Genomic DNA, 71,265 nt, shown 5'->3' on the forward strand with positions numbered 1-71,265 from the left:
ATTGTAATAAACTATACCCAAAATGTTAATATAAGTTATACCATTAAGTAGTTTATCAACTCCCCCACACTTAACCTTTGCTTGTCCTCAAGCAAATATCCTAGCTCAAAAGATAACATTTCAATTACAAAATAGTGACAGCCTTTATAAGAGACCCAAAATAAAAAATAATACTACAAAATACACATGAGGGGTAAAAGGGTTGCTCAAATTTAGAATGAATGCAAAAAGGGATTCTCACAAGGTTTTTAGCAAATCAAACAATTGGATTGAAAAGCTTGATCATGCATGACTCAATTTAGATTGCAATTGTGCAAGACTCATATTTACAACTATCCTAGGATCAAAACATGAATGTGAAACCAATCCTAAATGCAAATATCATTTCATTCATTCCAAGTCAATAGCAAAGTTAAGTTTGAATCACACCTAACACACACACAATTCTCACAATCCAGAAGTAAAAAGTGAAATTTACGCTCATATGTGAAGTGGGACTCACATCCAACAATGTGCTAACATCCTGATCAAGTTAGGTATACATCCAAACATATTCATTTGAAAGCATCAAGCATAGATCACTAAGGTCTTTAAGAGTTGTAATGAGGCCGGGTTACAAGAAATTGTCATTTATCTGGGAAATATTTCAAAAAGGCCTTAGAATAGGAGAGCATTCCTTACTATATGAACTACTATTTACAATTCCCCTTTATAACACTATGGTGATATGAAAATATTGAGGAACTATTCTTGACAACTTATTATATTATATTTTCTTTTTTTTTTCTTTTTCATTTTTTTTTTCATTTTCATCATTTTTTTTTCTTTTTCACTTTCTCTTTTGTTGTCAAGATAGGTTCGAATCACCAACTTACTTGACTTGTCAATAAATTATAAGTCTTACCCAATCTCCCCAACTTGAAAAAATACCAAATTTCTCAAATAAATGCTCACCTATCCTAAGACAAGGGACAATATTTGAATAAACAATGAAGGTTCGGGGTTTTATAATTCAAAAGAAAATATAGAATTTGCATTAATTCAAGACTGGGCTGGATTTGAAAAAGTATGGCAGATTCATTAGGCTAAATAGGCTTGCCTAGTGAATTTAACAGTTCAAAATTGTTGCAAATTCTATCCTTTAGGCTCAGAGGGGTTATCAAATACTCACTTTCTCACAGGGTAGGCTATATATGGTCAAGTATTTGTGCTCAAAATTGAAAAAACATTGCCTTGATCATGTCTATGCTTTCAAACATTCAAACAAACTGCAGGATTCAACATAAAGCGAACGAGTTAAAACACAATTTGTCGATCTCCATGCATATAGCAAAAATAAAAATGGAAAGCTACCTCACATTTTGGTTGGTTCTAAGTGATTCAAAGTTAAACAAGCTTTTGAAGAGCAATGAATGAAATGGTTTTTGCACAAAGTACAAGTTTCAAATTCATGTAAACATTCTAGAAAAGCTATAAACATGTACCTTGACTCGTGCAATCATCAAAAATTCTATCATCACCATGCATTTCTTGCTGATTCAGCCAAAAACCTCGGACATTTGATGATTTTCATCATTCATTCATCCAATCAAAACCCTTTTTTTTTATTTAAAAAACAGCCAACTACCATTAATAAACATAACAAACAGTTCACAAAAAGATAGTCAATATGGCACATTATGTTAAGGGTCCTTTAAAGGCTTCAAACAAAACAAGCTAGAAATATGACAAGACAAACAGAGGTTAAGTAACAAAATGTAGTCCCTCCCCCACACGAGTGCATCTTTGCTCCATTTCACTTTGCTCAATTTACCCCATTTGAAGACATGGATGTGTGACATGTGTAAATAATAGAATCAATGGCTGTGATTAAATGGCTTGGAAAAATCAATTCTTAAATGAGTAAAATGACCAACGCGCTCTGCTATGAGAAAAATACCACGCGTGTACAAACTCTCCTTCTTCCTTCTCATCTCAGATAGCACCTCTCTCCCTCCCATCGCTGCCGCCGCCCGCCTCTCCCTCCCTTGTCCGGCGCACTCTCCCCCTTATACTCCACATCACCTCACCTAAATCATCGTCAGTCAAACTTTTCTCTTCACCGCCACCACCGCTTCAAACCGCCATTTATGAAACCTTAAAAATGTTTAAGAGTTGCTTCATTTTCTGGAAGGAATTCATACCATACAAAATGTTTAAGTAGAATCAAGTTGCTTCATTTCATGGATTACGGCTTTGTTCTCTGCAAAGTGTACCTTCATTTTCTTTTCTTTGTATAGAAACATCAAATAGAAATAGGAGAATGAAGGAATAGGAGAAAACCACTTTTACAGGTGCTCTCGTCAGTAAAAATAGGAGAAAATGCCTAACAGAAAATATTCTTCTTGATTGTACATATAGGAGAATGAAGGAATGAAGAGGCGAGCACAATTTGATTCAAGTCCTTTTCATGATTTCTAGTGGCATTCCTTGTGAATGTATTTCTTTTCCTTCATAGCAAAATATTCTTAAGAGCATAATTTATGGAATGTGGATGTATAAGCTATTAGCAAGTTTATTAGGACTTGAGTTCTAATAAGTAAATAAAACACCGCAATTTCTGATAACTGTGTAGGACTTGAGTTCTAAACATGTCTACATATTTGCGCATCATTTCATTGTGGTGAAGATATTGTTAGAAACATTAAGTCAATAAGGATTTACTTCTTATAACATTAGTAATGTCGCCGGAATTGAATACTTCAATTTATGATAATAGTGTTAGTAACGTCGCCGTAACTGTCAAAACAGCAAAATCGAAAATAGCAGCACCACATACAGACACCAGCTAAAATAGCGTTGGTTATAAAATATTTGTAAAAGAACTGCAGTTCCGATAACACTGTTAACTCATAAGTAATAAAAACACCGCAATTTATAATATCATACTAAACAACATCTCTTTGTCATATAATGATTCTGGTTTTGAATTAAGTCTTGGCCGAAAACTGTAAAAGCTGTTAGCAACATGTTGCAAGGCCATGACTCTTAAAATCAGCACCTATAAACTTACAAAAACAACTGTAAGTGTCCACAAAGGGACTGACATAGCAGAAGGAACAAAAACAACCCAGCAAATAAAAACCAAGAACAAAAACAGTCCAACAGCCCATCGAATGTGAATGTATGTGTCAACTTGACTTGGTTATGACTCTTGGATTGTAGCTTGATGTCGAGTTCCATTGCCAACTTGACTTGATTGTGTCGCTTGAACGGTAGTTTCTTGCTGCATAATGTAAGAAAAGGTAAATAAATAATATAGTTTCTTACCGGTAACAACTGTAATAAAATTTAATACATTGATAAAAACTACTTACCGGTAACGACTGCACTAAATTTTCACCAGACCTCTTTCTCTTTGAGCACATCTTTGTCTTTTTATCTTTTTTCTCAATCCAAGATTTATATCGCTTTTTCTGCTTGCGTGAACATTCTCGATTAGCTATGCCTTTTGCCATGCCAACGGTGTCCACATTGTCAATTTCGTCATTTGCAATTGATATGGATACATGAACCATGCCACTTGATTCTCCATCCACATACTTTTTGGCCAACATATCATCAATTATTTTGCTGGACTCTTCATAAACTTTGGACAAAAATGTGTATGTTTCATGAGTTTCTGAAGCTTTGTTGGTCAACTTAACCATTCGAGGACATAACTCATTGTACCGCTTTATGAAATGGGCTTTTATGTCTAATTCAACATGCCTCCCTTTCCAATCTTGATCACTTCCCAACCTTGCATTTCTTGTCCATTGCTTAAGTATATAGGTTTTCAAGAATTAACTTAATGTTCATGACATCTAAAACTTTCAAAGCATGACTGCATAAGACGCCATGTGTCTCAAATTTACGACAATCACAAGAAACTTTTTGTTCCATAGCATTTCCCATAACCATCCTCTCCGTTGGATTATCATAGTTTGTGACAACATACAAACCATATTTCAAATCTTTTATGCAAGTGTCTTGATATTCTTCATATTCCTCTTGGAACTCCTCAAATATTCTTGGAGTGTAAACGTTTGCAGCTTGTATGAGCATACGAGCCTTCTTCATTTTCAATCTAGGAAGCTTATTTTTTTGACTCATATTCAGCTTCTGACTCTTTGTTTCGTTTACCATTAACAGCTCTTTTAAAGTGTGTAAAAAATTGTACCAAATTTAAATCAGACTTCAAATTGTTCTTCAAATCAACATTAAAGCTCTCACTTAATTGAGTAGATCTCATACCTGCAGTGAATGTTTTCCGGACATATGTCCATGCCCATTTCTCCTTCAATTGAAAAATTGTATGCAACCACGACCCTTCCAATATATTATGCTCAACAAGTAAAGAATTCCAAGCATTCAAAAATTCACCCTCATCTTCATGTAGATCTATGCATGCTTCAAAATCCAAACCGAATCGTGAACTCTTTTGATACAAGTGGTTCACATGCCGTAAAGCGTTCTGTCTTATATGCCAAGTGCACAATCCATGAAATGTTTTTGGCATAACTAAAGAAATAGCCTTAGCCATCGCGGCATCTTGATCCGTCATCATGGTTTTTGGCTTTTTACCACCCATTGCCTTGAGAAATGTTTCAAATAACCACTTGAAAGAAGGGATTGTTTCATCATATAACAATGCTGCCCCAAATATGACCGTTTGCCTGTGATTATTTAGTCCAACAAATACTCCCAGCGGTCGATAACCCTTATTTGTCTTGTATGTGGTATCAAAAGTGATAACATCACCAAAATACCCATAATCATTTATCATTTGTGCATCCGCCCAAAATATATTTGTTATTTGCTCTTCAACATCCATTTACAAGTCATAATAGAACGAGGGATTTTCACTTTCTTTTTTGAAATACATCATCAATGCACCCACCTCACCATACTTTAGTGACTGCTTCCTTTTGGTTTCAAGGTAATTCGTAAAGTCTTTTTTTGTAAAACCAACTGTCTTTATTCCACCAGCTTGCTTGGATATATATTCATGCAAATCTTTTGGTCTTAATCCAGATTCATCTCCCAAGACAATTTGTGATGCTTGTGTATCAGATATGCGTCGATGAGAGCGAATCATATGAACATGTTCAGGTTGAAGTTCGTGGTTATGTTCAGCTATAAAGTCAACAACTTTATATTTCTCTATCTTCCGATCGAGTGAAATAACCATACGCGCCAAACATCCCGTTCTAATTTCTGCTCTAGGCTCCCCTTTTGGTTGACGTCTTTTGTCAACACCTCGTACACCCTCTTTGAAGCATGTGAATCTTCTTGAAGTCAAAACTCCATCTACTCTGCTTTTATTTCCATATTCTCGACGAATACCAAATCCAATTATTTTACTATACTCATTATAAAAATCATAAGCCGCCGCCTCATAATCAAAATTCATTTCCAAGTGAGGTACATTGTTGGCAATACTTCCTTGTCCACGTTGCACATTTTGTTCATGAATGTTGTTCACCAATTTATTGACACAATCTGAAAAAACCAAAATTTACAATTAAGGCCATCATAAGTTATGATTTCATACATAAACTTACATGAATATATGATAACAATGTTAGAAAACAATATTCTGAAGTCGCAACAACTGAACAGAAACAACATAAACAGAAACAACTCATGATTTTTTGACAAACAACTGAACAGAAACAACATAACAGCAAAAAGCCACTGCAAAATAGCTGACAGGATCAATATACTTGAAAAACTTAAACTGCATAAGAATTTGTTGACCATAAAACTATCTATTACTATTAAAGTTACACACATAGTGACCATAAAGCTATATATATGTATATCATGTAAGCTGTTGTACGATCCTTTCATCCTTGGTAGTTAGCTCTAGATTGTCTCATATTTTGGATGATTTGTATTAGCCTTCTATATCAATCATTTTCCACTGCATAATCCTGCCAACAAATGTTTTGAAATCCCGATTTTATTGTTATTTCTATATTTCTCGGACATATAATTTTCCTCTGATTCCCCAAAGGGAGCAATATGTCATTTAATTTGATGACTCTTTTGGACTGCTCTTTGATTTTTCTTTTAACTGGTTCTCTTATGTAATGGTTTAAATTGAACTTTGTTGAGTTAAATAATAGTAACTTTCTACAATTTCTTATCCTCATTTTCTTTAGTCATCAACGTAAGTGAACCTGGAAACTAATTTTTCATCAACACAGTAAAACAACATCATGTAATAAAGAGACGAAAAATAATAAAATAGAGAAGGCAAACTATATTACCTTGATCAACAACAATGGCAGCGGCGCTGGGATGGTCGGAGACGGCGGCGGCGGGTTCGTTAGTGTTGGTAGCAGGATGTTGACATTTTTCTCACTAAATCTTCATTTTTAAGCTCCCTATTCAATCTTTTTAATCTAAAAATTATCCCAGTCCTCTCTAAAATCATCCAGGCACTCAAAACTAACCAAATTATACCTTATAACAACAATCTAAAAATCATGATATCTCACTCACTGACTCGCCATGGCAAGTGGTTCTGCTCGCGAGGCGAGCCATGAAGTTGCTCACTCGAGATGCGAGACAGGCTACTCGCCGGGGCGAGCCATGAATATCAGCACGGGCAAAATGCAGGTTTTTCCCAAAAATCTCAATTTCACTCATCAAATCAGTTTACAGATATGAGATGGAATGTTGTATGCACTCAGAACCTATTTCTAACATCAAACCAGTGATTCCTACACTCAATTCACCCAAAAACCCAAGAATTCAACATAAACCCAAAATCCCCAATTTCTACCATAAACCTGTTAAACCAAAATCAGAATTAAACCTCTATACTACTGAAGCAAACCTCACCCTTACCTTAATTCAGATGAACAAATGCACACAAATCTGGTTCCCTTAGCTCTACTTGGCTCTTCTCCCCTTTTCTCCCAAAACTTGTCTGTTTGCACGTAAAACTGATTTCTGACTATTTCTTTTCCTAACTCCCAATACATAACTCCCCTTTATTTCATTTAACTCCCCCTTAATTCTATTAATTTCTAATTAAATCCCCAACCTCCAAAATAAGAATAATTACCACTTATTCTAATTAATATTAAAATAAACCATATAATAAAATAAAACACACCACATATCAACAATAATTATTTAAAATCATATAAAAGACTCTAAATAAATCATAAATAAATAAATAACGACTAGGGCGTTACACACTTGAACATATATCAGAGTATCTAATTGTTCTTCAATATTTTGTTATCATCAAAACTCTAGAGAATTGTACAAAACCAGTTTTATTCCAACAATCTTCCCCTTTTTAATGATGACAACCTCAAATATTTGGAACAATTGTTGTTAATCTAATTATCAAGTTGACTTCAGGGTACGAGGTTTGCAAGCTACCAAGCTCCCCTGAGTCTTGATAGTCCATAAGATGAGATTATAAGCTCCTCCTAAGTCCTATCGAGGTCAATTAAATTAATTTTTAATCAATTCAAGTGCATAAGAGCAACATAAATCAAAACTTAATAGAGCTAAAGCTAAGTGAAATATGAATAATTTCTTATAATTCTGGTTTAATTAAAACTCTTAGATATTGAAGCTCGTTAAATTCAACCTTAGGGTCTGTTTGGATTGGATTGATGGGATGTGGTGGAATGGAGTGGAATTGAATGGTATATAAGTAAATTTCATTGTTTGGATTTATAAAAAAAAATAATGGAATGAAATGGAACACAATGGAATCAATGCCATTATATACCACTCAATCCTTCAATTTTTCAATCCCCCTAATTTGGGGTGTATCAATGGAATGAAATATGAATCTTGAAATATTACCATTTTACCCTTATTTCAACTGTCTCTTCCTTTACTCATCAAATACTTTTTCCTACGTTCCTCCTCACTGAGTTCACATTTTCACTTCCTTCTTCTGTGAAGTCTGCTAGCTTATTCTTCTGCTCATCCTTCACTTTCTTCCAGGCACAAGCAAAGTACTCCATTTTATGAAAATATTCCAATTTTGAGTTTTTTTGTTTTTCTGGGTTTTCGTTTTTAGGTGAAATATATCTGATTTGTGACGAAAGGTTGATTTTAGTGGTGCTGGACTGCTCCTTCAAAAAAAAAAGCGGTGCTGGACTACTGGTTCTTGTTGCCATAGGAGATCGATTAGTGTGATTCCTTTGATATTGGTGGTTTCTTACTTCATGGCCATTTTGTGAGATGTTTTTTTTTTTTTTTGGTAGATAGACGAAATGGCAAAGCCATTATAAACTCACACACACAAGTGGAGGTACCGGGGTTCGAACCCCGGTCATGGCATCCGGCCTAACAATTTCGGCATTTTGCCAGTTGAGCTAGGACTTCTGGATATTTTGTGAGATGTTTTATTATCGTTGTTTTAGTAGTTTCCAGTGAAGGTATAAATAACAAAATACAAGGAAAGGGAGCTATATAAGCTATATATATTTTATTTTACGTAAAAGTGTGCTTTAAAATAAGGGTATGAATGGAACATAAAAATTATAATTGTTTAATTCCATTCACTTTCCAAACAATGGAATAGAGTAGTTATTCTATTCCGCTCCGTTCCATTATATTCCATTCCACTCTGTTCTGTTCAGTATCATCAATCCAAAAATGTTCCAGGATTCAAACTTTTAATTCATTAATGCTCGAGTTGGAATTTTCTAAGCTCTCTTATACGTTCATACTAAGACTTAATTACTTTATATCATACTCCCCCTTTTTGTCATCAACAAAAATAAGATAACACAGCACACAAAGAAACGAATAGAAAATAAATTGTATACTAATTCAGAATATCAAAGTTAATGAATATACAAGTTCAAAAGTATTTTTTGCAGAAAATAAGACAAATATAAGGGTGTCCTAAGGTTGGTTGGAAAGCAGTTCCATCAGAGTCTTGAGATCAGTACACATTTCATCTTGATTGGCCTTCAATTATGTTTGGTTCTGCATAAACACTACTTAGAGAACAAGCTGGAAGGGGAGTACAAACCAGGTTACAATCAAATTGCAATGGATACAAGAGATCAAGATAAGATAGTTGCAATGCCCTTGCTACGTACTTTTCAAAGGTGCATGCTTTCTATCTTTGCCGATATGATAGAAAATTCTATAAAAGTTTGTATGGATGATTTTTCAGTTTTTGGCACCTCCTATGACAAATGTCTTGAGAGCCTTGATGGTGTCTTAAAAAGGTGCATATAAAAACCAATTTAGTATTAAATTGGGAGAATGTCACTTTATGGTCAATTAAAGAATTGTCTTGGGGAACAAAATCTCTTCTAAAGGGATAGAGATAGATAAAGCCATACTTGAGGTAATAGAAAAATTACCTCCTTGTGTTATCCAAAAAATAAATAAAAATTTACCTCCTTGCATAAATGTTAAGGATGTTATAAGTTTTTTAGGACATGATGGGTTTTATCGTAGGTTCATTAAGGATTTATCTAAAATTTCAAAGCCCCATTCGGTCTTCTCGAAAGGTAGTTGAGTTCCTTCGGGTGAGAAATAATAGGAATTGATCTAGCTATAGATATAGATAAAGTGTCAGATGACAGGTTTCGCCCCTAACTCCTTTATTTATCGATGTCGCTGATCCGCCGTTATCGTATCACGAAATGTGGGGCCGCTGCAATTTATTGATCAAAGAGAATGAATTTCACTTTGATGATACGTGTCTACAAGCATTTAATACCCAAGAAAAACTAGTCAATGCACCAATAATCACGTCTCTAGATTCGAACCTTCCCTTTGAATTGTGTGTTGCTAGTGACTATGTGGTAGGAGCTGTTTTAGGGCAGCGTGAAAACAATATTTTCATGGAATCTACTACGCTAGCAAGCTTGGAACTGAGTCAAGAGAATGATGCAACACTATGCCACTTTTTAGAGATTGCATTGTCCGAGTTTTCAAATAAATAAATAAATAAAGGGAAATGCTAACTTGTGCCTTAAGAAACCAAAGATATAAACATTTTGTTGGAAATTGTGCATTCAATATTTTAGAACTTTAAAGTCTTATCTTTTCAAGACAAAATCTGTTTTAATTCCATTTATAGATTCTTAACTTGTGACATTAGGGCACAAGTTAACACTATCCATAAATAAATTGTAAAATATGTGTGCGCGCCCAGTCTTTTATATATTTTGAACTATTAAGTAATATGCTTTTTTGAAGTTTGGTAATAAGGAACATGAAAAGAATGCTTTGCCTAAAATGAAGAACCTTGTACATTTATGCTCCTTTTGATTGTTCATTTCTTTGATTATGCATTGGGTTTTCACTTACCACTGTTGTAGCTCTACAATATTTCTTTTACACCATGTGTTCCACCTTTCTTGTTTACATGGAAAAGGATCAAAGAAGAGGTTGTAGCAAAGGTCGATACATGAGAGAGGGTGAGAGAAGACAAGAAAGAAAAAATGGTTAAAATCATTTTGGAGAGTTTGTGAATTAAGAATTCGAAAAGTTCAACATGTTTTATTACAGAATTCAATATTAATACAGCAGTTATCAAACAAATGTTGACTGCTACAACAGTTAGCAAAATGACCATAATTAAGAGCATCTCCTATGCTAGAACAAAAGTTCTGTTCTTTCCAATTTTTTGTGGCCTTATGAGATCCAAGGTTTATAACATCAGTGGTGATTTGCACAATAAGTATCATGTTGCATTTATTACAAGGCTTCACCTCAATTCTGCATGTGAGAATATGACGGTCTTATTTCTCAATAGAACGCGAGACTTCCTGTTGAGAAAATGCAAATTATTTAATAAAGCTTGCTCAAGTTATATACCATTCACTCAGCTAACTTTAAACATAAAAATATCATTGCAAGCAGAAAAAACTCTACATAAACAAAACAATTCTATTAAAAAAAATCTTATCAGAAATCTGTTAGTCAAAAAGAAACTTTCATACTCTCATAATTTAAAAAGATATTGAATTTGTAGTGCATAATAAAACATTTGAAATCTATGCAGTATCATATTTATTTTCAAAAAAACCATTATTCAACAAGGTATGCGATGTTTCTTTCTCCACTGCTAAGGCTTGGTAGTTTTCAATAAGTCAAACATTTAGTAAACATTAATTGCTGAAAAATTGAAATAGCTTCCGAATATACTGTGTACCTTCTCTATGAACAGCTGTTCAATAGTGGTGTTAAGATCATCTTTCCACCGTATTCTTCGGTTTTCGACTCTAAGTGTAATCCCTGTTAGGAATGGTGTTATTGTGACTCCTGATGAGAAAATCTTCAACTGAGGACATCCTTGAACAACAAAATGCAGCAACGACGGAAATATGAATGTTTGTTTCCCATTGCAGAAGCTTCCCAAACTAGACAAAGAAAAGAATTCCATGAATTCCAAGTTTTCAAATATGACTTCTTCCTCTTCTTTTTCTTCATCAATCTTGACAACATCCAACATCATCTCACAATTTGCTATGACTAATCTTTTGAGTTGTACAAGACTTTTAGCTGTTTTGGTTGTTATCAAATAAATCAAACCTTTGCAATTGTTAACCTCCAAATCGGTTAAATATTTTAAAGACAATGATGATGGTACCAAGGTTATCAAATTGGGACAATTGAGTACGGTCAAACCTTCAAGATCTTGCACTACAAAATGATCTCCTGCAAAGTTTTCCTGCCAAATAAATCTGAGTTGTTCTAATTCGAAAAGCCACAAATTTTGTATTTTCTTGGGAGATTGTGAATTTATATGATCAATTCCTCCTGAGAGGAACAATGTTTCAAAAGAACTACCACGCACTTGAAGCGTTACCACATTGGGAAACATTGCATGGAAACCATTCAAAAAAGTAACTGGAGTTTCGTCGAAATGGTGCAAACGAAGAACTTCAACTTTCTGAAAGTTATTTTCCAGACAACCACCATTCAATATTTTCAATGCATCCTTGCTACATAATGCCAAATCTTTCAAGTTGGGGCTTACCTGAAAAATTTAAAATGCAGAAACCAAATGAGTACTAGTTCAAACAAAGTAGGGATATAGTTCTTCATCTAAGTTTGCTTTACACAAAAATAAAGAAGGCAAACATGGATGAGGCATGGTGTTTTTTTACCTTTTCAATAGAAAATAGAGGTATTTGGAATGGCATATCATGAATTTCATCCACCTGAGCAGGCTGTTTGCAGCATAAAGGACTGAAGGAAAACATCTTCAATGCTTCACATCGATACACTTTTAACACATTCAATGAAGGGCACTCTAATGTGTGTTTTTCTGGATAAAAACTCTTGACGTTTGTCAAACCAATTAATGTCGAGGAAAACTAATGCTATTTTTCATTGACCCATTTTCCATTGCAACAATTTCGTTAACCTGTCGACAAATCCATATCCTGAGTATTTCAAGATGTCGAAGATCTTGGCATAGTGATAGTGAAAATATATTTAACAAGCTTTGGCATTTAGAAACATCCACTATTTCTAATTTTCCAAAGCTGATAATTTCACAAGAGTCCTCATTCCATATGTGCTTCAGTTTTGGTAAGCTAGACAAAGTTAATTTTTTCAATTCACCAATTTGCTTCACCAATTTTTCTTTAGATTGAATACCTTTCACATCAAAAACTGTTTCTAATGAATCACAGTCTCTCACTTCAAGCTCTTCGAGTCGAAGAAGCACTTGCAATATATTTGATGGAAAAAGTACATTTGACAAAAAATCACATCGTTGCACGATTAGTGATTTCAAATTGCAAAACACATTGGGGTGAAGTTGGCCATACCACAGATCCTTCAGTTCAGGGAATTCAGACAATCTTAAATGTTCAAATTCACAAAATGCAACCTGTTAATCAAATATTAAGTGATAAGCCAATAATCAAATATTAAGAAAATGGAGAATTGATTATTTTATTTTTTTTAAATAAACAAATAGAGAATTGATGTTATGTAGGAAATCAATTGGAAAATATAAGCATACCTTATCTTCATACATATTCTTTATTTTATCATTTAGGTTCCCTTTCAAATGCCATTTCCCAACATCTTGCGCAGTTTTCACTTTTTGAAGAATTGGAGAGCTCACATTTCCCTCAGAGAAAATCTTCATGCGAGGACATTCTCTCACAACTACTTCCTCCAACAGTGGAAGTTTCAATAAGCACTTACCAGAGCAAAATTTGTTGAGCCTTGGCAAACATACAAGCATCAATGTTACCAAACTAGTAAGTGCAATCTCAACATCTTCACTTCCTGTGATTATTTCTTCAAGTGAATTACAGTTATTTACTATCATTGTTGTGAGCTTGGCAAGACTTCTCGCTGTTGGAGATGTAATTAATTTCATCAACCCATGGCAATTTATTATTGTCAAATTTGTCAAGTGACTAAAAGTACCAGAGGAAGGTGACAACATCGTCAAACTAGGACATTCATCAATTTCAAGGTCTTCAAGTTTTTTAAGAACCGGATCGATTTGGTATCCTTCTTCACATATATTTTGAAGTTCAGGCAAAGAACTAAGTTTCAACCATTTCAGCCTTGTGTAACTTTCCTTGGTTACCGATCTTCCATCTGGGAATATCTTCTTGAAGGAACTAAAACAAACAGCTAGGCACTTAAGAGTAGGCACATTTCCGAGAAACCAATAAGGAAAAATAGCATCTTCAATTACAAATTCAAAGAGTCCAAGATATGTAATTTTGGTGAAGATAAAACCCAAATTGTTGTTTTCCAAAATCATTTTAGCATCCCTATAGTCAATAATCAATTCCTCCAGCTCTGGAATCACCTAAAACAAACATAAAGCACAATTTACAAACAGTGAATATTTATTGTTCAGTTAAAAAAACAGAAACATTTACTAGTATTCTCTTTCCTTTTCTTTGACCATTACAATTGTACGTTCCTCAATTTCATCTTTAACCCACACAATTACCACCTCTACCAGCTAACTAGATTAATAAATTCCAGCTCGAAGATATAACTACAAAATGCCACCAGTGTGCAATATCAATATCAATATATTATTGCATTTAGTCATTTCAATCTACAACCTTTTTTCAGGTGGCGATAGTTTGTAGGCTTTGTCTTAAAAGGCGCCAAATTTTGACAATTTAATTCGGCTATAATTTTATTTCTTCTAAAAATAGTGACTTTATAAAGTTTTCATGCAAATTGTGGTGCATTAATTTGTATGATATGTACCTTTTCAACTATGAGAAGTGGTACTTCTTCTGCGATATGGAGTTTTCCATTTTGAAACTTTTTGTGGATGCTTGTAATTGAAGTTTTGAATAAGTTCAATTTTGAACAACATGTAACAAATTGTTTTCTCAAAGATGGAAAAGTTAAAGTAGGATTTCCTGCAGAGAAACGCTCGAGTTTAGGTAAGTACAAAAGCATTAGGGTATTCAGCAGATTTAACTCAAATATGGGGGTTGCGGACCCAGATCCTTTCTTCACTGCAACAATTTCCTTCATGTTCTCACACGATAACAAATTAAGTATTTTAAGATGTGAGCAGCAACAAATGGCTACAGAAAGCAGAAATAGATATTCCATGCTTCCACAATCATCTACATCTACATTTTCTAGATTATGAAAACTAAGAATCCCTTGAGGATCCATAGTCCATATATTTTTTAGCTTTGGCATTTTACTCAAAGTGATTTCTTTCAGATTTGTTGCATCCTCTTTACTTCCCTTTTCAGTGGAATTCAATTCAAATATCTCTTTCACTGAAGCACAGTTTGTAATATCTAGCATCTCTAGATTATTGTATGTTTTTTGCAATGAAGAAGGAAAAACTACTGTGATTTTGTCACATTTATTCACTTTCAACGTCTTCAATGAGTCAAACTGGCGGTGCCATATTGTCTTCAAGTTCTCCATGTCATTCAATATGATTTCCTCTAATTTGGAGAATCGAACCTATGATTGAAAATTTATGAACTCATAAATAACTAGTATCGTTATAAATATTTATTTAAATGCTAGTGCAAAATTGGAATATTCCTAATGGTAAAGTAGCATACCTCTTTTGATGCATCAGTAAGGTTTTTTTTTTTTTCTGTAGCTATTATCTCCACCATCAAAGAACATTTACTAATTTCAAGTCGTTTGAGGTTTATAAAACTTCCAACCATGGAGGACAAGAATAAGTACTTTAACTCACCACAATTATCCACAACCAAATTTGTCAATTTGTAAAAGGAATGTTGATTGTCACCCCAAACTTTGCTCAAATTTAATGAGCTCAAGGTAAGGGTATCCAAATTAGGAAGTGCAACCTACATAGAAATTAATTAAGCAAATCATAACTGAAGGCTACGACAATTTTATGATATGAATTTGGACTTTGAAGTTGCATTATTCATCCAAAATATGTCGTTACTAGGCCTGTCCTTTTACCATTTGACCAAACTCTTAGTTACCATAAGGCATTTTATATGAGAATAAGAGAACTAGGCCATGACCAATATATCTAACAATGAATGGTTAAGGTAAATACATAAAGAAAATTAAATCTGGAAAATTTTATCGGACCTTTGTGTCTTGCATTCCTACAAGTTTATATATCAAAATTAATAGTTTCCTATTAATAACTATCAATTTATCAAGTAATTTATCCATGATGAGATTGTTCCTTTTACAAAATAAATATTATATACGTTACTTCAATATAAATAAGTGTGAAATATAATACCTGAGCCCCAAAAAATAGTGCAGGAACATACATCTCCAACCTTTGATGCTTCCGCTCATTCTTGGAAGACTTCGACTCATAAGAGAAGAAATTATCAAGTTTGGGCAAATGTTCTAAAATCAGAGAATGCAAAGAAGGAAACTCGAATTTTTCATTAGTTATGTCATTATCTCCACTTGAATCACGATCTTCGAGTATTATCTCCGTCATAGAAGTGCATTGACAAACTTTAATCTCAGAAAGATGAGAAAGTCCCATAACCATTGAATAGGAGAGAAGATATTTTAATTGGACACAATTGTTGACTTTGATAACACTAAGCTTTCCAAAGGAATTAGCTTCAAGTCGGCCATGACATATTCGCTCCAAATTTTTAAGATTCTCAAGTAGAAGTTTTTCCAGATTGATAAAGCAAACTTGGACTGTATTCCTCTCTGTGGAGTCAACTATGTGCTTCATTTTTGCATTATTTTGTATGTGGAGGAGCTTCAACAATGGAAATCCTTCCCAATTGAGTTGGAAAAGCACATTTTGAATGCCATCTACTTCATCCAAGTATAAATTCTCAACCCGTTTAATCAATGCTTTAATCCCATGCTCCAAATGTATGCTTGTTCCCAATTTTAGCATCAATGTATTCAAGTTTCCTTTCTCCATTTGAACCCACTCCCATACCTTTCCAATAACTATTTTGAATTTTTTCAGTTTCTCAAACATCAATTTCAAGTCCCTAGGCAAAACCCAAATCTCAGGAATTTGTAACTCTAGAACAGTCAAGTTTGACAATTGTCTAAGCTCAGCAAGGCTAGCGTTTTTGTTTTGCTTAGGTGAATTCTCTTCTTCCCACTTAATAGAGGTATGGCCCAGGTACAACTCCTCCAGTGTAGTCAAGCTTGATATGATGTTTGGCGGGATTTCTTCTATTCCAGAATGACTCAAATCAAGCATTCTTAGTTTAGTCAGTTTTTCTATTTCGCTTGGTAATTTGATCATTGAAGATTTCACAAGGCTGAGAATTTCTAGATTTCTCAGAGATCCTATTGCATCCATATTTTCCAAAACACAATGATCCAAACACAATGTTTGAAGGCTAGATATGGACTGAAAAGAAGTTGGTAATGCAGACAAGTTCAAGCCTTTTAAATCCAACACCTGTAGGCTTTCCATACCCTCAAAAACAATATTTGAGATCTCTACAGAGGGTTGCACACTCTCGAAGAAGAAAAACTTAGCATTAGGACAATCTAACCTTTCAGGAAGCTTGCGGACATTACAGCCATATAAGATGATCTGTGAGCTTTCTCGAAAATCCTTTGTTGGCCACTCCTTCAAGTCAGATAGTTTTTCCTTCACAAATACATGTTGATCCCTAAGTGCTATGGAAACTGCTACATCACGAACATAGTTATTCATTTGGATCTTCCCACTCGTGTTACATTTATCCAACAAACAAGAAGCCTGCAGAGATAGGATTATACTGTGAAGTGTGTTTCTTGCATGATACACAGTATTTATATCTTTGAAAATGTTCAAACCCATAGCAACTTTCAGTAAGTACTCTGTATCAATATCTTGTAGTGTAGAAGAAAGCAAGAAGATATCCTTCATTGCTTGACTCACTAACAAGTTGTAACTCAACTCCAAAGTAGAATAAGTTTTCATATCCATTCCTGCATGACTATTACTTTCTAATTGTCGTAATGCATCTTCCCAAACACGAATATCCTTATTTTTCAAACCTCTTCCCACTGTCACAATGAGAAGAGGCAAGCCTGCACATTTTTGGGCAACTTGAGGAGCTAAACTTTGTAAACTAGTATCTTTAACCTTGTCGCCAACCATAAATTGAAACAAGTGCCATGTTTCCAATTCACCCAACAGTTCCAGTCTGAAAGTGAATTCTTCTTCAACCTCCTTTTCCAAGAGCACATCCTTATTGTTGGAGGTCATCAACAATTTGCAGACATTTTGTTTCACATTTTGCTCAATATTTTGTTTATTTTGAATGCGAGATGTACGATCATCTCCTAATGGAATTCCTACTTTCTCCAATTCAAATGTAGGCCAAATATCATCTAGAATGACTAGGATAGTTTTCTCAGCTTTGATTCTTTGTCTTAGACGGTTTGCTCTCCCAACAATAGTCTTCTCAATAAATGTAAGATTCAACTGCTCTGCAATCTCCATTTGAATTCTCTCAATGTCTGGATTTCTAGATACATTGGCCATAACAACTGCATCAAACATTTTTTTGTGCTTAGTTGTTTCAGCAATTTCCTCCACCACGGTGGTCTTACCCGCACCATCTAGCCCATATACCCCAATGTTATGTGCATTAAGGTCTAGTAAAGCCTTTAGAATTTTGTCTATAAACAATTCCCTGGTCTCAAGCTTTAACCTCCTTGTGGTAGAAGAATAAGAGAAGGTTATTTGATCTAGTGTAGGAAGGTAACCAACTCGATCGAACTTTCCTTTTCCTTGTATTTCAAAAATGTTTTCTGAAATCTTGAAGGCTTTCCTACTAAGTTGATGACGCCAAATCAAATTGGGGAAAGAATTTATAGAGCACCTGACATTAGCACGACGAGGATCTTCACGAAGCTTATTTGCCTTTTCAATGAGCTCATTCGCATCCTTCAACCAGTTCACTACATCAGTTTCAATTTCTTTACCGTTCCCTATTTCATCTTGAACAGAATGGTCCCATCTTACTCTTGCAGCATCAAGTTCCTTAACACGGTTTTCTAGCTTCTTGAAATTTCTTTTGTACAATAGAGAATAACCTGCTTCATGTACAATAGGAACGATGGTACACTTTGCTAGTTCTGCTGTAAATTGAATGAGGACATCCATTCCTTCTCTCGTCCACGTCTCTTCCTCTAGTGCACTGACAGAGACTGGGAGTGAATATGCGGAAACAAGAAATAATAATTTTTATGAGAAAAAAATGAGGGAGACAAAAATATATTTTCTATGCTTTGTCTTTTACCTAATACTACAGATTCTCGTACAAATGCTTGAGACTTTTTCATGATATAACTTCATTTATGTCATTGCCACATATTGTTTCTCTATTCAATCTTTTTTCTTTCTGGTTTTCTTTCTTTATCTCAAAACTGGACATGTTGACAAAAATATCAAACGTGCACTTAACTATTCTTCTTCAGTTTTTGCTAAAAGTATTATTTTTAGGCTTTTTTGTTTTGTTTAAATTTGCATGTGTTAAGAAGTTTAAAGTAGTAGCTTTAACTTGAAATTTGTTCATTTATACTATCTCCATCCCACAATAGTTGAGTGTTTTCCTCATTTCACACATATTAAGAAAATGTGTGAAAAAGATAGAAAAATTGTTTTGAGCGTCTTGTCAAGTATTGGTGCATTCCAATTATCATAAATGCAAAATAGAATATATTGAATTGAGAGTTTTGAAAGTAGTATTAATTAGGGTTATAATTGGAAAAAAGAAAAAAAAAACTAATTAATATTGCATTGGAAAGTTACATGAGTCAATTATTTTGCCTCAATTTTTTTTTGCAAATGATTCAATTATTTTAGGACTGGGGGAGTATTAAATATGTAGCTTTATAATAAATACTACCTCCATCCCTTTTTATAAGACCCATTTGGTATTTCCAAGTACATTAATTATTTTTTTACCAACATACCCTTATTTATTTTGCATCTTTTTCTTCAATCAACAATAAATATTACTACCACTGTTCCTTTTTAATTGTCACATTCTGACATTTTACACAAACCAAGACAATCAACAATTGATACTACTTTTGATGCAATAAGCTATACTTTTACTATAATGACCTTATTCATTTAATATCTCATTTCATATATTTATCTCTCCGCAATAAATAACTAAGGACAATATTGGTAAAACAACATTTAATGTTGCATTCAACTTTGAAAGTGACTGTTAAATAGGAACAAAATTTTTCTCCGAAAGTGACATTTAAAAAGGAACGGAGGGATTATGTTGAAACATAAACAAACTCTCTCTCTTAAGTATAAAATTGTAAACATAATAGTAATTATATACAAATTTAATACAACAACCAACCAACTTTCCTAATCTCCCTAATTTTTGCAAAATGCTCCTATATTTAAGGACGAAGGTAGTAATTGTTATTTTGCTATAACAAGTTACTACTAATTTTAGTTGTTTTAACTTTTACAATATTTCATATGTCAAGACAAACCCTTATTTTTATTACATATATCAATAGAAATAGAATGTTTTCTTTTTAATTGTGCATTGTTTATATTACAACTTCACGGCCATTGCCTCTCATTTTATCTTTTTTATATATACTTTTTTTCCCTAAACAAAGCTTTTAATTTTTTTTTGTCAAGTAGCCTAATAATTAAAAATTCACCTATTAATTAACATATAATATAGTAAAAATACGAGACAATTTGTTCCAAATAAAAAATTAAAGATGGATAAGTATTTCTCTTTGAAATATGTAGGACTGAAGTTTGTGGAAATAATTTGATTTTTGACAAATCAAAAAGTGTTTATTGAGAATATTCTTATGATATCAACAATTTGAAATCTAAATTACAACTTCTTAATCTTTTAAAATCTTAAAAATCATTAAAATTTTGAATAGTCTTTTAAAACCTACAAGATTTATTCATGCAAAAAATTTCTTTTAAAATCCTAATCTAATACACCCCTAAAATAAAATATAATGACAAAACAGATAAAAAATAAAATAAATGACCAATACGATATTAGGTAAAATATAAAGGACGGAAAAATATGTTTTACCTTGACTTGGAACAGTAAACAATGTTTATTAGGGATCAAATGTAGTTTTTCCCTCTAAAAAACAATATTAACTAAATTTACGTAACATATGATGAAAATGAAAGTTCATTGTTGTTGAAGTTGCATAGGAGTCCCACATTATTAGGGTGATTGGAGGTATAAATATGTTTGGGCATCTTTATCCTTGAGTTAGATTTTGGAATGAGATTAAAGCTCATTTAACATGTATCTAAGAGGAAAGTTGCTCCTATGGTCTACTTGTAAATCCTAAAATCTAAAAATGTATGTTGTGAGTGAAGATTGATTGAGAATCAAGTGATTACTCAATCTCTTTCCTTTAAAACTAGAGTATTTAATTTAAACAAAACAAGAAAAAAAAATTTGGTTGAATCCATCTATGCTTGGCATTGAAATATTAGCTTAAAACTTGAATCCATCTATGCTTGGCATTAAAACTTGGCTAACCCATTTGTGAGAATTGTTTACGTTTCCGTTTTTATTTCGTTTAACCCGATTTCGTTTAACCCCCGATTTCGTTTGAACTATTAGCTTAAAATCCTTATTCCAATTGGTTGGTCGAACCCAATTTGCAGATCACCCTTGTGTGGGATGCCTTTTTTAATCCGTAAACTCATTGGTGCATTAGATTATTGTTCAATTAATTTGCAATTTCTTGGTGAAACATACGGTATATGTGGGATCTTATTGGGGAACAATTGAGATCCATTTGTGAGCAAATAGTTTAGGCGGAGGAATTATTGTATCTTTGTTGAGAGATGTAGACAACATTTGAACGTAATGAGAAATTTTAGAGACATTCTCTTTCTAACACTCACTCTTTTATTGGTGAAACTCACGTGGATATCACAATGACTCATTTTCTAAGTGTGAGACTCATGTATTTCACTCAATAAGAGAATGGGTGATAGAAACAAAGTGTCTATAGCATTCCTCTGTATTTAATTTCAACTTGATTGTGATCCGGTGCATTGCGGTTTTCAAGCGGTGGTATGTGGTTCTGGTTATTTCCCAACGTGGTGGTGTTTGTTCCTATTTTTGTAGCGGTGCATTTTCTTTTTGGCATTGTGGATTCTTTCCAATTTTTGCATCATTCAATTTCTACCTTTTTCGATAGGTTTCTTGTATTATTTGGTGCAATTTTGTTGTTTTCGGGTGCGATTTGGTTGTCTCCAGCATATTTTCAGCAAAGCTTCATATGAACTAGTCCACATAAATTGGTACCAGGAAAATTGTATCAGCTGAGATCTTAAGAAGAGAACACTCCAAGGTCTCAAGCTAACCTAAGTGGTTATCTTTTCAAATCTCTGTCTCTTTCAAATCTATGTCTCTTTCAAATTGGTTTAATATTTAAGGTTGACCATATTTTGGATAAGTTATATTGCAGCCTCAACTTCTATGTCATGGGTTGATTTATCACCATTTCATTTGAATTCATCATCTTCTAACTTTTCTTTATTATGGTGTCAGGAACAAGGAGGTATTTTTACAATCTAACAATGATATGGCCGACCATTTTCAAATAATTTTCAATTCGTGTTGGTACGTGGTATGGATACGGGTTCGCGACATGAGAATCCAGTACATATGGGGGTATAGAGCTTCGGTATGCGTCGGTTTGTATTATTAGTACTTTCTTAATATTGGTACGCTATCTTAATATTGTAAACAAGTAGAATGATTATAGTAGGAAGTTGTAACAAACGACCACTTCCCAAATATTTTTTTTTATATTCACTTTTCTTTCGTTTTTTCATTTTTATCAATGTTATTTTGCAAGAGACATTCTCTTTCTTCAATTTTCAATTAGATTTTCCAGCAAAATTTATTTTCCCTAGCAGATATTTTCCTTTCCCTTTTATCTCCTACTCAACATCTTCCTCTTTCTTCGATATTTACTCACTTGTCTCGGTTTGTCGATTTGTTAGTTTCCACGAATTACAAAGGGAATTTGTGCAAGCTAATTCGCCAAAGTACCACGAACCAATACACAAGCATAAATTCACGATTCGCAGCATGTCAAGAGAATTATGTGACTATGGGAAAGACATTGATCTCTTTCCATGATAATGACAAATTAAGAAAAATCTTAAGTGTGGTTCCATGATAATGACAGATACCATCCCTAGTGTTTTCTCCTCTACCTCAGACTCTTACCAAGGACTATTAATTCAAGTATGTCTGAGTTTTAACCATGTGAATAGTCTTTCCTATTTATTTAACACTATCCCTCAATGTAAATTCTTTCAAGACATCAGTTGAAAAATGTGTTGATTAAAGGACTACCGACATTCTTTTAAAAATTATATCGGTAAGCTAAGAATGAATTTATATAGTATAGTATAATTACCTTTTATGTAGGAAAACTGGCGATCTTAATGGTGAGTTCTTCAATGAATAGAGTGATGTAAATGACCTCTAAACCAGATGCCGAATAATAATCTGCAACAAATTCATTATCACAATCTTTGTAATTCTAAGATCTAAAAATTTAGTAAGACTGCAACAAAGTGTATGTCTGGTTTTGTAGTTTGAGTAACTGCAAATATACAAACCAAACATACCCAAAAAAGTACATAACTGACTGAGTGCAGGAGAAAAGCAAGAGTACCTCTTATCAGCAGTTCAAAAACACTGCAAGAATTTAACTAAACAAAGAGAGCGACTACTTGAGCGGATGGTCACGATCAATCAAAATATGAAATCAACAGGTAACCCTGAAAGACAGAAATTCGAGACCAACGGATAAACAATGTGAAAGATTTCAACTTTAGTTTTTATCTTGGTTTTTTTTTTTCTGGTAATTTGTGACTGGAAAACAAGAAACAAATAACTAAGAAGTCTATCAAAGAAATACACTTTTGAAAACTCAATCTAAACGACAAACAATCAATAATTTTTTTTTTTTTTTTAAAAAACAACAATCTATAGAATGGAATTGAAAGTTTGGAAGGCTAATGAAGATTCAAACAACAAGACAGACAATTAAGTTTTTTTTTTCTTTTTTGTATGAGGTAAAAATATAACAATTAAGTTTTGAAGACTTAGTCTATTAATATAATGAAGACCGAAACTACAAGACAAACAATTAAAAAAAAAAAAATTCTTTTTGTTTTTTGTATGATGAAAAAAATAACAATTCAGTAAGCAGAATAGAAACGAGGACAAGGAATGTAAAAGGGAAATATGAAAGTTGAGGACTCAAATACAAATTGCAAAAATTACACAGCACTCTTTTTTATGTATTTCACAAACGGAGAACCTTGCAATTTATAATGACCTGAAAAAGAAAGCAACTTTAACTGCAAACTAAGAAGAATCTCTTTTTTTAATAATATCATTAAGGAACGAATCTATTTATTTTATTCTTTTTTATAATATTATATGATCAAGGAAAGAATACCTTTTGGTGGATAGATACTTGATACTTCCATCAAACAAACATGCAAGGTAGAGAAACATTACCTTAGATGCTCTCGACATTCTCCTTTTGAACAGTGATTTTGAAGTGAAGATGGAGGTAGGAATTGTGTCAGAAATTGGAATTAGCGCCCATTTTGGTGAAACAATTGTAGAAACTCTTGACACGGCATATAAAATACACATGAGAAAAATATTGTATGAGAGTGAACAAACCCACAAGAAGAACAACCAAAGAAGCCTCATGACAGGAAAGAACACAGACTAAGGTGAACAACCAACAATATGTTTTGTGGCATAGGGACACACAGACCAAAGGTGAATAAGTAGCATGGTTTGTTGGTCTATATGGCGAATAAGAATATGTGCTAGCGGGGGGTGAATATCGTTTTCCAAATTTCAGAAGAGTTTAGCGAAAGTGTAATTAGAAAATGTATGACTTTTCGGATTAATTCGTGCACAATAAGGATAACAAAAATTAATACAATGATCAAAACACTAAGATTCAATATTGAATTGAGAGGTTCAAGTGTTGAACCCTAATAAGTACATCAAATATCAATAATCAACAATACAATTAACAAAATTAACATTAAGGAACACAAGATATATGAATTAATGATTTGAAACTTAACTGAAGTTTAATTGTGATAAAATTGAATTTGAAAAGAATCTTAATCCAACGAATTAGGATTAGGTTAAGTATGAAGTATAATCACAATCAAATCAAATAGCTACAAACATTAAAATTCATATACAAATAATAAAGGATAATCAAATAGGAAAGCGAAGAGAAGAACACCAGAATTTCTATATTAGTTCCCCCTTACGTCCTCACTTCAGGGTACGTCTATTATTCTTGATAGAATACGTCTCCATCAAGGACTTCCATTATTGTTGAAATTTGATTACAATTTTCATAATTACAAAGAGTCCCCCCCCCCCCCCCCCCCCCCCCCCCCACGACTCTTGGGATCAAGATCTAAAGTCGGTTGACTATCAACTCGCTGTCTTTTGGGAACGTATCACGGGTCTAAGGAAATTTAATACACGTTCCAACAAAGCTAGTAACATTCACAACCTTGTGCTTAGGTACCTTCAAAGAGTGATGGCTTGTACCATTTGGGGTAGGACTGAATTGTGGAACACTAGGACAGATGAGCTTTTCATGTTATGGGCTATGCTTAATAACCACCCCGTTAACATTTGCTTTTACTTGCTTGATTACCTTTCCTATGTAGGTAATAGGTTTGATGGTAAAGGAGAGATAGTAGTGGGTGGCATCATCATCTATATAGCTAGGCAATTGGGACTGGGTGAAGACCAAGGGATAAACAAGATTGAGGGAAACAATAGGCTTAACATAGAGACCCTTATCTCTATGAACTTCATTAAGCATCGTCCACCCATGACCTATACACTCAAACTCAATGTGCCTATTTTAATTATACTTCCTAACCCATCTCGGACTAACACCGAGGTGGAAGAAAATTTGTTGTATGTTGGTGATGGTTCACAGGTACATGAAGAGCACAATGCTGGAGAAGAGGAAGGTGCACACTTGCACCATGATGAGGAGCACCATGACCATGATGCCGGAGGAAACTTTGAAAATGAAAGATCGACATGGATGTAAACTGAGGTACAAATGATAAGCACCGAGCAACAACCGCAGTTTCTTGTGGAACATTCCAGTAATGTAATTGCTTAGATTTTAAGTCGAATGTATTCTATAAATAGAGTAGCTATCCATCACAAATATTCATCTTTTCTTGGAATGCAATATGTGACAATTGTCTTTCTAATAAAAGTTCATTTACTTTCTTGTTATTTACTTTTATGCTTTCTCTCTTCTTCTCCCTGTCTACGATGAACATTAGTGAGTAGACTTCTCTTGTCTTGGGATTGTTGGATAAGTCTAATGACATAATCCTAATCAAACCAAGCTTTCAACCTTAATCTTGTGTAACCCTAATTTCTTATCTAAATTCACCGTTTTAACATGGATCAACCATTATCAAACTGTGGAAACGAAAGTGGAGGGTTTGATAATTGTTTATCCATCATCTCAAATATCAATTCATAAAACGAAAGTGGAGCTTTGATATTCAAACAAGTGAATTTAGACAAGGACTGCAAAGGCAGCGAAATGTCTTTGCAATCTTTGAGACATATAGTTTCGATCTTCAAGGGAACTAATAATGATCAAGTCAGCGAAATAGGCTTGGTTGTTAGAGGAACCAAAATCTAATAGTAATCAAGTCAGCGAAATAGGCTTGGTTGCTAGAGGAACAAAAGAGAAACTGTCTTGAGAAATTAGGTCTAACATAAGGTTATAAGTTTAATAGTTTGGTTTGTGAAAGACTTTTCATTAGGATGAACCAATAATTCCAAGACTTTTATCTTTTCTTTTATTTCTTGTAATTAAAAATCCAAACTTTTATCTAAAAATTATTTCATCTAATCATCATTAAAAGTTAATTGAATTCATAACTCTCTCTCGGAACGATACTCTTATTTTACTACTTCGGTAAGACCGTGCACTTGCGGTTTTATCTCATCAATACCCCCTCGCTAACTTCCTACGTGAAGGTGATGTTTCTCTAATAACTCAAAGTAGCTTCCATAAATCCTTCTAAAAGAAGGAAAGAATTAATTGCACAATTTGGAGGCATCATTAACATATGGAGGAAAGGATACCCCCACACTGACTTCCTACGTAAAGATGATGTCTTTTAACTTATAAATTTGCAGCACTACTTAGGGTGATCATGGAATCTAGGAGGAAAGGATACCCCCTCGCGGACTTCCTATGAGAAAATGATATCCCCTTACGCAATCTGCAGCTCCCAAGGCATTTAAATTGTCAAATTAAATCTAGCTAATTCTCATCTCTCTTATATGAAATGAAGAAATGACTTTTCTCGTTTGGTTTAGTGTTAGGATTAGAACCTGTTTCCTTATAATATCTATCTTATACATGAGTAAGAAAAGGGTTGGACTACACACACAACACTCACTTAGAACTGGATTGTTGGGTTGAATAAAGACTACAAGAAATGCTTGAGTTTGTGATTAGTGTACGCTTGAAATAAAAGCCTTTGAGGAGACATGAGTTTTGATTGAATTGTCATATGTAATCTTGTTTTATGCTGCTATGTCTATGCATTTTGCTTGAGGACAAGCAAAGATTCAAGTGTGGGGGAGTTTGATGAGTCATTAATTAGTTATTTTAGTATAATATTTGATTTCATTTTATCTAGATTTAAGTTTATTTTATTTAAATATTGTTTCCTTTTAGAACTATTTTACTTCAATTGCATATTATTATATTTCAGGAACGAATGTTTGATAGATTGAGTCTTGGAGCAAAAGAAAGAGGATTAGGAGCTGATTCGGGATGAAAATACGAAATATGGGACAAAAATATGTCACTCCCCAAGTCAGAGAGGTGGCAGGGCCCGTGCTCCCACCGGCACGGTCATGCCAAGGTTCAGGGTTCTCTTTTGCTGCTTTTGCTTCAGAAACAAGCTACCTGTTTTGACCAAAAAGCTCGTGGTTTCTTGTAGAACATTCTATTGAATAGTTGCTTAGGTTTTAAGTCGATATAAGACTATAAATAGAGTAGTTAGCTATCAATAACATTCATCTTTTATTCTTGGAATTCAATAAGTGACAATTGTCTTTCTTAATAAAAGTTTTTTTCTTTTCCTTTAATTTCTTGTTATTTACTTTTATGTTTTTCTTCTTCTTCTTCATGTTGGATAAGTCTATTGACATAATCCTAATCAAACCAAGCCTTAAACCCTAATCTTGTGTAACCCTAGTTTCTAATCTAAATTCACCGTTTTAACATGAATTAACCATTATCAAACTGTAGAAGCGAAAGTGGAGGGTTTGATAATTGTTAATCCATCATCTCAAATATCAATTCATAAAACGAAAGTGGAGTTTTTTTTATATTTGAATAAGTGAATTTAGACAAGGATTTCAAAACATGAGAATAGTCTAGCAAACCTTGGGACATATAAAGTTTCGAACTTCAAGGATTCTAATAGTAATCAACCATGAGAGTAGGCGTGGTTGCTAGAGGAACACACTCACTAAGACCGAAAGGAGTTGTGATAGGCTAAAGAGAAACTTGTCCTTAGAAATTAGGTCTAACATGAGGTTTTAGGTTTAATGGTTTAGTTTGTGAAAGATTTGTCGCCATGACGGACCAATAATCCCAAGGCTCTCTTTTATTATTAATTTCAACCATTAAAAACCCCAACTTTGCAAATTAAGCTCTCTCTAATCATCAACTAAAGCTAATCGAATTAAACAACTCTCTATCGGAACGATACTCTCTTTTGACTACTTCGATAGAACCGTGCACTTGCGGTTTTATCCCATCACTCAACCCGCCTAAATGGAGGGTTAAACGGTTTGCCTCAACATATCAAACTCGTTTTGCCACCTAGCGAGAGAGCTCTGTAAGTGAGAGTTGTAGAGGGAGGGCTGAGAGAGAGAGAGAGAGAGGGAGGTTTGGAGGTAGACAAAGTCAAAATTATTGATGTTATTGAGAAGCTACCTCCTCCTACAAATGTGAATAGAAGGTTTATTAAAGATTTCTCTCAGATTTCTAAACCCTTTTGTAAGTTACTACATCACGATAACAAAATGGGGTTTATACAACGCCTATAAAGTTTTGATGATAGCACACTATTGAAGAACGATTGGATATGCTAATATATGTGTTGAGATTTGACTTCAAATTTGTGGTCTGAAAGAACAGAGAAATCGTGACACGAATTTGGCATCGTGACACGATTTTGTGATGCCGTGAGCTGGTTTGCAGGGTGCCAAATCGTGACACGATCTTGGGAAATCGTGACACGATTTTCAAACTTGCTCGTTAATTTTCCAGGATAAGGACAGGTCGTACATTGTGACGTACGTACCAATCGTGACACGACTTGGAAATCGTGACACGATTTTATCAGTGGAAGACTAGTATTTAAGTGTTCTTGTGCAGATTTTGGAGGAGAGCTTGGAAGAGCTTAGAGAGAGAAACTTGGATTACAAAGGAGGGAACTCTAGGGTTGAGTGTCTTTGTAGTGAGGATCTTTTGGGTTGGGAAAACATTGTAAACACCTTGGGTAGTGAGATTTCACCATTGGAAGGATCTAAAGCTTCCTCTTGTGTCTTCTCTTTTAGGGTTCATATTGAGAGAGTGGGGAAACACAAATGGGTAGAATCTAGGTCTTGTTCTTGTGTAAGCTTGCAAGCTATTTTTCTTGTAACCCTTTGTAACACTTTCATCATAGTGGATTGGAGAGCTGCTCTCTCCCCCATATTAGGTCATATTGACTGAACTGGGTCAACAATCTTTTGATGTGTTTGTTCTTCCTTTTCTTGCTTATCTTGGTTGCTTTGTATTTGCTTGTGGTGTTGCTCTACACTAGACTAGGGCTGTATTTTTTTGTTGTTGTTGCTTGGAGACACTTTACACATAGATTACCACTTCCTTTTGCTCCACACATCTTTGTTTACATTGGTGTGAGTTTTAACCGGATTCACAACAATTGGCGCCCACCGTGGGGCATAGGCGTTATTGGTAGTTGGTATCATGGGTTCAAAGTGGGACATCGAGAAGTTCACCGGAAGTAATGATTTCGGGTTGTGGAAGGTTAAGATGCAAGCGTTTTTGACACAACAAAAGTGTGTAGAAGCACTGAAGGGTGAAGCGGCTATGCCGGCAACTTTGACACAAGTAGAGAAGCGTGAGATGATAGACAAGGCAAAGAGTGCTATTGTTTTATGTCTCGGAGATAAGGTCTTAACGGATGTCGTGAGAGAAGCTACCGCGGCATCGATGTGGGCTAAGTTGAAGTCATTGTACATGACGAAATCTTTGGCTCATAGGCAACTCTTGAAACAACAACTATATTCATTCAAGATGGTGGAGTCTAAATCAATCTTGGAGCAATTGGCGGAATTTAACAAGATTCTTGATGATTTGGCCAACATTGAAGTTAACATGGAAGATGAGGATAAGGCTTTGTTGTTACTTTGTTCATTACCAAAGTCTTTTGAGCATTTCAAGGATACCATCCTTTATGGTAAGGAGGGCACTACTACTTTGGAGGAGATCCAAGCGGCTTTGAGAACCAAGGAATTGACCAAGTTCAAGGACTTGAAGGTTGATGAAGGTAGTGAAGGCTTGAATGTTGCAAGAGGGAGGAATGAGCATAGAGGAAAAGGCAAGGGGAAGTCGAGGTCCAAGTCAAGGTCCAAGGGCTTTGACAAATCAAAGTATAAATGCTTTCTTTGTCATTAGCAAGGTCATTTCAAGAAGGATTTCCCGGATAAAGGGGGCGATGGTAGTCCTTCCGTCCAAGTTGCGGAGGCTTCAAATGAAGAAGGTTATGAGAGTGCGGGTGCACTAGTGGTTACAAGTTGGGAACCGGAGAAGAGTTGGGTTTTGGACTCGGGATGCTCTTATCACATGTGTCCTAGAAAGGAATATTTTGAGGCTTTGACTCTAAAAGAAGGAGGAGTTGTTCGACTCGGAAATAACAAAGCTTGCAAAGTCCAAGGCATGGGCAACGTTCGTCTAAAGATGTTTGATAGCCGTGAATTCCTTTTAAGGGATGTGAGGTTTGTTCCCGAACTTAAGCGAAATTTAATTTCCCTAAGCATGTTTGATAGTCTAGGTTATTGCACTAGAATTGAGCATGGGGTTTGTAAAATTTCGCATGGTGCATTGATTACGGTTAAGGGGTCTAAAATGAATGGTTTATACATTTTAGATGGTTCCATAGTAATTGGTAATGCATCGGTAGCTAGTGTTGTACCTCAAAATAATTCTGAACTGTGGCATTTGAGGTTGGGGCATGTTAGTGAAAGAGGTTTAGTTGAACTAGCTAAACAAGGTTTGCTAGGGAAAGATAAATTGGACAAGCTAGAATTTTGTGAGCATTGCATACCAGGCAAGCAACATAGAGTGAAGTTTGGTAGTGGTATGCATCATTCTAGTAGGCCTTTTGGGTATGTTCATTCGGATCTTTGGGGTCATTCCAAGACTCCTACTCATGGGGGAGGTTCCTATTTTCTTTCCATCATTGATGATTATTCTAGGAGAGTGTGGGTCTTTGTTTTGAAAAACAAAAGTGACACATTTGAGAAGTTTAAGGAATGGCACACTCTCATAGAAAATCAAATGGGAACTAAACTAAAAGGTTTAAGAACTGACAATGGCCTGGAGTTTGTTTCAGAGCAATTTAATGAGTTTTGCAGGTTGAAAGGAATCAAGAGGCATAGGACCGTACCGAGAACACCGCAACAAAATGGTCTTTGTTGAACGCATGAATAGGACCCTTTTGGAGCGTGTGAGGTGTATGATTCTAGGAGCTGGGTTACCTAAGAGTTTCTGTGGTGAAGCAGTGACAACAGCTGCTTATTTGATCAATAGATGTCCATCAACGGGGATAGACTTCAAGACACCTATGGAGGTATGGAGTGGGAAACCGGCAGATTACTCCTCTTTGAAGGTTTTCGGAGCTTTGGCATATGCGCATATCAAGCAAGACAAGCTTGAGCCTAGAGCTTTTGTCATACCCCAATTTTTGACCTAAGGCCCCACTGACATATGTCACTTGACTCTGATCGATCTCTGATTTTTCAGTAAAAAAAAATTCGGCAGGAAGGTATTTTAAAATACCTCATTTTTTATTCCGAGTCGGGCCCTCTTTTCTCTTTTTATTTTCTTTCCATCTTTTATTAATTTTAATTTTAAGATTAGTTACTTTTACTTATATTTAATAATTTTTATTTTCCATCTTTTAATTTTATTTTTCTTTACATAATTTAGTTTAATTTGTTTTTATTTTATTTCGTATTAGATTTATTTTATTTTTATTTTATTTCTTTTTAATTAATTAGTGTCCAAAGAAACAAAAGTGTCAATAGGTCCAAAAATAAAATGTCCAAGGTCTAAAAAAGTTTCAAGTCAAGTGTCAACTTTATCATTCATTTTTCAAAATTCACCATAATTGTCCATCATTTCCATTAAACAAATTTTCCTTTTTTTCATCAACCTCCTCACCTATAAATAGAGCCCTCATTCCACACAATTTCACACACCAAAAGTTCTCTTGAGTTGTCAAAGAACTTTTCTCTCTTCTCCCTTTTTAGCTTGTGTTGACCAGCTATTCTTTTCTTCTCCCTCTTTTTTCTATCCCTTCGGAATAAGTCCCTTCGGAATTTTGTCCCTTTGGTAATTTTTGTCCCTTCAGTTGTCCATTTCTTTTATTTTCTTGCATTTTATTTCTTTTTAACATTTTTGCATTTTATTTTATTTCTATTTAGCATTTTAATTATTGTTATTTATTTTCCAGCAATTAGAATGTATTTAGGTCCAATGTAAATATAAATGAGAAAAGTGTGTGGGTGTGTGTCCTTTTATTTCTTTACCGCCTTATATATATACAAAAATGCAAAAAAATTAGATTAGGGATTTTGTGGTGATCCAACGTCACTACAAAAATCCACGCGCTTTTATTTTTATTGCTCCGTTTGTTTAATTTTCATTTAATATTCCAAAAACAACAAAAACATGCAAATAATCAAAATCACAAAAATATTTTCATAATAAACCTTGATTCCAAAATCAAGTGATCCTTTTTTATTTTACTTTGTTAATCGAACTTTCAATCAATTTAATCATACTTTGAGTCCATTTTCTTTTAAATTAAAAAATACAAACCAAATCTTATTTGCCACTTGGCTTTTCTTTTAAATCCTTTTTCAAAACTAATAAAAAACACAAAACCAATCAAACGTTAATTTCTACCCCGAACTACGAGGTTTTGATCCCTCATGGGTACGTAGGCAGAGGACCATGTCCTTCCAAATCATAAAAAATGTAGATAAATTAGGTCTCACTTTCTTTTTCTTTTAATCATCACTGTAAATTCTTTTTCAAAAGCGAGCAAGTTTATAGCACGAAAAATAAATAAAATCAAGAGGTTCCTGTAGAGTCTACGGACATAAAGGGTGCTAACACCTTCCCTAAATATAACCAACCCCCGAATCCTAAATCTCTCAATACGGGGTGTTTTGAACTTTTTCCCCTTTTTTCTTAAAAATTAAATGTTCAGTCGTAAAATAAATTAGTGAGTCAAAAGCTAATCAAATAGCCTTGATCTCCGAAAAATGACGCGACAGAAATGGCGACTTCACTGGGGACCCCCTAAGAGGGTTGAGCCTAACTTGGCTTTATTTAATTCGTTGTGCTATAACTTGCTTAAAAAACAAAATAAAAAATGGAAATACGTGTATATATGTTCTTCCTTCTTCTTTCTTCTTTTTCAACATGAGTGGTGAGATAAGCTCTACACCCGAGCTTGAGAGAAATTTAAGATAGGACGGAGTATAATCATAGTTCCATGTCAAGAGTACTCTTCGGTATTGGCACATGTGATAACCCCACTCAACGGAGGGATCTTGGAAGTATATGTTGTCAACGTGAGTACTCATGTTTGGCATGCTATTTTCAAGGGACCATTGAAGTTGAGGACCTTTAGTCACCTTTAACCCATCTTGGCCTTTTAGGACGTAGTGCGGTGGCTAATCGAGAGTACTCTTGAATTAGTTGATACGCGATACTACACCCAAACGAGACTTTCTGACGGATGTTAATTGGAATGGGAGTACTCCCGTCACCCGATAAATATTCAGAAGTGGTTAAAGACTTTGTGAATTTGGTAGAACCCTTGTTACAAGTGCAATTTGAAACCATAGTCCTTACCAAATGGCGTTGTTACCCTTAAGCTCCAACATTGTGGACTTAACCTCACCATGCATTCCATGTTCTTTAGCATAAAACCTTTTTCTCACTAATATCGAAGGACTTAGATAAGTTTTTGTAAACATCAAAGATATGGTCCTTGTAAGAAGGAACACCAAGAAATACAACTTCAAAAATCTTAACTAAGCTTCAACTTTTGTTAAGAACTTTTTCCTTGATTTCGTTCTTATCTTTGAAGAAGGAACCGTTTGCAATACCTTCAAATAAGTCCATGCTCTTCTACAATGTTTACAAATCACTTTGACAAATCCTTCAAAAAAAAAAATGTGTCTATTTTTGCATAAGCATATCATGCACCATTTTGCATTTCATAGTCTCAAGTCCGAGTCTCACAAAATTTTTCTTTTCTATAAAAGGTGAACCCGTTTCAAAAGTGGTTCAACTATCCTCGTCCAAAGCCAACTCGCACCTACAACACTCGTGCAAACAAAAATAAAGAACATATCAGTTTGAACAAGAAATCCACGAGCATTCTTGAAGAGGTAACAACACTCCAGACCAAGTTAGAGAGACTGAGTACCCTAGTGGCCACACTGGTAGCTTCGCAGAATCAGCCGCAATTCCAACAGGGGCCCAAACGCCAACATCCACAATAGCCTCAACAACAAGCTCCAAGGATGCAGTTTGACCCAATCCCAATGACATATGCGGAGCTGCTTCCCATCTTGCTCGATAAGAACCTTGTCAAGACCAGAACGCCTCCTCCGGTGCCTAACGAGTTGCTAGTATGGTATCAAGCTGACCTCGCATGTGCCTTCCATCAAGGAGCACCCGGCCATGACATCGAGCACTGTTTCTCTTTGAAGATTGAAGTCCAGAAGTTGATCGACGACGATGTTTTGTCTTTCAAGAATTTGAATCCGAGTGTGTAGCTGCAATTGGGTCGACGTTTATGTCTTCTTTTGCTACTCGATTTGTTTCCAGTGATATGTTTGTTTGTTTACTATCATTTTAAAAAAAAAATATCCTTTCGTCCCGCCCGAGATGAAAGTGAACTTGTGTAGGGCTTTTTGCTTTAAGAATTGTCATCATTAATAAAAAGGTCGTTTTGATCCCAACTTTGTTTTCATTTTGTGCTTCTTCTTGGAAAATGGTAATACAAAAAACCAAAAAAAATATTTCTTTAATCATTGTCAAATATCTGCATAATCATAACTTATACTTACTTGTCAAAATCAATAATCAAATCATGCATTAATAAACCTGTTGAACACATTAACCATGTACTCTCTTCCAACTTTGAGTTCCTTGTATCCGAAGCAGAAGAGGAAAGTGAATAGGCACCCGATGAGATCTCTCACATGCTGGGGCATCATAGCCGTTAAAGGTACAAACAAAAATCATGAAGATAGTCCAGAAGATGGCAATCGCATACAAAGACTGGCTCGAGGTGCTACCATTCCCTTTGCTCGGATCTCATGCTTCAGTACACATTTCAACAGGGGCAACCTCCCTCCTTCCCTCAAGTATATATCATGAAGGTCGTGCTTCCTGTGGAGGTCGAAGTCCCAACAATAGGAGTTCTGCCGAAGTCCAAGCTTGATTGAACTTAAAATGCATGACGACTTTGTACAACCATGTCAAAAGAGGTTGAAACAAAATTCCAACAAGAAGGTTCATCCCCGCAAAATTCAAGAAAGAGACTTTGTGCCCAAAAAGGTACTACCTTTCCAACCAGACTCCAGGGGCAAGTGGATGCCTAACTATGAAGGCACATGTGCAATGACTCTTGTAACCACAAATGGCAACAAACTCGCATGTCCTGTGAATACCGGTGCAGTCAAGAAATACTCTGTCAAAAATAAAAGCTCGATAAGTCGCAAACCTAAAAAGGCGGCTTAGGCAAAAATGAGCGTCTTGGTGGACTGACAACCCGAAAGGGCGGTCCAGGCAAAAATTAGAGAATGAACGAAAATGATTATCCTGATAGATTGAAAACCCGAAAGGGCGATCTATGCAAAAGTTAAGGATCAAAAGACAAAGTAACTGCACCCGGTCGGGCATAATCCACTTGGGGCATCCAGCTATCAAAAGACCTCCGATTCGAAGCATCTGCATATCAAAGACTCGTAACAGGGGCATTCAAAGTTGTTAGGGAGAATAGTGGTTATTGTGTTCAATGTACCCTTCCCATTACATTTACCATTTTTTCCAAAATTTTCAAAAATCCGTGGAGCCATGCCCTTGGCAGGTCACCACTCAATTCATCAAGTTTGAGCATGTGCCCATTTATTTGGAACTCTCATTTATTCTATTTGCATAATTTCTCCTGTTTTTGATGGCAATACTTAAAGCAAGAATTTTCAAAATACAAAACCTTTTTTTTACATCTTTTGAAAAGTGTGAACAACAAACACACTCACTTTGAACTCAGGAGTAGGTGAAGTGTACATCAACATTCTCCTTGAGAACGGTTACACTCCGGAAGAGAACAGGGCTAAGCATTATGGAAAGGACCTCTGCGTTGAGCAAGATGCTGTCACAGTAAAAAAAAAAAAAATACAAAAAAAATCAAAGCTCGCTAAGTTGAAAACCTGAAAAGGCGGCTTAGGAAATAGAGAGCGTCCCGGTGGACTGAAAACCCGAAAGGGCGGTCCAGGCAAATATTAGGGGCAAAAAAAAAAAAGGAATATAATCCCGGTGAACTGAAAATCTGAAAGGCTGGTCCAGGCAAAAGTTCGGGAATTTCAAAGAAAAATAAAACAAAAAAGCATGACTGCTGAAGCATACGAATGGAAGAACACTTTGTGCCGGTTTACAAATCGCGACTTTCTTCCAAACTTTTTATCAACAATGGGCTTACCCCAGGAGGCATCAATTGCTACCTTGTGTCAGGTTCTTACACCGTCAACGGCTCGATTTGTTCACAATAGTATCATCTCCAAGGAAGTTTTCCGAGTGTTTGTACTGCGATGTCAGTCCTCCTCCCATCTTACCTGTCTTGTCTCGTTTCATCGAGTCACCTGTCATATACAGTCTATATAGTCATGCAGTTGCATATTTATGCATTCATCAATATTTTCACATATTCATACGTTTATATGTACACAGCATATACACCACATCAATTCATACATAATTGCATCAGTCTTCCAGAATCTCGATTCGGTCGTGTCTCTTCGGTTCAATCTTAACTTACCATTGTGTCAAGCCACAAGTTTCTACAAATAAACGTCTTCCATATGTCACTAATTAATTTCAATTTCAACTTCAATTTCAATTTCAATTTCAAAAGTTTCATCCCCGGCGTAAAGCCGTGCTAGTCATGTCACTAATCAATTTCAATTTCAATTTTAAAAGTGTCAAGTGTCATCCCCGGCGTGAAGCCGTGCTAGTCATGTCACAAATCAATTTCAATTTCAATTTCAATCTCAAAAGGGTCATCCCCGGCGTGAAGCCGTGCTAGTCATGTCACTAATCAATTTCAATTTCAATTTCAATTTCAAAAGTGTCATCCCCGGCGTGAAGCCGTGCTAGTCATGTCACTAATCAATTTCAATTTCAATTTCAATTTCAAAAGTGTCATCCCCGGTGTAAAGCGGTGCTAGTCATGTCACTAATCAATCAATTTCAATTTCAATTTCAATTTCAAAAGTGTCATCCCCGGCGTAAAGCCATGCTAGTCATGTCACTAATCAATTTCAATTTCAATTTCAATTTCAAAAGTGTCATCCCCGGCGTAAAGTCGTGCTAGTCATGTCACTAATCAATTTCAATTTCAATTTCAATTTTAAAAGTGTCATCCCCGGCGTAAAGCCGTGCTAGTCATGTCACTAATCCATTTAAATTTCAATTCCAATTTCAAAAGTGTCATCACCGGCGTAAAGCTGTGCTAGTCATGTTTCTAATCAATTTCAATTTCAATTTCAAAAGTGTCATCCCCGGCGTAAAGTCGTGCTAGTCATGTCACTAATCAATTTCAATTTCAAAAGTGTCATCCCCGGCGTAAAGCCGTGCTAGTCATGTCACTAATCCATTTAAATTTCAATTCCAATTTCAAAAGTGTCATCACCGGCGTAAAGCTGTGCTAGTCATGTCACTAATCAATTTCAATTTCAATTTCAAAAGTGTCATCCCCGGCGTAAAGCCGTGCTAGTCATGTCACTAATCAACTTCAATTTCAATTTCAACTCTCAATAGTGTCATCCTCAGCGATAGCTGTGCAAGTGGTGTCACCAGTCAATTTCAACTCTCAATAGTGTCATCCCCAGTGTAACTGACCAAGTTGTCTTCTCTAAATTTACCTTTGTTAAGCTATCTTCATGTGATAGTTAGGTAAAACTTGTCAATCGTCTTTGTTAAGCTATCATTTCATGAGACGGTGTTTTCTTTCATTCTTACCTTTGTTAAGCTATCTCATCGATAGTTAGGTAAAAGTATCATCTGTCTTTGTTAAGCTATCATTTCATCTATAGTTAGACGATGTTTTTTTCTCTCATTCTTACCTTTGTTAAGCTATCTCATCGATAGTTTAGGTAAAAGTATCATTTGTCTTTGTTAAGCTATCATTTCAGCGGTAGTTAGACGATGTTTTTCTCTCATTATTACCTTTGTTAAGCTATCTCATCGATAGTTAGGTAAAAGTATCATTTGTCTTTGTTAAGCTATCATTTCATCGGTAGTTAGACGATGTTTTTCTCTCATTCTTACCTTTATTAAAGCTATCTCATCGATAGTTAGGTAAAAGTATCAATCGTCTCTGTTAAGCTATCAATACGATAGTAGACAATCATTTTCCCCAGTGAAACTACATTCCCCTAGCGGAGTCAGACCCCTTTTCTTCAACGAATTCGGGTATCCCGTTGTTATTTCTCATTCGAGTCAAATCATCCTCCATTCATAAATTGCATCACATGCATCCACAGCATCTTAGGTCAAAAACTGTGTACTTTGTATTTAAGTCTCTTCGACTCGTCAAATCAAAGATTTCATTTTCAAATCTCCGGACGAAGAAACTTAAATAGGGGCATCTGTCATACCCCAATTTTTGACCTAAGGCCCCACTGACACATGTCACTTGACTCTGATCGATCTCTGATTTTTCAGTAAAAAAAAATTCGGAAGGGAGGTATTTTAAAATACCTCATTTTTTATTCCGAGTCGGACCTTCTTTTCTCTTTTTATTTTCTTTCCATCTTTTATTAATTTTAATTTTAAGATTAGTTACTTTTTTTATATTTAATAATTTTTATTTTATTTTTCTTTACATAATTTAGTTTAATTTGTTTTTATTTTATTTCGTATTAGATTTATTTTATTTTTATTTGATTTCTTTTTAATTTAATTAGTGTCCAAAAAAACAAAAGTGTCAATAAGTCCAAAAATAAAATGTCCAAGGTCTAAAAAAGTTTCAAGTCAAGTGTCAACTTTATCATTCCTTTTTCAAAATTCACCATAATTGTCCATCATTTCCATTAAACAAATTTTCCTTTTTTCATCAACCTCCTCACCTATAAATAGATCCCTCATTCCACACAATTTCACACACCAAAAGTTCTCTTGAGTTGTCAAAGAATTTTTCTCTCTTCTCCCTTTTTAGCTTGTGTTGACCAGCTATTCTTTTCTTCTCCCTCTTTTTTCCGTCCCTTCGGAAAAGTCCCTTCGGAATTTTGTCCCTTCGGTAATTTTTGTCCCTTCAGTTGTCCATTTCTTTTATTTTCTTGCATTTTATTTCTTTTTAACATTTTTGCATTTTATTTTATTTCTATTTAGCATTTTAATTATTGTTATTTATTTTCCAGCAATTAGAATGTATTTAGGTCCAATGTAAATATAAATGAGAAAAGTGTGTAGGTGTGTGTGTCCTTTTATTTCTTTACTGCCTTATATATATACAAAAATCCACGCGCTTTTATTTTTATTGCTCCGTTAGTTTAATTTTCATTTAATATTCCAAAAACAACAAAAACATGCAAATAATCAAAATCACAAAAATATTTTCATAATAAACCTTGATTCCAAAATCAAGTGATCCTTTTTTATTTTATTTTCTTAATCAAACTTTCAATCAATTTAATCATACTTTGAGTCCATTTTCTTTTAAATTAAAAAATACAAACCAAATCTTATTTGCCACTTGGCTTTTCTTTTAAATCATTTTTCAAAACTAATAAAAAACACAAAACCAATCAAACGTCAATTTCTACCCCGAACTACGAGGTTTTGATCCCTCATGGGTACGTAGGCAGAGGACCATGTCCTTCCAAATCATAAAAACGTCAATTTCTTTTAATCATCACTGTAAATTCTTTTTCAAAAGCGAGCAAGTTTATAGCACGAAAAATAAATAAAATCAAGAGGTTCCCGTAGAGTACTATGGACATAAAGGGTGCTAACACCTTCCCTAAATATATCCAACCCCCGAATCCTAAATCTCTCAATATGGGGTGTTTTGAACTTTTTCCCCTTTTTTCTTAAAAATTAAATGTTTAGTCGTGAAATAAATTAGTGAGTCAAAAGCTAATCAAATAGCCTTGATCTCCGAAAAATGACGTGACAGCTTTGAAATGTGTCTTCATTGGTTATCCGGAAGGTGTGAAGGGGTACAAGTTGTGGAAATTAGAATCTAGTGGAGGATCAAAAGTCTTGATTAGTAGGGATGTTACCTTTGATGAGACCCGTATGGGGATTAAGTGTAAAGACCTAGAGACTTTAGTACCGGAAACAATGGTGGAGAAAACTCAGTTTGAGGTGGAGCTTCCAAATGAAGAAGATGAAGATGTAGAAGATGAAGCTTCGACATCGGATACAAGTGAAACTCAACCGGTAGTGGATCCGGATTATCTCTTGGCTAGAGATAGAGAAAGGAGGACCATTACGGCTCCTAGTAGATATGGTTATGCGGACTTGGTGTGTTTTGCTCTAAATGCGGTTGAAGATGTGCAAGACTCGGAGCCTAGAAACTTCAAGGAGGCATTTGAGAGCAAAGAGAGCAAGTATTGGTTGAAGGCGGTGAATGAAGAGATGGATTCATTGGAAAGGAACCAAACTTGGAAACTTGTGAAGCTACCTAAACACCAAAGGGTAGTTGGATGCAAGTGGATCTTCAAGAAAAAGGAAGGTATTACAGGTGTTGAAGGTCCAAGGTACAAAGCAAGACTTGTGGCCAAGGGTTTCACTCAAGTGGAGGGGATCGACTACAATAAGATCTTTTCACCGGTGGTGAAACATTGTTCCATAAGGATACTTATGGCTATCGTGAATCAATTCAATCTTGAGTTGGAACAAATGGATATGAAGACCACTTTCTTACATGGTGACCTTGAAGAGACAATCTACATGGAGCAACCGGAAGGTTTTGTGGAGGACAAGTCTAAGGTATGTCTTTTGAAGAAATCTTTGTATGGGTTGAAGCAAAGCCCTAGGCAATGGTATCGTCGGTTTGATGAATTTCTTTTGAAGACCGGTTTTGTGAGAAGCGGATATGATTCTTGTGTGTACATGTTGAAGAAGAGTGAGAAAGTCATTCTCTACCTTCTTTTATATGTGGATGATATCTTGATGGCGAGCTCTAGCAACGATGAGATTATGAAGCTAAAAGAAAAGTTAAATGCTGAATTTGAGATGAAAGATCTTGGTCCGGCAAAGAGAGTTCTTGGAATTGATATCTTGAGGAATCGTGACAAAGGCGAACTTTTCTTATCTCAACTTAGTTATTTGAAGAAGGTGGTGGAGCGTTTTAGAATGTCAAACTCTAAAACCGTGAGCACTCCCTTGGGGCACCACACAAAGTTGTCCATACAACAATGTCCTCAATCCGAGGATGAGAAGAAATTGATGGAAGGTACTCCCTATGCAAGTGGGGTTGGAAGCATCATGTATGGAATGGTTTGTAGTAGACCGGACTTAGCTTATGCGGTTAGCATTGTGAGTCGGTTTATGGCAAATCCGGGTATTGTGCATTGGCAAGCTTTGAAGTGGGTATTGAGGTATTTGAATGGGTCTTTGAAGGGCGGTTTGAAGTACACAAGAGCAGCTCAAGAGGAAGACACTTTGGAGGGGTATGTTGATGCAGACTATGCGGGCAATGTGGACACTAGAAAATCCTTATTGAGTTTTGTGTTTACTCTTTATGGCACGGCTATTAGTTGGAAGGCAAATCAACAATCCGTGGTGGCATTATCTACCACTCAAGCGGAGTACATTGCCCTTGTTGAAGGGGTGAAAGATGCCATATGGTTGAAAGGGATGATTGATGAGTTAGGAATTACTCAAGAATGTGCGAAGATACATTGTGATAGTCAAAGTGTCATTCACTTGGAAAATCATCACGTGTATCATGAGAGGACAAAGCACATTGACATTCCCTTGCACTTTGTTAGAGACATGATTGAATCAAAAGAGATTGTGGTTGAAAAAGTGGCATCGGAAGAAAATCCGGCGGATGTGTTCACCAAGTCATTGCCTAGATCAAGGTTCAAGCATTGCTTGGACTTGATCAAGTTTGTCGAAGAGTAATTCCCTTTTGGAGAGAGCAGCATGGTGGTTGATGGTTAAACTGACATCACCACCAAATTATAAGTCAAGGTGGAGAAATGTTGAGATTTGGCTTCAAATTTGTGGTCTGAAAGAACAGAGAAATCGTGACACGAATTTGGCATCGTGACACGATTTTGTGATGCCGTGAGCTGGTTTGCAGGGTGCCAAATCGTGACACGATCTTGGGAAATCGTGACACGATTTTCAAACTTGCTCGTTAAGTTTCCAGGATAAGGACAGGTCGTACCTTGTGACGTACGTACCAATCGTGACACGATTTTATCAGTGGAAGACTAGTATTTAAGTGTTCTTGTGCAGATTTTGGAGGAGAGCTTGGAAGAGCTTAGAGAGAGAAACTTAGATTACAAAGGAGGGAACTCTAGGGTTGAGTGTCTTTGTAGTGAGGATCTCTTGGGTTGGGAAAACATTGTAAACACCTTGGGTAGTGAGATTTCACCATTGGAAGGATCTAAAGCTTCCTCTTGTGTCTTCTCTTTTAGGGTTCATATTGAGAGAGTGGGGAAACACAAATGGGTAGAATCTAGGTCTTGTTCTTGTGTAAGCTTGCAAACTATTTTTCTTGTAACCCTTTGTAACACTTTCATCATAGTGGATTGGAGAGCTGCTCTCTCCCCCATATTAGGTCATATTGACTGAACTGGGTCAACAATCTTTTGGTGTGTTTGTTCTTCCTTTTCTTGCTTATCTTGGTTGCTTTGTATTTGCTTGTGGTGTTGCTCTACACTAGACTAGGGCTGTTTTTTTTTTTTTGTTGTTGCTTGGAGACACTTTACACATAGATTACCACTTCCTTTTGCTCCACACATCTTTGTTTACATTGGTGTGAGTTTTAACCAGATTCACAACAATATGTTTAATTGTGTAGGTTCATAGATTAAAATTTATTAAGTTTTGAACATATATAAGAACATCTGAACCACAAGAGAATAAAAAGACTTTATAGAATATCTGAAGAAAGGTCAATCAGAATTCAACAATGTGATCATAAGTGAAGGATTTATCCAGAAGCTAATGAAGGATAGACTCTGGATCATTAGACTCTGAGTCATCCAGACACTGTGTATTCTAGACTCTGAGTTAAGCAGACTTTGAAGAATTACAAGCCACGTCAGCTTCATCTTCTCCTAAGAAGGGTCGCTTTCAGGATCTAACCAAGTACATTTTGTCTTCTTTTGAATCATGTGTTAAGTCAAATTCAAGGACAAAAGAAATGAAACGGATAATTCTAATTGCAGCAATGGTTTCCAAACGCCTCTAAACGACATTAACCATATCGGGCAATATTCCAACGTCTAGAATTGAAAGCTTCGTAAGGACTCTTTAATGCGCTGGCACATCATCGTCTCTCATTTCTTTCCCTATATAATTGCTCTCTTTCTCTCTCTGTCTATATATATATATATATATATATATATATATATATATATATATATATATATATATATATATCCCTCTCTCTCTCTTTCTCTCTCTTTTTGTGTTTGGACTTAACCATATAAACACATCAAAGTTTTGAAAAAGTCAACACAATTCAACCCTTTTCTTTTGTTTTTCTAACCTTCAAATTTGATGATGCTTGCACTGTAGCTTTTGACACTTTGAAGAAAGCATTAGTGCCGACACTCATAATCACTGCTCTTGATTGGAACAAGTCATTTGAAATTATGTGTGATACAACTGATTATGTTGTGGGTGATGTATTGTGTTAAAGGTATAACAAAGTCTTTCACTAAATCTATTATGCAAGCAGAACAATAATTGAGGCTCAACTCAACTATACCACCACACTGAGAAGGAATTGTTGGCCGTAGTGTTTGCTTTTGACAAGTTCAGATCCTATCTCATGGGAAACAAAGTTATTGTTTACACTAATCAAGCTGCAATTAGGTATCTGATGGAAAAGAAGAATGATAAGCCAATACTAATTAGGTGGGTGTTGTTGCTGCATGAGTTTGATCTAGAGATCAGGGGCCGAAAAGGCGTAGACAGTCAGATTGCAGATAATTTATCAAGGTTACCTAAATGGTTGAATTACAAGGTGGAGAGTCCTATTTCCGAAACATTTCCAAATGAGCAGCTACTATAAGCTATAACTCTGGTTGTTAAGATATATCTTCAGAAGTTGAAGTAGTTTCATAGATCCATAGGGTTGCAGCCTCGTGGTACGCTGGTGAGCTACCTGGTGTGTGGAATTGTCCCTTCTGATTTAGAGCATTACCAAAAAAGGACATTCCACAAATCCTTCTACATTGTCATACCTTAGCATATTAATGACATTTTGGAATAGACATAGCAACAACCAAAGTACTTCAAGCAAGTTATTTTTGACCAACTCTCTTGAAGGATGTCCGTGCTTTGGTAAGAACTCGTGATAGATGCCAAAAAGTTGGTAATATATTAAGCAAGCAAGAAATATCTAAGCAAGGCATTCTTGAAATTGAGCTTTTTGATGTGTGGGAAATAAACTTTATGGGTCCTTTCTCATCATCTTTTGAATATATTCTTGTAGTTGTTGATCATGTGTCCAAATAGGTTGAGGCCGTGACACTCCCCGCTAATGATGCTAAGGTAGTGACCAAGTTTTTAATTAAAAATATTCTTACAAGGTTTGCTACATCTAAAGCAATCATTAGTGATGGAGGTAAAACACAAAGTTGTCACTGCCTACCATCCACAAATTAGTGGTCAAGTAGAGCTATCCAATAGAGAGATAAAAGAATTTCATAAAAGAGTGTGAGTTCTTTAATGAAAAATTTGTCTTCTCTCTTGGATGATGCTCTACTGGTTTATAAGACTACCTATAAAATATACATTCCTTCCCATTTATTCAAAACATATTAAAAAACATTAAAGACGAGTGCAACTCAAGCTTTTCTTAAAAAAGGTGAGTGTATTTTACTAACGGTGTGTTTGTTTCAAGACAAGAAATTACATTCTTTGGAATTATATTATCACGAATAACATTTCTAAGGAATAACGTTCACACCCGTATCTCAAAAAAAATCAGATTTTCTGAAAATTATTTAATTAAAAAATAAAAATGTAAACAAACGTGAGTGATAGTAGGAAGTTATAGCAAGTTTAGTTCTATTTCCATAAGAATGTTAAATTCTCATCCTTTAAACATTGAGAATAACTAGGTAAAAAATCATGTGTAAGCAACATTTTTGAAAATATAAAATTCCTGAAACAAATTTTCAAAACTTGAAAAAATATGAGAATGTTGCACTTCCAATCTGACATTATCGAGAATCATATTACGAAATTAAAACAAACAAACACACCCCCAAGTAATAAGAAAAAAAAAAAGTAAAGAAGATTGTACCGGTGAGAAAGGAGAATAAGTGAGTTAGTTGTTGACTTGAGAGTTGGTTTGGAAAGGAAGAATGGAGGAAGGAGTGAGGAGATGGGTGGTGGACATATCAAAGTGGGACCCACAACCCTATGAGTTCTCCTTCGCCCTCTCCCTCCTCCCATCCCAAGAACACTCCTCTGTTACCAGGTACTACACCTTCTACTCTCTCAATCTCGTAATACAAATAAATGGGTTTTTGACTTTTACTTTTGCCAGGTTTTTCAAAATGGAAGACCGTAAAAGAGCACTTATAAGTCGAATGCTTCAATATGCACTTCTATATGATCTTGTCAAAATCAATAAACCTTTTTTCTCTCAACATAATTTTATCATTCAACGAACTTCCCAAGCCAAACCTTTTTTGGATTTATTGGTATCAATCAATCAACTCTTATCATCATATATCATATCATATCATAACATGACTTAGAATGGTATGAATCAAGCCTTTTTTGTATCATGTTTAATTTCAGGATTATGATAAATTGGGTCTTACATTCCCAAATTTTAATTTCAATGTATCTCATCATGGAGATTATGTGGCTATAGCATCTGAACCTTTATGTCTTGTGGGGATAGACATTGTGTCCTTTGATATGCCGCAAGGTGAAACAGTTGCTGAATTCATTCAATTCTTTTCATCATACTTTTCAACTTTGGAATGGGAAAACATAGTCAATGCTGGCACTTCTAATGATGTATTAATTCAATTTTACAGGTATATATACTATGGTTAATGCTTATACTTTGGCTATCTCGTTTTTGTCATTAGAAATTAATGTTTGTAGTTTTGAATTTAAATTAATTCTGTTCATATTTCTCTAATATCTGTGATTACACTCTTTTCATGTTTGGAGAGATGTTATGTGCACACCTTAAATGCAAGATGCCCGTTTAGTTTTTAGCTATGAATTAATGCTCCTATTAATTTTAATTATCACATACTTCGGCAAAATATCATGTAATGGATCAACCTCAAGTTCTTGGCTATATAATGTAGCACACAAAATGGTCTCTGAAGTTGTTTAATAAAGATATTAATATGTGATAGCGTCTGATCTGATAAGATATTGTTATCTATCTACCACCAAACTAGTAGAATTGGATTTAAATGTAAAATGATTCTTCGAATGGAATAGGGGGCATACTGAAAGTGAAAGGTGTATCTGCTTTGCAGGTATTGGAGCCTAAAGGAAGCATATGTTAAAGCCATGGGAAGTGGGCTTATTGAAGGGTTGAACAAAGTGGAGTTTTCTCACACGAACTGGACTAATATATCAGCTACAATGGATGGGAAGGTTATGGCTTTGTGGAGGTTTTGGTTGATTGAACTTGGAGAAAGACACTGTGTGAGCTCCTCATTAACTTTTATTTGGTTTATAACGTATATCCTACAACATTAAACAGGTAGAGGGGATGGAGGATCTTTACAGAATCATAAACAAACTGTAATGCCTTTTTATTTGCATGAAATTCCATAAAAAAAATTCCTTACTCTCATGCCATTGTTTTTGCATCAATATGTTAGCAGTTGATTTCCTTTCCCCTGAGTGAAATTAAGAGGAACTACCATCATAATGGCACTTACACACATAGCAACAATTCCTAGGATAGTGTTTCAATGAACGGTGCATCATAAAGTTCTACAAATGGATTACTTTAGATTTCCATTACAGAGACAAGAAACCCATTTTGATGGATTTCGAGTTCAAATTGGTATAAATTTTCAGGCAAGAAACCCATTTAGAGTTGGATAAATTTTCACTGCCCTGTGAAGGCTATTAAGGTAGTTCAAACAGCTGATGTTGAATGCATTCTCATGCAAATTTGAATACTCACGTAATATCTTTGTGAGATGACTTGGATGAAAACTTATTTCAAGATGTTCTAGTAGTAAACCTAAAATCTACTATCAAAATTAAGAATGGACTCAGCCTCAGAAAAATGGAACTGGATATGTAGACCAATAAGAGGGGGTATACGTATAAGAAATTTGAGATTTTTTAACATAGCTGTTAGATAATGATCGTGGACATTAAAAACAGAAACAAATAGTTTTCATTTCATGGTGTTATTTCATAAGTATGGATCATGGTTGGAAGGAGTGAACTGTTCTAGTTCGTTATGGTGGAGATATTTAAGTTCAATTGATACTGGTATGGGATATATGTTACAGTGGGCTGGTTCTCTGGTATGTTGAAAAAAATATTGGAGATGGGAGAGATACTAGGCTGGACCCTTGGGTAGAGGGATGTGTGTTGAGAGACTGGTTCAGTAAATTTGATGGATTAGCGGAGGACAGAGAGGTATCCGTTTCTGAGATGTATGGTAGCAATGAAGGTGACGGATTAGTGGTGGACAGAGCTCCAGGAATAAATGGTTTTTGGAAGATTAGAGGAAGGACTATAGTTATTGGATGCATCATGTAATGGGAAGGATGGTGACTATATGTAGAATGTGTTATGTACTGGTTTTGCCACTGCTGTAAGCATTTCTTGTGCTTATATGTAGTGTGTTCATAGATTTCGGCCTTTTCAACAAAACAAAAAGAAGAATGGACTCGACCTAGTCAGTATATTGAGCAGCCAAATACATAGCCTATGTAGAATCTTAACCCAAAATCTACTCTCATAAGTTGTACCAAGTTAAAAACAAACCATTCCTAAAGTTATGTTAGGTGAAAACAAAAGGAATGGTATTTTGTCATTTCTCTAACCACTAAAATTACAACTTCTATATCCATCTCTCCTGTCATGAATTATGCATCTAATTTTAAACTATTGTATCTTAAACTCAGTTTTCTTTTACAGGCGGCGATTGCGAGAGGTCCCCCAACATCAGCTGATATCAGTTACAAGTCAACATTGAAGAAAGTAGACTTTACTGAAGATGAATATAATATAGGTCTTCATCTTCCAAATGTAGACTTTGTGGAACAAAGTGTGGAACAGCTTGTTTTAATTTTACAGAAAGCATTTGACAGTGAACCTAGAGGTTAGAAATGCTATTGTAAATCTAAGAAAAATCGTTATACACGCATCAATCCAAATATTGTTAGCTTTACTACAAATGAAATTTCTGTTAAAGAAAATGCTTTTGAGATAGGCTTTTTGAGTAGTGATATCTTTTTTTGACAACTTTATTTTTTTCTTTTATTATTGGTCATATTTTATTACAATACAGGAATCATGCAAATATAATTAGTAAATCATGACAACAACATCCATGTTGTCATTCTTTCAAAAAAAAAAATAATCCATGTTGTCATTCTTGTGTTTCTTTTCATATACTTCATAACAATTGTCATTTCTCATAAAGAAGTGGAGGTGGATCCTCTCCTTCTCTTTTCTCTCCTTCCTTCTCCTAACTCTATCTCTCTTAATCTCACTTTCTCTCTTGATTATATTTTTCTTTTTTAATGAAATGATATTCAAGCATTGTTTCATTTGATAATATATAAGAGTATTTGTAATCCAAAACTAACAAGGGTTGTAGGGGGGATATTATTCTAAGGGAGTCAAGAAATCCCAAATCTCAAAGCATTTTGTTAATTTCACCAAGTCCAAAGCCTTGAGGATTCTTTGTCCTCCAACAGGAGTATTGTATCAAAATAGCAGCAGAGTTGTTGTTACTCAGTTCATATGTTGCTAGAGATGGATTGGGAGGTTAGAGTTTGTCACTCTTACTAGGAGACTAATAATTGTGCAGATAAAAGAGCAACCTGGTTCACTAGAGCTCCCGCATATGCAGGGTCCGGGAAGGAGACTAATAATTGTGCGGATACTTTGGCTAATATATGTTGCAGTGGAAGTGGATCATTGATTATCCATGATGAAGTATAGCACAATTTTAAATTGAAGGGAGATTTATTACCAAGAATATATAATATACAATGAACAAAAGGAATGTAAAATTATTATACAAATATAGGTCTGAAATAAAAATCCTTATGTTCCTTCAGAGAATACTTCAGTCTAATCCTCAATTGATTAAGATGCAATTTTGTTTCGGTTTTAGGCTTCGGCCCTCTCATGATCCAAAAAAATAAAATAAAATTGTTACTCAATTATGATAATGCTACCAATTCATTTTTTAGAAGGGATAATATGCTACTAATTCATGTTAAGGCCATTCATAACTTAATCCAGTTTTTTGCATGTGAGCGATGGGTAATAAGAGTTGCAAGTTTGTCAACAAAAGCTACGACCGCAAGGCGAAGTTATACAAGGATAACAATATGGCTTCAGTTTGATGAAGTATAGCACAATTTTAAATTGAAGGGAGATTTATTACCAAGAATATATAATATACAATGAACAAAAGGAATGTAAAATTATTATACAAATATAGGTCTGAAATAAAAATCCTTATGTTCCCTCGGAGAATACTTCAGTCTATCTGTATGGTGGTACCCCTATCATTTGCTCCAAGGGAGCCAATTGATGTCGAAGAAATTTGTAAACAGATTCAGTTGTCACAGAAGCCACTCGGACAACAAGACCAATTTTCTGCACATAAAATGCAGGTTGAGCCAGCAATATTCGTAACTAAATCACATTAGAGAGTCATGAAAGGCATAGCATCTTCCATTATGATGAAAACACGAGAGTAAATGATATATGATGGAAGGTAGGCATGAATTGAGAGGAAAAAGGAATGGGTTTAGTCTAGAGGTTATATGCAACTGCAGAACTTAGATTTGTCTTGTATTTTCTGCATTCTCTGTTCATGCAGGAAGCTAGTCTACATTGTTTTATCAGGAAAAGGTAAGTTCTTAGCAAAATATCTATTATATTTACACAATCTGTTTGAGTGTTTCGTTCAATCCAGTCTCAACCAAGCAGTAGAGAATGTTCGAGAGGAGAGTAAGACAAGCCAATGGACTCGTTATTCTTTTGTATTAAACCATGAACAACAAAGTTCTTAAAATTCTGTATTTAAATTTCAAGAAAAAGCCTTCTGTAGCAGACTAAGAACTTTACATTACATGACCCTCCAAACTATACCTCTTTGAATATCCCAATTATAATCATCATACCATAACTTGCCTAGCAAAACTTACCAGAAAGCAAGGTAGAAAATGTGACCCGTAACACAGTTCTAGGCTTGCCATTCGCAACAATCAAGTCCGTTAGGAATCTTTGGGACTTAAGAATTAAGCAGAACTTTAAAATAACACAATTCTAACCTTAAGTACTACTCCTAACCACAAGTTTGAATAATAAACGAAATATGTAAAAAATAAAAACAATAACCCTGAAGTTAATTTATAATTTACCTTAGGACCAAAGACACTGCAAGAAGCCACGAAGGTTGGTTTTGTCGTGAAAAAGTCAGCCTTCTTTTTTTGGTGACTCAATGCAGCAGAAGGATTATGTAATTGCTCAGACATAATTCTTTTCACGTTATCTTGCACTATATTCTGGATATACTGCATCTTTGGCCTAAAATAAAAAATCATGTCCTAAAAAGAATCATGACAGAAAACCCAAATCTAGAATAAGTAAGGCAAAACCAATCACGCACCCTAGGAGTACAATCATTGCAATTACTTGGTAGTCCTGCATGTGTTCCTTTACACGGCCAAATTTGTCTTTCTCTAGTAACATCTGTTTGTGACAAGAAGCCAACTAATTAGAAAAAAAGAAAGGATATCAATCTCAAAGTAAAAATCGACCGTATTGCATTTTTCCAAAATCTCTTGCAACTATATAAATTCAAAGTTCAAGCAAGTGCAAGAGGTATGTTGTCATTTTAGCTCCTAACATGATGACATTATTTTGAAACGAGATAGATGAAGCACTCCGTATAAAAAGTTGACGTTTCCTTTACAAGATCCCTCATTCCAGCACAGGGTCTGAAATCTGAATGTTGTGCCTATCTTCTTCATTGAATAACAAGATCATGAACAGGCGAACAGTAGAATGCATGCATTTATTAAAATCAGCCTAGCTGTTTAAGTGGCATTATCTCTTTCGAATTGAAATCTATTTAACACATTTCACAAGGACAAGAGCAAAATTATTACCGTATCCAGAAACAAAGGTTGACCGTCATCGAAGAATATATTGTTTGTGCTTCTATATAAATCAAAATCCCATTTTTCTCCACTTTCATGGCGCCCACTAGTAATCCAATCAACAATGACTAAATTTGAATCTGAAGACACAGTGAAGATTTGTTTCTGATAATATCTTGCAGTGGAAAAACATGTCACAGGATCTGGAATGATGGCTAAAAGCGCATTGCTTCCTACTCTAGCCTACTACACAGATGAATTTAACTGTTGTCAGTTGTCACTTGGAACCAATAAACCAACAAATAGTCAAATTTAACATTAAGTGGAGTTTGCATAGAACAAATAACTCTATAATATGCTACAAAAATAGTCAAATCACTCAAATCCTAAAAGCAAGATAATCAAGAGAAAGATATAGTGTCTTTACCTCTAGTATTTGTTGAGAACACTTGGATCCCACAGATTTATAGACCTAAAAAATAAACGACAATATATAACATAAAGATAAGTTGAGCTAAACACCAGGGTGAATCCAAAACAACCTATCAAAGAGATAATGTGATTGATATTCATAACATTTGACCCAGAAGACAGCAAAGTTCAAAATAAATCACTTAAAGAGAAAAAGTGGCAAATCAATAAAAAAGGGGAAAAAATAGCCAACCTTGGTAGAACCTTGCGTAGTTAAGACCATGGTGCAAGCATCTCCAACAGAAAACTTGCATGAAATTTGATCACCCTACATGTCACAAGCATGGTTATCAAATCAAGATTGAAGTTGTGAATTAGAAGAACTATTTTACATATTGCGGATCAATATATTATTTTTAATTTAAACACATGATCAATAAAAAATAGCCTTTTTAATTTAAAATAAAAAACGTAAGTGAATATGGCTCACTTTAGATAGACAACTTATTTTGTAGCTTATAGCATAAACGCTTATCATATAATAACTTATAAATAAGTTACTTTTATTACACAATATAAAATAAAGTCAAACTGTTTTGTATAAGAATTTAATAGTTTTCATAAGCTATCTTGGAGAGCTTGTGAAAATAAGCTAAAAAACAACTTATGAACATATCATAAGTTTTTTTCATACGTTCTCCCAAACAGTGTCACAACTACTTATGTTAGTAGATAAGTTCACATTAGTCAATACAAACAGACTCTATATCATATATGAACTTCAAAGTAATTTGATATTTAAGTCATAAATCAAAATAATAAAAGCAGTACTGTTGGCTACACATAGTTTACAAAAGAAGTGATTGTACACACTAAGTTAAGGGGAAAATCTATATTTTCATCAGAATGAATCGGGATTCATGTTGCGAATTCATCCAAAATAGATAGCACGATTTGAGTTCAGTTTTATTTTGAACTGAAAAACGACTCGCATGTATTGTAAAATACTAATAACCATACTCACAAAGCAAACACAAGTCCAAAATCATATGCAACAAAAAAACAAAATCAAGGCAGCGTGAATGGTGAAAAACCAGAAAAGGGATGGAACTTACAGATACAATTCCACCTCCATAATTGAGAACATAAACCCAAACTGCATCAATTTTGGAAGGACCCACCTAAGCAAATGAAAAAAAAAGTGTCATGCAAACTTGCAAAGTCAATATTTTCTAACCAATAATGATCACTCCACAGCATAAGCATAAAACAGACGATTGTTGAAAATAAAAACCTTTTTAGGTATGATAAACTTGAGAGGATATCTAGATAAGCAGGTTATAACTGATGATCTGCCTCCTACTTTTTCAACTACCACTGAACAAATTTTCTTTTCCTTCTCTTCCTCCTCATTACTCATCTTCGATTCAAAAATCTTTTCACACAAGTATTAACCTAATATGAGTCATAAACCTAATTGTTGAGAAGGGCAGAGTTGTCAATTCCTTTCTTCTCTGTTTTTTTAATAAGACAATTATTTTTTTGTCTTCGGAGGAACCAAAGTTGTTTCAACACAAACACTTCTACAAACAAAACAAGTAAAACTTCAAAATGTAAATACAATTGAATCGAACCAACCTTGTTCTTTTTTGTTCACAATGTTTCATCAATCACTTCTCCAACCTTGTTCTTTCTCCTTCTCCTCAAATCCATTTCACAAAACCACAAAACCTTCCTCTTTTACTTTCACACTTCGATGCCAAGCCAACGATCCATCACTTTCACATTCCGAGGTTGTTGTCTCACCGCAACAACAACCTCTGTCGGTGTCGGCGATGTCCAAGCTGATGGAATCAGAGAACAAGAATGGACCTTACCCAGGTGGGTTGGGTCCATTCACAGGAAGAGACCCGAATGTGAAGAAGCCTGCGTGGTTGAGACAGAAAGCTCCTCAAGGTGAAAGATTTTCGCAGATTAAGGAATCTATCTCTCAGTTGAAGCTTAACACTGTTTGTGAAGAAGCACAGTGCCCCAATATTGGAGAGGTTCTATTTTCTTCTTTTTGTTAAGTTTTTGCTCTTTGTTGAAATTTTTGTTTTTGATGAAATGGGTTTGTTCAAATTTGGTTTTTGATAGATGAGTTTGTTGAAAATTTGAATTTTGACAAAGTTAGTTGCTTCGTTTTGATTCATATAAGTTTCTTGTATCTTTCTCTTTTATGTTATTAGTTTTCTGTGATGGGTTGCTCAGCAAGTAATTTGGGGAAGTAGACTACAAAGTTAAATATAAAAACAAATAGTGGCGTGTAGATATGTCGCAATGAGCGACACTTAACATTGAAAGCGTGTTCAGTGTCCAACATGTGTCATGTTGTGTCGGTGTCACAGAGATAACACTTTTAATTATACTCAACAGTTTTTATTTCTTAAAATTACTATTAGTGTCAGTGTCTATGTGTCAGTGTTGTGTTTGGTGGCTTTGTGAGTGTTGTTGATATGAGCATTTACATGCTTCTATAATATTTGGTTATAACTTACCAGTTACCAGCGACATAGAGAGCCTACATTATTTTTGATAAATACTCCCTCCGGCACTATATACAAGAAATAGTCAAATCAACAAAAGTTAATATATTTCGACCAAATTTTTGAGAAAATACATTAACTTTTGTTCACTCAACTTTCTCTTATATATAGGACTGGAGGTAGTAGTGAATTTATTGAACAGATTGGCCAGTGAAAGCAAGCTGACTTACTAAACAGAGAGCCAATTTAACATTGAGAGCCTACATTAGTTTTGCTTAATATTTGATTACAGCTTTATGCTATGACTGATCTTAATTATAATATATATTTCACATTTAGTGGTTCTATACGCTCTAGTGTAGCGGAATTGGATACATCGGAATTTGATACACCGCTATTGTTTCACGATATACTATTAAGTACAAAATATTGTCAAATAGCAGTTGTAGTGGCGCCATTAGCACTATTGTGCAGCGGAATTTTAACAATACGCTATTTACTGCTATCTGTGTTTGAAAACACTGCCATTTAATTTAACACAATTTTGTAAATTTATTTTATTTCGGTCCTGTTCTTCATAAGGTTGGTGGGAGTTTTAGACAGCAATCCTTCTGCTTGTAGTTGTAGTAAACCACTGATTAATAGATATTGGTATTGCAACTGCTTTCTAATGACAAATGTTTTCTACTTTTATGTTTCTTGTCTAAATTGTTGAGACCTTTACATTCTGATGGACAGTGTTGGAATGGAGGCGATGATGGTATTGCAACTGCTACAATCATGGTTCTCGGGGATACGTGCACTCGTGGATGTAGATTTTGTGCTGTGAAGACCAGCATAAACCCAGCTCCTCCCGATCCTATGGAACCGGAAAATACTGCCAAGGCCATTGCCAGTTGGGGGTGCGTATATCACATATTAATATAGTAACTGAGTTGCTGAATAATTTAACAATCTGCACACGGACAACACATTCATTCATGTGTAGAGTTACAAATAAGCCAACCCAAACTTTGTCTTAAACGGGCCTGACATGTTTCCCAAAGACAAGGATCTTGTAAGACAGAGGCTTGACTTATTTTACATGATAGTCATTTTTCAAGAGTTAAGACTAATAGACCTTTACATAGATTAACGGGCATAAGCTTTTAAATAGGTCATCAGGTGATTTTAAGACATTACAATAAAAATCTAACATGGTTTTTGTTTCACATTGTCCAAAACATTTTAGTAATTTGTATGGTACTGATGAAAATCTGAATTAGATAAGCTCTGAAAAAATCATCTTGATGGTTTTTACTTTTTATTTCATTCAGAACGTGCACACACACATTGTGTAACTCTCATTCTTACACAGAGCATGGCTATATGAAATTCTTATTACCAATTTTCTCGCATCTAATTCTCTGTTAATAGCATTCATTTGGTCCATATAACTGATCTCCTATTACTTACTTACAAAGTTCCTGAATTTTCAGCGTGGATTATATTGTCATAACAAGTGTGGACCGCGATGATATACCTGATGGAGGAAGTGGGCATTTTGCACAGACTGTGAAAGCTATGAAGGTGCATTGATATGTAGTTCTATTGTTTAAAGATGCATTTTACAGAAGATATACAATACAAAATGCAAGTACACACAAGTTCGAGCATAATATTTTGTTCATAACTTTTGCAGAATATTAAACCTGAGATCATGGTTGAGTGTTTAACCTCTGATTTTCGGGGAGATCTTAAGGCTGTAGAAACTCTGGTTCACTCAGGTTTAGATGTCTTTGCTCACAACATTGAGACAGTCAAGCGGCTCCAACGAATTGTTAGAGATCCCAGGGCTGGGTAAGTTGCATTGCTGATTCAACTACTTTGTCGGATAACCCTAAAATGTAGTACTTACTCAAAAGTAAATTAAAAGCTATAAAATATAATGTCTTCGGTGGTTGAATTCGAATAAATAAGTAGGGGAAAATAAACATTTCCATGAGATATTTTTTATTTCAGTACCAAAGAATAATGTAAATTTATATTTTTAATGTATGAAATGATAATAAATAAATTTTAAAATGTGTATTATTTTTAATTTTTTTTATCAAAGCACTAAAATATAAAAGACAGGAGATGTCTGAACCAATACAAGAGTCACATTGTGGAGAACCTATGGAAAGAGAATCTAGATCTATCCCTAGAAAGGGAAGATCCTAAAAAACTAGGCAGTTTATGACCATATTGCCATAACAATTGCTACAAGACTACCCCTCCCTATGAAAAATTATATAAAATAAATGACATTCTAGCTATTCTATTGCAACCGGTTATTCCGTAGCTGCCAAGTCAATTTTGAAGGTACCCTTTTGGGCACGGGTCCTCATTCCAGCTAAGTTAAAGCAAGAAGGCTTCACTTTGCTCACATGCTTCTTCTTCTTTTTCTCTGCTTTAGTGCTCTCCGATAGGCTTGGATAGTGCTGCTCAAAGTCTGATACAATGGCTTCATCGTTGTCCTCTTCTAAATCATTATGTTTTGTGAACTTACATCAGCCTTCCAGTAACCTTTTTTTTTGAGACAATAAATTCCAGTAACCTTATTCTTCAATTTCATATATAATTATATATTCTCCCGTTGCCTCATTTTCCGATATTAATATCCCTAAAATTGGGGACATGGGAAAGAGATGGAGGAAATTTCATAATAAAAGCCTATTGATTGTGGTTTGTTCAATTAATTCTCTACTAATATGAGTGAACATGGTTAAAATCTTACATTCTGTTTTTGTAGGCATGTTTTTCTTCATTCTGAATCATCGTTAGTTCCATTTCTCATGTTTAGTGTGGTTGCAGGTATGAACAAAGCTTAGCAGTTTTAAACCATGCAAAACAAAGCAAGGAGGGTATGATAACAAAATCTTCGATAATGTTGGGCCTTGGCGAATCTGATGATGAGGTGAAGGAAACAATGATGGATTTAAGGGCCATAAATGTGGATATTCTGACTCTTGGTCAGTATTTGCAGGTTAGCTTCTCATAAACCTTAGAAAATGTACTTGAAAATTCAGTCCATGGTTACAGATGATGCTAATCATTCACATGATCTTACTATATACTTCATGTTTAATTTAATCTTTGACCACATTGTTGAGGGATATAATTTAATAAAAATGTTATTGTTGTAGCCGACTCCCTTGCACTTGACAGTCAAAGAGTATGTTACGCCTGAGAAGTTTGATTTCTGGAAAGAATATGGAGAGTCGATCGGTTTTCGTTATGTAGCCAGCGGCCCACTGGTAAGCTCTTAACAGACCCATTAAAATATCATTGCACACCTTCTTTTGGTATATGTCTTATAATACAATAGCATACAAATCTTGTGCAATTAAACAAGAAATCTACCTAAATGGACTAAAACAATGTGCACTGTACCTCTAACTGTCCTCTTTGATAGATTTTTTAATCATATTATCATCATTAAACTTTCGTCATGTTGACTGTGAGCACTATATTTGTATTGTGCAGGTACGATCTTCATACCGAGCTGGGGAGCTCTTTGTGCAGACAATGGTAAGAGAAAGTGCCAAGAATGCAGATGGCTCATTGTTGTAATTCTTTACTGTGAGATTATGGATATATAGCGAGCAGCTTAGCTATACAGGTGTCTTCCATTTCTTTGGAGCAAAAATATCCACATATTTTGTCAATTATATGAACGAATTTGTTGCAGTGAGAAATTATATTCAATATTCCCTAATTATTTTATTTTTTTGGTAGAATCAATATTCCCTAATTTATTATCACATATTGTAAACTATTTAATATTTGTTGCAGTAATAGATATAGTTTTTTTTTTTTCAATACGATAATAGTGAATAGACTTAAACATAGAACATGTTGTAAACTATTTAAATTTATCACACACTTGCTACTCATCATGTTTTTTTTTAGCAAAATAGAAGTATTAAGAGTAGAGCGAAAAACTTAGAATAAGTGGGGCAACACTAGTGAAAACTTATTTTGAAAGCTTATGGAAAAATAAGTTATGAAGATACAATTTTCGTTAGTGAAAGCTTATAAATTAAAATAAAAACTTATTTATATATATAAGCTATTTTTCATAAGCTCAATCCAAACCGGGCCCAAGTTTATTTGCTATAAGATAGTTTATTAGATAATTTTTACCAAGCATAGCCTAGATCAAGCCACATTCACTTGAAAATAGCATATTACACTCTAGAGGATGCGAAGGTGGGAGTTTGATAGCTCAACTAGTTTGAACATCTAATAGGGGAAGTTTGGTATTTGTGTGGTTTACTTTCTCCATTTTATTATGGTTTGCATATCTTCCATCATTGTACTTTTATCTTCTTTTTTTGGGGTGTCCGGGATTCAAACATCAAACCTTGCATATATTATGCATTATCCCTACCAACTGAGTTAAACTCACGGAGACATTGTACTTTTATCTAACAATATTATTAGTTTTTTTTAAGAGGCAAAAAGAAGATTTAACTATATTAAATGAAAAGCATCTCAAAATATAAGATATGCTATAAATATGTCAAATACAGGGTAAGATCAAAGTTTGTAGAGGACAGAACCTCCCGAGAGCACCAAAAACAACAACAAAGATGTCAAAGAACTCCTAAAGGAATAAGTAATCTCGAACGTCATATAACCAACTTAAAGTCACTAATACAAACCATGACAAAAGCTCCAGCAACTAAGAGAGAGAACTCCAAATGAGAAAAGCTTAACCTCCGTCAAAGGGCACAATTCGAATTCAATGACCAAATAAATTGACCGAGGATCGAATTAAAAGATGCACTTTAAGATCTCGCTCCATGCAACTAATGAGCTGCTGAATAACCATAGACATTAACTACTAATCTTGAGCCAAACAGACACGGATTCTGAGATACAACCAATAGAGTTCCTAAAACGTGATCCGCCAACATGCCTAAACACTTCAGCCAATTAAAATTAAATTGACAAACATCAAGCACACCAGACAGATCCGCACCACAAGGACTAAAACACCAATCTGCAACATAATAGCACAAGATTCCCTCGACCAACAAATTTGAGTAGTTATGTACGATGTACCATTAAAAAATTCAGACAGCAAGATACCTCTAATTCAAGAATAAATTTACCACCATGATTTGTAAATTCTTAATCACTTGTGCGACTAATATCAGCTCCTTTACCACCCTGATTTGTAAAAAACTGGAAGTAACCTGAAAATATTGAACATTATTAGTTATTACAATTCGGCTGCAGCTGTTTTTTTGAGCTTTTTCTCTCTCTCTCTCTGTTTCTAAAAATAAACACGTGTTTTGAAGTATACTTTCAAACAAGGAAAAAAAAAAAAAAAAAAAAAAAAAGGTCTTGCTAACGAATGTCGTAAGGGCATTCTTTAAGGATTTCCAATTAAAAAATTATTAACTAAAAATCAAACAGATCAATATTTATTCCAGGAAGATGATGGCCTAAGAAACTAGGTCCGAATTTGAGAGCGGAAATTTATTTTCTGGAGTTGAACATAGTAGTATATATGTTTAATTTTAGTTTTTTCATGGCAGGACCTGAGATTGCATGTTGTTCAAAAAACTACAAATAAAAATTTTCTTAGATATGAAATTTTTGATGGGACTCCTCCAGATTACCCATATAGCCACCAAAATATCTTTTTTTTCAATAATCTAACCAAAGTATGTTCATAAGTGTATATAATTACAAGTCTTCAAACAGTAGCATCATTTTAAATTTATATGGAGCTACTCCAGGTTACCCATATAGCCACCAAATGACACTCCATATTTGATTCTGCTATAGCCACAATGCATCTGATATGAAAATTCTTTCAAGCAGCTTCAAATGGTAGAATAAGATACCAATTTATCCTAAGAGATGTCTCTAGTATACAAATAACATATCCATTGTAACTCATAAAGTCTTTCCATGAAATTTCCAACAAATAGAATGATCAAACAAAATGTCAATCTCAAAGCTAGTATATCAGATCCCATCAGTACCGGAAGACGACAATAACCAATACAAGTTGGAGACAAAAACTTAGTCCATATAAAATTTCATTATGGGCTTAGATATCACTTTTCTTTTGCGACACTTTGGTTCATGCAAATAGAATAGAGGAGATCTAAAACAAGTTAGGCTTTGATCCTTCTTTTGTTGTAAAATATTTGAAGGTTCATTCATAGGCATCAATAGAAGAACTTTCAAATCAAAATACTACTAGTAATACATAAAAGTTCAGGAACTCTTGGGACGGCTCTATTAGCATAAAAAAATCAAAGGATCCTTTGTGACATTCAACCAAAGATTACAACTCCTCAGTAAACAAAATATTAAATATAAACTCAAAATGGTAATAGAATCACTCTCAACCAAAAACTTATTATGCATCTCCTCATATTATCTTGCAAACCTACATAAACATTAATAGAATCCAGAATACTACTTCCAAGTCTCATTCCTAGGAGACTACAAAACATGGAGATAAGATATGTTGTCTTGGAAGGGCTCTTCAATCCAACCAACAAATTCATCATCATCACCAATATCACCAAAATCAAAATCAGGAAGCTCACTAGGTTCATTGTCATCAAAACCATGAACTTGAATATCCTCAAAGTCACCTAAGTCACCAAATTCTTCAAAATCTGATCCAAAATCATCAATGTTAAATCGATCTAAATCAAATCCCAAACCAAGATTGGGGTCAGTGCCAATTGAATTCTCAGCAGCAACTAGCTCAGGCAAGTTAAAAACACTCAGATTTGGAATTTTTAGCTCTTGAGGTTGACAAGTCAGCATTTCACTCGCTTCATCAACAAGAGTGGCTGCATTGTTTGATGGAACATCAACTTTCTCAATCGAATTGGATGCTAAGGTATCCAACTCAAGAACGGAAGAAGGCGATGTTTGTAAGAACAAGCTCTCATAGTCTTTAGTAGTTAAACATGTCTCTGACACTAAAGCATTAGAAGCATCAGCATTTGCAGAAGAGTTCTTGTTCAATGTTGCAACTTGAGGGGTTGCGAAAGAACCCTTGCAGCAGCCCATGCTCCCCATTTCCTCATATGAACGCCTCAATATTTGGACGAAGACTGTCTCCTTGTTTTTGGAGAATTTATTATTGAAACAACTTTCTTCTTGGTTTGACGTTGTGTTGAAAGACATGTCTTTCTCCTTGTTACAGTATTCGGCTACTGAGAGAAATTGTTTTGAGAAGCCAAAGAAACTGTAGATACATGAGGAAGGAGAGTGACCTCAACGAAGCTTATTTTTTTCGTTGTTCTTGCATGTTGTGATTCATCTTCAGATGAATCAGTTGCCTCTGGATCATTATAAACAACTTGCAATTTCCTTGTGATCAATTTGGATTGTTTCAAAGGGTTAGGCCTTGGTCCAGCTCTAGATTTTCTAGAACCCCGCATGGTGGATTAATTATTTTTTTTTAGTTTAAGAAAAACCCCTTCAGAATCCCCAAAAAAGTTTGTATAAAATGGAAATTTAGATATTAAAAAAAATGAACCAAACACAAAAATGTTGACAAAATCTCAATTAAGATCCCCTCTCAAGAACAAAATGAGAATTGAAAATCTTTGTATATGAAATCCTCCAAAACACACAACTCGGCTACAAGTCCTGAAAAATTATAAAAACATCATTAAACCCAGAATCCATAAATCAATAAGCAAAATTATAATAAAAAATTAATATTAAAAGACATAATAATGATAATAATATATGATATTGAAGAAATTATTATGGTAACCGATGAATGAAAAAATAAAGGGAAAAATCGATTTAAAAACCCTTTTTACCTCGATCTCATTGAAATTGCTGGAATCATAAAAAAAATGCTCTTAATGACGAAGAGCAAATAGAGAGCGGAGTAGAAAACAAAAAGAGTCGGTAAAAGTGAAGGAATGGAGAAATTCTAGAGGTTCCTCAACAGAACCTGAATCGGTGATTTCAGAATAAATTGAGAAAACATAAATTCATTGTTCGTCTTCTTTTAGAGACCTAATCTCTCGAAAGAAAAATAAAAGCTTCAACCATTTCTCTTCTCTTTAAACCAAAGAAAAAGAGTATCAAATGGTGAGTGACACACTAACATCGAACAAAAGATAACACAAATCTATGATCAAGATTTTATATTTCAATCTTTCAAAAAAAAATGATTTTATGTTCTTTAATAGCCAAATAAAAAACGTAAATCTGTTAATTTTTTTATCGATCTGAAATTTTGTAGTTGTGACATGGGATGAAACAAAATCAATAAAATATAACAACAACAAAGAAATAACCGACATCAATACAACAGACACCATCGATTAAAACACATACACAGATCTCAGCGCAAACACCAATAGATGCGAACCAAGACCATGATTTTTTGCTATTATTAAATTAATAATGTTACAAAGACTTAATATCAATAAAGTAGTATTTTAATGAAATTGAGTTTTTAATGGAAAAATAAAACACACAATAAGCACAAAGAGTTAGAGAGAAAAAGGATTGAAACTTGACAATTCAGAGTGAAGTGGAAATTTTACCCTTTTGTTTGGTATGCTCATGGAGGCGAAAGAGACTTTTATATTTTTGCCTCTATATTTCTCTCTCTCATGTCACTGTCTATCTTTTTATATGTTGGCAATGTTTCTCACACCCTTATTGGCTACTTGCCTCTACTCATACTTTATTATATACTACTACTCCCTCCATCGGTTTTCCAATTTTTAATGGTTGGTCAAATAATAACCGCAATTTAAGGAATTTTTTTAATAGGTAAAACATAAAATATTATCGTTCACACTATTCATTAAATTTAAACATATTAGTAACTTCTCTTTTTATTTTTATTTTTGTGAAAGAACTTCTGAATTTTAATTTATATACTAATAAGAAAATCCATGTCCCTTGAATTTACCATTTTGCCCATATAAGGGGTAATTCGGTAATCTATTAATTGGTTGAGTTTTTTTTAACAATAGCGTATGAATTTCCATTTTTGCCCCTAACCAATTTTTTTTAATTATTTTCTAATTTTTATTTTTTTAATAACTTTTAATTATTTTTCAATTTTTATATTTTTAACTATTTTTCAATTTTTTCCTCCCAAATTCAAATGCTTCTACATTGCCGCTGTGGGAGACTAAGGTATCGTTTGACCCGACTTTTTTCAAACTTCTCTACATTTTTAAGGAGAAGTTAGGCCAAACACAATATCAATTAAGTACTTACTAAAAAAAGAACTTTTTTTGAACTCATAAAATTAAATGGAATGAGCTTTGACCCGAAGTTGTTGAATGTTACTTTAAAAAACTACTTCTCAACAATTTATTTCACAAACACCTCTTTTCAACTCACGCTGGAAACATTTTCTTTATTTTTTAATATTATATTTCAATATGTTTTTTTTCTTCCATTTAACTTTTTTTTTTCAACCGTTCCATTTAATTTTTTAAGGAGGTTTCATTTAATTTTATCTTTTTTTCAAAGAAATTTTATTATCTTTTTATCACTTATATATTTAATTTCATTATTTTTTAATCATCACAACCTCACAAATATTTTTATTCACGCTGTCATTTAATGATTCCAAATATTTTTATTTTTTTTCTTCAACCTTGCAAATATACACACACACATTAGTGTTTAGAGTAGTACAACCTCACATATTGTAGATGTCTTTTCTTCAAAAAATGTCTAGATGCCTAAAAAAATTATATATATAGAGCATATTAAATTAGATGAGTGTTAAGACTAAATTGGCTTTTTCCATTTCCCTTATCCCGTTCTCTCTCTATTGCAATAAGTGTTAAGTCACTTATTGCATAAGCCATAAGTGACTGCTCTTTTTACCTCTTCTATGTATTGTTCTTCCTTGATTTTTCTCTTTATAGAAAGGATCTCTTCAACGTTCTTATGTCCATTTCTTTCCTCTCCCTCAATTTAGGTTCAATAGAAAGAAAACATAATAAGATTTTGTCAAAGAAAAGAAAGATTATGATAGCTTTGGGAGAGAAATTCCAATTAGTTAGAGTTCATAGAAGACTAAAAAATAATCACAAGCTGATTTCGTTAAGAGTGAAATTATAGTTTAGTTATACTATTGTTCAAATCCAACTTAAATTAACCCTTTTTAAAAAATTTAATCAATTGATAAGAAACGGGTCACGAAAATGGAAAATAGAAAGAAAAAAAAAACATTCAATTGGGGTATGTATGATTTAGGTGGCCATAGAAATCTTCTAACAAAAGCAGTAAGCATCGTCATCGCCAGCTAAAAGGTTCTGTATAAGTTGCATTGAGAAGCGTGTGCAGAGGAAAGATGAAAAGCTGTGTTTTTTGTTTTAATTGACTGCATAGCTATTGATGAAGTAACATGATTAGTTTAGATCCAATGGTTATTATTAAGTCCTCTCACCTCTCATAATAACCACTCCTCTCATTTGAAATGGCCTATATATATATACATATAGAGGATGTTTCTAATGAGAATGACTTAATTATATGAGAATGGTGAGAACACTTATCAACCTTTAGATTAAAAATAAATGGTCCAGATTACAAAAACTTACATGTGTCTCACCTATTCTATCATTTCTCATCAATTCATTCCTTTGTTCATTTCCCCAGCAACGCTATTATCTCTCCACCCACAACCATTCATGTTGATATAACTCTTCACACAATTTACATGGATAGCAAGATCCAAATGGTTTTTTTTTAATTGACCGTAAACCTGAAATAATTCTCTCTTTCTTAATCTTTTTCAATTGACAATAAACCATAAACAGTACTTTTCCTTATCATATAGCAGAGTTTCTAACTTTCTATCGGTGAGGAATTGATTCCTTGTCATAAGCAAATTTTTTTACCAAATTAAAATACAGATCTGGTGAATTACACTATTAGGTGAAACTAGATCCTCAAATGGGTTGAAATCAATCAAGAGAGAGATCGTGAAGAACAAAGATTAAAAAACACAGACATCTTGAAATTGGATTTGGAATGATTTGTTTTATGGGGTTTCCGACCACACATGTGTGGTGGAATGTAGCGACGGCGGACTTGGCGCCGGGGAAGATTGGGTCGCCGAAAAATATCATTGATGGTGAAGAGATGAAGAAACAGCAGCTTTAGAAGAAGAAGGAAGAAGAAGCGTTAACGAGAATGAAAGGACATAAATAATTGAGTGAGATTTAGCATATGATTGGCACATGTCCACGTTTTGATCTCAGCCCTTCGTTTAAAATCTAAAGGTTGATAAGTGTTCTCACCATTCTCATATAATTAAGTTATTCTCATTAGATACATCCTCATATATATATATATATTATTAGGCATAGAGATAAGTGAGACATCAAGGTGAGTCTGAAGGACAGATACCGCCATATTATGTTGCCTACTCGTAGAATATTATTTTTGGTTATACTCATAGCTATATAGGGGACCAAAACCCTCCAAAATTAAGAAAAGAAACAAAAAAATTGGCCCGAAAAGAGAAGGTGTTGCTCAACCGTCCTTAGAACTGTAGGAACTGAGTTTACTTAGATTTTTCTTCTGCTTCTTCGTCAAATAAGGTGTAAAGGGGACGTTAGCATCTTTACCTTGAATATGGTATTTGCTAACAAATCAATTTCCTTATGAAGTTATGGATCAATATGCATAGCTACCTCTATTTGTGCAGCCATAGTACGTTGAATTAGTTCAACATCCTTTGTCAAAGGAAGCGGATCTCTAGCCAAAGTGAGAACTAGCTACTGCAATTCAACCACCTACCCATTTGCAATCTGCTCTAAAACCGTGGTATTCAATGGTGACTGTGACTGATGCCTAACTATCTCATTAGTGACGTTGTGCAACGACATGTGAAATGAAGTATGAAACTTTTCTCGGCCTCCCTGTGGGGGGTGACTGTCGTCGGTTGAATTTTTGGGACCTAGTTGTCAATCGTATTAAATCTCGTTTGTCGAGTTGGAAGAGTAAATATTAAATCCTCTTTGGCACACCTTATGCCGAAGGGATAAGCTGTTGGTTTTAATATATTATTTGTTAAAAAAAAAATAAAAAGAATACTTCATTGTGCCACTTTTATAGGCTGTTTCCTAAAATATAACTATAAATATCTACTTGATCTAGTCTAATTAGTTGGATGCACGTGTAATTTTTGTTACACGTGGATACATAAAAATTGTTTCATGGAGTAGTACTAATTGCATAATTGGCAATTTATTATCTTCCATATTTGATGCACTAGTAATAATGAAGAATATTTTCATTCTGGATTTAATATCCACAATGGAGGGGGTTGCAGGCTGGTGGCAGGGAGGGGTCGGTGTGGTGGAGGGAGATAGTTAATATCCACAATGGTGTTGGTTCAGCGGTGGGTACTTGGTTTCCTGATAATTTATGTTTAAAAGTCAGAAACGGATCAAGTTTTAATTTGGTTTGATAGGTGGGTAGGTGAGGTCCCTCTTCAAGTTCGTTTTTGTCGCTTGTTTGATTTATTACAAAATACATTATTGATGGTGGCGCAAATCTTTGATTTGGGGTGGGTATAGAAGGGGAGGCATGGAAGTGGAGAAGGAAGTTACGGGCGTGGGAGGAGGAAATGTTAGTGGAGTGTAGGTTGTTATTATTGATTGTTGTGCTGCAGGTTAATGTTGATGATGTCTGGTCTTGGATACCTGATCCAGCAGTAGGCTATACAATTAGAGGGGCTTATCGCATGCTTACAGGTGGGACGACTTCCATTCCTACTACTCTGGTGGTACCTGCGTCCCTCCTTTGGAGGAAAGATGTTCCTCTAAAGGTCTCTATTTTTTGGTTGCCGCCTTTTTCAGAACAGATTGCATACGAAGGTTAATTTATTTCGAAGGGGGGTTATTCAACAAGACGCTCTACTATGTCTACCGAATGTGGGGTGATCGAGTCAGATGTCCACTTATTCTTGTCTTGCAGCGTTTTTGGGCCGGTTTGGCAGCTTGTTCGGCGTTGGTTGGGTGTTCATTCAGCAGACCCCTTAACCATTGTCGACCACTATCTTCAGTTTGGTACTTCCTCATGTCTTGCAAAATCACGGTGTTCTTTTATGTATCTAATCTGGTATGCAAATTCTTGGGTCATTTGGAAGGAAAGGAATTCTATAATTTTCCATGCAAAAGAGAGCACACCTTATCAGCTCTTAGAAAACATCAAGCTTCTTTCTTTTTGGTGATATAAAGCACAATTTTTTGTTTATCATTATAATTTTAATAATGATTGGTGTCAGAACCCATTTTTATGCTTGGGTGCTGGCTAACTGTTTTTTCTTCTGTTTGAGACTCATGTAATTATTGGCTATCCTCTTTGGCACACCTTATGCTGAAGGGATAGGCCGTTGGTTTTAATATATTATTTGTTAAAAAAAATAAAAAAAATACTTCATTGTGCCACTTTTATAGGCTGTTTCCTAAAATATCTACTTGATCTAGTCTAATTAGTTGGATGCACGTGTAATTTTTGTTACACGTGGATACATAAAAATTGTTTGATGGAGTAGTACTAATTGCATAATTGGCAATTTATTATCTTCCATATTTGATGCACTAGTAATAATGAAGAATATTTTCATTCTGGATTTAACTCCCACAAGTGACTCATGTCCTTGAACATTCCAATCATTGGCACACGCACTACATGTCACACTGACTCAAATGACTTCACATTGACTCAGCAGTATTTCTATTTCATCATTCCAATTTTTTTTGCATATAAATTCCCCTGAAATTTTGGTACATTTCCATTTCCATTTCAATTTCTGAACTATAAAACATTACTCTCTTGCTCTCATGTTTCATCACTACTATCGTCCGAGATTTAAACCTAACCCTTCTCTCTTTCACATCTCATTGTTTCATACACTTCTTACTCCGATCATAGTTCTTTCGGTTTTCTAAGACGATCGTTATCTTCTACACCGGTTACCGGTAACAATCACTCATACTTTGATCATTTTTTTGTCTTAATTCTGTTGATGAATGATGATGATTCCTCATGAGTTGTTTGTGCTATATTGTGATTTATTTTTATTTTGTTGAATAATTTTATTTTATATCAATGTTTCTGTTGTATAGCATTATAATATTTGCTTGTCAAAACGCATACGTAACAAGACATAACATTACACATTATAAAACTCAATTCTTGTCGTGTCCCTGATATTTGTTTTGTACAGTCCTATGAGCAGTTGATAGTTTCTAAATCAATATGATCAGTTTATAGTTTCGAAATCAAATAAAGTACAAAAAAAAATTGTTCAGACTTTTGCTTTTTTAGAAAATCAAACACACCCCGATAGTTATATTTTATGGATAATGTCAATTTTCTATCATGTGCTGCATTGTTTATGAGAAGTTCACAGATATGTTTAAAAGGTGTATACAAATCATGTAATGTAATTTTTTTGATTCAAATAATACGGTACAGTTATTTCGTCATGTTTTGTGATTTTGTCTTACTAATTTAAGGAGCTTTTTATTTGTCTGTATAATTTGTTTGGTTAATACTTTGATTCGTGTATTTATTGAATAATTTGGTATTAATGTTTCTGTTATAGCATGATAGTATATAGTTTGCTTGTGGAAATTCAGGGTTAATTTTTTCTAGCATATTTTTGGCTCCATTTTTTGTTGAGAACTTATAAAATGTGTATAAATGTATATAATAAATCATGTACTATTTTGATGAATTGCTCGAAAAATCTGTTATTAATCATTATACTCTAAAAGCGGTAACTTCTAAAAATCCTTGAATACACATTGGTCGTGAAATCTCATTTTTCAAAGGCTTAGATGAAGAAGTTCCTATGATTTTTTGTGCGTAATTTAAAATTGTGTGAAAGTGCATAAGATAAAAAGTAGGAGTGCGAAGATAAATACATACAGTGTCACATTCGATTTGAGTATTTTGATTGATGTTCTAATAGTATAGCTGATTCATTTATGGTTGTTTGTGTCCAGTTAACTGTAGAAGTTTCAACTTTCAAGGATATGGAAACACTAGCTGTTAATATTAAAGACTCTTTTCCAAGTTTACTGGTACTTGCTTCTCACAATGACTCTGAAGGTTTTAAGCTTCTTTTAGAAAAAGAAGGAGCTGCTTCAATTAACGAGGCGGGGATTTGGTACGGTCGACAAACTGGTTCTACGGAGATTGTTCTTGAGCACAAAACTCCTTTGATGGTTGCTGCCACTTATGGTAGTATTGATGTTATGAAGGTTATACTCTTGTATCCAGATGTTGATGTGAATTTCACTTGCGTGGCGAACAAAAGTACTGCCCTTCACTATGCTGCTTCTGGTGGGTCTGCTAATGTTGTTGATGCTGTGAGGATTCTTATATCCGCGGGTGCAAATGTTAGTTGTGTCAATAGCAATGGAAATCGTCCTGTTGATCTCATTGTTGTTCCTCCTAATATGCAAAGCTTGAAAGTAATTCTTGAGAAACTTCTTTTGGATAATGCTTCTGATAATATATCTGTTGGTGATTTCTCTATTTCAGCGTCTGTTGATTCTTCTAGTTCTGGTTTTCTTGAAAATGGAATGTCTTTGCCATACCCTCCTTCAGTGTCACCACCTTCTCCTGTGGTGGATTCGAAATTTACCGAGAATAAACAGTATCCAGTTGATCCATCATTTCCTGGTATAAAAAACAGCATGTATGCAAGCGATGAATTTCGGATGTTTTCTTTCAAGGTCCTTCGTTGTTCCCGTTCACAATCTCATGATTGGACTGAGTGTCCATATGTGCATCCCGGAGAGAAGGCTCGGAGGAGAGACCTTAGGAGGTTCTCTTACAGCTGCATGGCTTGCCCTGAATTCAGGAAAGGGGCTTGTAGGCATGGAGATAAGTGTGAATATGCTCATGGGATATTCGAGTGCTGGCTACACCCAGATCAGTATCGAACACGACTCTGTAAAGATAGGCCCCGTTGTAATAAAAAGGTGTGTTTTTTCGCACACGATGAAAAGGAATTGAGGCCACTGCCTTCGTTAACTGGATCTGGCGTTCCTTCACCACGTTCATCTGCATCTGCTTTTAATGCGATGGAATTGGCTGCTGCAATGAATCTTTTGGTCGGTTCACCCCCGTCAGTCTCTTCCTTCCATCCATCTAATTTTTCCCAGCCTATGCCCCCTTCTGGAAATGGCATCTCATTCCAAAGTGCTGCTTGGGCACAGCAAAATGTTCTAGGAAGCAATTTTCAATCTAATCGGTTGGGATCTTCTCTCCGTGCTTGCAACACTCTGCCTGAAGACTTCAATGTACTGAGCTATTTAGATGGGCAGCAGAACCTTATGAAAGACTTGAGTTGTTTCTCACAGCCCGGTCCTAGTTCTTGTCGGTCAAAGGCACTAACTCCATCAAATCTTGAAGACCTCTTTTCTGCGGAAATTTTGTCATCTCCTAGGTATTCTGACCCAGCAATGGCTTCTGTTTTTTCCCCTTCACATAAATCAGCTGCTACGAATGAGCTTAAACAACTTCAACATATGTTATCGCCTTCAAATATTAATATGCTGTCTCCCAAGAATGATGAGCATCGTCTTTTACAAGCTTCATTTAGTGTCCCT

General features: G+C 34.7%; 6 protein-coding genes and 1 pseudogene across 9 annotated transcripts; 3 read left to right on the forward strand and 4 right to left on the reverse strand.

Moving 5' to 3' along the window:
• Window positions 1–3,184: 3,184 nt before the first annotated feature.
• On the reverse strand, window positions 3,185–4,855 carry LOC120578131 (protein FAR1-RELATED SEQUENCE 5-like). The gene is made up of 4 exons (XM_039830321.1): window positions 4,276–4,855; window positions 3,913–4,175; window positions 3,357–3,800; window positions 3,185–3,265 (listed from the first exon to the last, which is right to left on the reverse strand). The coding sequence occupies exons 1-4, from the start codon at window positions 4,853–4,855 to the stop codon at window positions 3,185–3,187; spliced, it is 1,368 nt and encodes a 455-aa protein (XP_039686255.1).
• Window positions 4,856–10,498: 5,643 nt separating this feature from the next.
• LOC25483238 (uncharacterized) lies at window positions 10,499–23,432 on the reverse strand. The gene is made up of 9 exons (XM_024785152.2): window positions 23,152–23,432; window positions 22,891–22,982; window positions 15,737–18,633; window positions 15,066–15,320; window positions 14,236–14,961; window positions 13,010–13,819; window positions 12,144–12,874; window positions 11,186–12,013; window positions 10,499–10,799 (listed from the first exon to the last, which is right to left on the reverse strand). Exons 3-7 carry the CDS (start codon window positions 18,587–18,589, stop codon window positions 12,338–12,340), a joined length of 5,181 nt encoding a protein of 1,726 aa, XP_024640920.1. The 5' UTR covers window positions 18,590–18,633; window positions 22,891–22,982; window positions 23,152–23,432; the 3' UTR covers window positions 10,499–10,799; window positions 11,186–12,013; window positions 12,144–12,337.
• A 22,171-nt stretch (window positions 23,433–45,603) lies between these two features.
• On the forward strand, window positions 45,604–48,809 carry LOC25483242 (L-aminoadipate-semialdehyde dehydrogenase-phosphopantetheinyl transferase). Of its 3 annotated transcripts, none has more exons than XM_039834894.1 (5): window positions 45,604–45,814; window positions 45,884–46,040; window positions 46,141–46,385; window positions 46,845–47,084; window positions 47,115–48,459. In XM_039834894.1, the coding sequence occupies exons 1-4, from the start codon at window positions 45,699–45,701 to the stop codon at window positions 47,068–47,070; spliced, it is 744 nt and encodes a 247-aa protein (XP_039690828.1). In that variant the 5' UTR covers window positions 45,604–45,698; the 3' UTR covers window positions 47,071–47,084; window positions 47,115–48,459. The 3 variants fall into 3 exon arrangements, with proteins under 3 accessions (XP_039690828.1, XP_024631609.1, XP_013467356.1); XM_024775841.2 differs by lacking the exon at window positions 47,115–48,459 and adding an exon at window positions 48,478–48,611 and having other exon boundaries at window positions 45,605–45,814; window positions 46,845–47,074; XM_013611902.3 differs by lacking the exon at window positions 47,115–48,459 and adding an exon at window positions 48,478–48,809 and having other exon boundaries at window positions 45,608–45,814; window positions 46,845–47,016.
• Window positions 48,810–49,514: 705 nt separating this feature from the next.
• LOC25483243 (urease accessory protein D) lies at window positions 49,515–53,539 on the reverse strand. Of its 2 annotated transcripts, XM_024775835.2 has the most exons (9): window positions 53,392–53,539; window positions 53,213–53,278; window positions 52,351–52,425; window positions 52,114–52,158; window positions 51,696–51,929; window positions 51,194–51,276; window positions 50,946–51,111; window positions 50,039–50,175; window positions 49,515–49,618 (listed from the first exon to the last, which is right to left on the reverse strand). In XM_024775835.2, the coding sequence occupies exons 1-8, from the start codon at window positions 53,515–53,517 to the stop codon at window positions 50,062–50,064; spliced, it is 909 nt and encodes a 302-aa protein (XP_024631603.1). In that variant the 5' UTR covers window positions 53,518–53,539; the 3' UTR covers window positions 49,515–49,618; window positions 50,039–50,061. The 2 variants fall into 2 exon arrangements, with proteins under 2 accessions (XP_024631603.1, XP_013467357.1); XM_013611903.3 differs by lacking the exon at window positions 49,515–49,618 and having other exon boundaries at window positions 49,935–50,175.
• Window positions 53,540–53,694: 155 nt separating this feature from the next.
• On the forward strand, window positions 53,695–58,467 carry LOC25483244 (lipoyl synthase, chloroplastic). The gene is made up of 7 exons (XM_013611904.3): window positions 53,695–54,142; window positions 55,361–55,524; window positions 56,101–56,191; window positions 56,304–56,461; window positions 57,458–57,629; window positions 57,790–57,900; window positions 58,130–58,467. The coding sequence occupies exons 1-7, from the start codon at window positions 53,756–53,758 to the stop codon at window positions 58,214–58,216; spliced, it is 1,170 nt and encodes a 389-aa protein (XP_013467358.1). The 5' UTR covers window positions 53,695–53,755; the 3' UTR covers window positions 58,217–58,467.
• A 2,647-nt stretch (window positions 58,468–61,114) lies between these two features.
• On the reverse strand, window positions 61,115–61,705 carry LOC25483245 (ethylene-responsive transcription factor ERF118). Its single transcript, XM_013611905.3, has one exon. It carries the CDS (start codon window positions 61,703–61,705, stop codon window positions 61,115–61,117), a length of 591 nt encoding a protein of 196 aa, XP_013467359.3.
• Window positions 61,706–69,681: 7,976 nt separating this feature from the next.
• The window catches only part of LOC25483246 (zinc finger CCCH domain-containing protein 24-like), a 2,033-nt pseudogene continuing 449 nt past the window's right edge, over window positions 69,682–71,265 (forward strand).

Source organism: Medicago truncatula, chromosome 1, assembly GCF_003473485.1.
Source record: "Medicago truncatula cultivar Jemalong A17 chromosome 1, MtrunA17r5.0-ANR, whole genome shotgun sequence".
NCBI lineage: Eukaryota > Viridiplantae > Streptophyta > Magnoliopsida > Fabales > Fabaceae > Medicago > Medicago truncatula.

Coding starts and splice junctions, on each gene's coding strand:
- LOC120578131 (XM_039830321.1), bottom strand. CDS start 4,855: ATGGATGTTGAAGAGCAAATAACAAATATATTTTGGGCGGATGCACAA. Junction 4,176..4,275: donor CCGGAAAACATTCACTGCAG/GTATGAGATCTA, acceptor ACACTTTAAAAG/AGCTGTTAATGGTAAACGAA. Junction 3,801..3,912: donor GAAATGCTATGGAACAAAAA/GTTTCTTGTGAT, acceptor TATATACTTAAG/CAATGGACAAGAAATGCAAG.
- LOC25483238 (XM_024785152.2), bottom strand. CDS start 18,589: ATGGATGTCCTCATTCAATTTACAGCAGAACTAGCAAAGTGTACCATC. Junction 13,820..14,235: donor CACTTCTCATAGTTGAAAAG/GTACATATCATA, acceptor TGTTTGTTTTAG/GTGATTCCAGAGCTGGAGGA. Junction 12,875..13,009: donor AGAATATGTATGAAGATAAG/GTATGCTTATAT, acceptor TTTGATTAACAG/GTTGCATTTTGTGAATTTGA.
- LOC25483242 (XM_013611902.3), top strand. CDS start 45,699: ATGGAGGAAGGAGTGAGGAGATGGGTGGTGGACATATCAAAGTGGGAC. Junction 46,386..46,844: donor GTATTAATTCAATTTTACAG/GTATATATACTA, acceptor TCTGCTTTGCAG/GTATTGGAGCCTAAAGGAAG. Junction 47,017..48,477: donor AACTTGGAGAAAGACACTGT/GTGAGCTCCTCA, acceptor TTTCTTTTACAG/GCGGCGATTGCGAGAGGTCC.
- LOC25483243 (XM_024775835.2), bottom strand. CDS start 53,517: ATGAGTAATGAGGAGGAAGAGAAGGAAAAGAAAATTTGTTCAGTGGTA. Junction 51,930..52,113: donor GTTCTCAACAAATACTAGAG/GTAAAGACACTA, acceptor TCTGTGTAGTAG/GCTAGAGTAGGAAGCAATGC. Junction 51,112..51,193: donor GCAATGATTGTACTCCTAGG/GTGCGTGATTGG, acceptor TTTTTATTTTAG/GCCAAAGATGCAGTATATCC.
- LOC25483244 (XM_013611904.3), top strand. CDS start 53,756: ATGTTTCATCAATCACTTCTCCAACCTTGTTCTTTCTCCTTCTCCTCA. Junction 54,143..55,360: donor AGTGCCCCAATATTGGAGAG/GTTCTATTTTCT, acceptor TCTGATGGACAG/TGTTGGAATGGAGGCGATGA. Junction 57,901..58,129: donor ATGTAGCCAGCGGCCCACTG/GTAAGCTCTTAA, acceptor TGTATTGTGCAG/GTACGATCTTCATACCGAGC.
- LOC25483245 (XM_013611905.3), bottom strand. CDS start 61,705: ATGGGGAGCATGGGCTGCTGCAAGGGTTCTTTCGCAACCCCTCAAGTT.